The 58167-nt window shown below is 45.6% G+C and overlaps 5 protein-coding genes across 5 annotated transcripts; 3 read left to right on the top strand and 2 right to left on the bottom strand.

The window, feature by feature from the left end:
• The first annotated feature begins 4391 nt into the window (after window positions 1-4391).
• Window positions 4392-5314, top strand: LOC111139730 (vomeronasal type-1 receptor 1-like). Its single transcript, XM_022492089.1, has one exon. The coding sequence runs from the start codon at window positions 4392-4394 to the stop codon at window positions 5310-5312; it is 921 nt and encodes a 306-aa protein (XP_022347797.1). The 3' UTR covers window positions 5313-5314.
• A 5688-nt stretch (window positions 5315-11002) lies between these two features.
• LOC111139717 (zinc finger protein OZF-like) lies at window positions 11003-16963 on the bottom strand. Its single transcript, XM_022492074.1, is given in 3 exon segments — window positions 11003-12546; window positions 14202-14328; window positions 16931-16963. Coding segments are annotated over 3 exon segments (1704 nt in total).
• An 8084-nt stretch (window positions 16964-25047) lies between these two features.
• LOC111139748 (zinc finger protein 548-like) lies at window positions 25048-31663 on the bottom strand. The gene is made up of 3 exons (XM_022492106.1): window positions 31631-31663; window positions 25266-26049; window positions 25048-25103 (listed from the first exon to the last, which is right to left on the bottom strand). The coding sequence occupies exons 1-3, from the start codon at window positions 31661-31663 to the stop codon at window positions 25048-25050; spliced, it is 873 nt and encodes a 290-aa protein (XP_022347814.1).
• A 470-nt stretch (window positions 31664-32133) lies between these two features.
• Window positions 32134-47234, top strand: LOC111139747 (vomeronasal type-1 receptor 1-like). The gene is made up of 4 exons (XM_022492105.1): window positions 32134-32240; window positions 36982-37045; window positions 40172-41081; window positions 47173-47234. The coding sequence occupies exons 1-4, from the start codon at window positions 32134-32136 to the stop codon at window positions 47232-47234; spliced, it is 1143 nt and encodes a 380-aa protein (XP_022347813.1).
• A 223-nt stretch (window positions 47235-47457) lies between these two features.
• On the top strand, window positions 47458-55097 carry LOC111139746 (zinc finger protein 599-like). The gene is made up of 3 exons (XM_022492104.1): window positions 47458-47472; window positions 52078-52204; window positions 54058-55097. Exons 1-3 carry the CDS (start codon window positions 47458-47460, stop codon window positions 55095-55097), a joined length of 1182 nt encoding a protein of 393 aa, XP_022347812.1.
• The last annotated feature ends 3070 nt before the right edge of the window (window positions 55098-58167 follow it).

The following is a 58167-nucleotide window of genomic DNA, read 5'->3' as shown; positions in this document are numbered from 1 at the left end:
AATAAATAAATAAAATCTTTAAAAAAATTCATTTTGACATTGAAAGTAATGGGTTATTCTATTATACATTTATTTTATGTTGTTTGGTAAAGATGCAGAGTATTTCCAGTTTTTTTTTTTTAAAGATTTTATTTATTTATTTGACAGAGAGAGAGATCACAAGTAGGCAGAGCAGCAGGCAGAGAGAGGGGGGGAAGCAGGCTTCCTGCTGAGCAGAGAGCCCGATGCGGGGCTCAATCCCAGAACCCTGGGATCATGACCTGAGCCGGAGGCAGAGGCTTAAGCCACTGAGCCACCCAGGTGCCCCAAAGTATTTCCAGTTTTATAACAGTCATAACATAATACAAGGTCAGTTCAGAGAAGTCTAGCCTCCAACTTTCTCTGTCCATGAGGACATCATTTTTATGTTTTTGTTAATCCTCCCATAGTCCTCTTCAAACTAAATTTCTTTATATTCATACTTATATTCATACTAGTATTCTTTGCATTCTTAGAAAAATAGATTTTACTTCATCTGCTCGTCTGCATCTCACTTTTTTCTCATGTAAGAATATATTCTGGAGGTAACTCCATACTTGCAGTGAGGAGTTCCTCCTTGTCTACAGCTGCAGAGAACCAGGGCCTGTTCTGCTCGATGTTTACGTTATTTCCAAAGCACATTAGTAAGTGACCCTCACACACATACTCTTAATGCTCATTTACAGTGAGAAACCTGTGTTGAGCTTAACACTAGAACTGCTGGGCAGGATGATGATAACATACTTTTGTTATTTTTAATTCTTTTGACTTCAATTAAGATCAAGTTCCACTAGATATTGGTGTGATGAGTTCTGTCAACTTGGAAACGGGGATTTTCTTCCTCTGCCAGGGTTTGGCATCATGGATAATTCTTCACTCCTTTGTCTTTATAATTTCATTCTGCTTGCTGGATGCAAGATGAGACCCAGAAGCCTGATTCTAAATCAACTATTACTAGCTAGATCCTTAATTCTTTTCTCTATAGGGATTCTTCAGGCAGTGGCAGTTTTGGAAAGAATTTGTGTCCTGGATGATGCAGAATTTAAACTTGTCTTTTTTCTTTTTTTAAAATACAGAATGGGCAGGGGGTTTTCCTCAGCACCACCTCCCTCCTTGGTGGCTTTCAGGCCAGTGAGCTCTGCCCTCAATTTCTCTAGATGGATGGAACTCGAAGGTAAATCCTCAAAGTGCATTGGCTTCTGATCAAACACAAACACAGGCACATGCAAATGTGACAAGCGCATCAGTGCACACACACACACACACACACACACACACACCAACAAAGGATACTATAGTTCTTATTTAATTGCTTGCAAAGTGAATGTCAGCCAGGGCCAACCAGAGAAACCACACCAGAATTTGCACAGTGAGAGTTTAATATCAAAGACCAATAGGGGATTGCTATAATGACAGACTGGCCAGTAAAAACAAAAAGAGCCCCAAAACATACAGGAAGAGCAAGTATTAGAAGTGACCACCCTTTGGGCTGAGACTGTGTGTCCAGGTAAGATACCCTCAACCCCACCAGAGAGCTTGTCCTTTATAAGATCTTGTCCAAAAGGGCAGGCGGTGACTTATGGAATGACAGAGTTGCTTTGATGCCTTGCCAGCCATACTCTGGGAACTGTCCTCTGGAAGTCGGGAGTGTCTGGGAAAACTATTCTTGAGGGTCAGAGGTAAGCCACTTTAAAAGTTCTCGGGGATGGTGGTATTGGGAAAGCTGCTGGCTAGCATGCACGGCCAGACTTGAGAGCTGGAGACTCACGGAGATTTCTCTATCATCCCGTGGTCCAGCTGTGCACTCACCCACAGGGTACAGATTTCATCCTGGGATAGGCTATGTGACGGCTCTATCTCTGGCCTGAAGTTCCTTATATCTGACAATCCCATACTATTCAGAGTTCTTGATCCTTCTAATCCTCCAATCCTTTGTTACTCTAGTCCTCTGTTTCTTTAAGCTTTCCCTGTTCAAATTATGGTGTGATAGTGAGTCACTGACCTGTCCGCTTCCTCTCTTCCCCCTAGTCCATATACAGTATAGACACCAGACTGAACCTTTCAATACACAGGTTGGGTCATGCCCCTCTCTATTCCAATACTATGTACACACTGGCTCACCATTTCACTTAGAGAAATTCCAGATTCTTTACAAAGGTCTACAGTGCCCCACCGAGACTTAGCCAACTGCCAACTTCACCAACTTCTCTATTTCTTTAGTCATTCTCCTTGTATAAATTTTTTTAAAAGATTTTATTTATTTATTTGATAGAGATCACAAGCAGGCAGAGAGGCAGGCAGAGAGAGAGGAAGGGAAGCAGGCTCCCTGCTGAGCAGAGAGCCTGACTGGGGGCTTGATCCCAGGACCCTGGGATCACAACCCAAGCAGAAGGCAGAGGCTTTAACTCACTGAGATATCCAGGCGTCCCCTCCTTGTATAAATTTGTTAATTAACATCAATAGCCTTACATAATTTGCTCAATTCACAAATCCTTTTCAGATGTAATCTTAAATTCTATACAGACCTTCTCCCAGCAATTACAAGTGAAGAGGTAATCACTGCCTAGCAAGAAGTGAGATCATGGAATCCCCAATCTTCATCTCAGGCTTCAGAGTCCCCATCTCCACAGATGTATACAGATGTTGCCACTGCAGCTACCGTGCTGGCAGCAAATACAATCTGTTTGGTAGGTGGCTATTTTAAAAAACAAGGGTCAGAAACTCTGAGGAAATAGAATGTATTCCATAAAACTTAGTAAGAAACTCATGGGATTCAAACAAGTGATCTTACGATGAAAAGCACCAGGGAGTTTTCTGAGGGATCCAGACACACTGTTGTGCTCCTTTGCCTGCTTCAGGGCTCCCAAGCACGTAATTCCTTCTTCCCTATTACCCTGACATCTTCACCTCTTGCCTCTGAATAAACAGACATGCAGAACCCTCATGACATTCAGGGCAAAGGCTTACCTCTAAGCAGAAGTAAAGAACAGTAAGATGATGATTTTTAGTTCTCATCTGGGAACGGACACTTGGTTACTGGGTGGCAACTGCAGTTTTATGCCGTAGGATTTTGTTTTTAATCACTGAGAGCCTGTGTGTTTAAAGGAGTCTATGATTGGTGGAAGAGTATAAACCCCCAAATCCTGGAGATATGCTCTTTTAAGAGAAAAGCAACTAAAGATTCCACATTTAAGAGAGCAGAGATCATCAGGGACTTCATTATTCTCAGATTCTCAATTTTACCCTGACCTAGGACCAGATTTCAAAATCAATGTGAAATTATAATTATCTATTAAATCTTCTCTTTCTACCCCAACAGAACTTCATTGTCCTTTCTGATCAATATGAAATACTAGTGTGTTCACCCCTCATACACCTGTAGCATTGACAGTTTGGTTTGTTCCGACATATAAAGTTCTACCCAAGTACATAATGATGTACTTTCAATATTTTTTCTCTGAAAGCAAAGTGCACATAATTTAGCCCCTAACCATGCCTCCACGGCCACCATTCTGTTTGATTAAGGGAATAAAATGAGTCTCTTATTTTTGCCCTTGAGTGACTACACTTTGAGCATAGGAGTGACTAGTGATCACAGCTGTTAATAAGTCAGAGACTCCTCAAAGTTGTCTCTGATTTACAGTAATTGTAGAAATTCTCCACATAAAATGACATCTTTGTTGGAGAAGTAAATTCATTTCATGTTTTCTTTTCAAAATTATTTCTCGAACTTTCCCTTGGTTTAAAATTCTTCTTTGATAAAGTTCATATGTGTATTCTACTACTTTTTCTTAAAATTATCTGTCAATTTTAATTGCTGTTATAAAAATCACAATTGTATCTAAACGTTTTGAACAAATCCACCTGTCTATAGTTAATGTGAAAGTGTATGTCTAAATACCCCACAACTCCCTCCTTCAATAACCCAAGTGCACATCCTTGGAGAAACATTTTGGGTTATTTACAACTACTTAGTAAGATCTCCTTTAGATAACCTCTCTTTGATCCTTTTGTTTGCTTTTTAACTTTTTTTTTTGGGGGTGGGTGGGAGGGTCAGTGAGGGAGGGAGAGAGATCTTAAGCAGGCTTCATGAAGTGGGGCTTGATCTCACGACCCTGAGATCATGACCTGAGCCAAAATCAAGAGTTGGATGCTTAACTAACTGAGCCACCCAGGAGCCCCTTTTGTTTGCTTTTTAAGGACACATTCTGAATGTCTTTTATGTGGGGAAAAAATGTGGTTAATGAAAAGCCCTACAGGAAACATAAAGATAGTAATACATATATTTTGGATTTCCTCCAGATCTTTAATTCCAGATAAGACCAATTTCCACTTAAAAAAAAAAGGATCAATTTCCACTTGATATTGATGTGATGGGCTCTTTCAACTTGGAAATAGGGATTATCTTCTTCATTCAGATAGGAGTGGGGATCCTGGGAAATTCCTTCCTCTTTGGTCTTTACAACTTCCCTTTGTTCACTGGACACAAGTTGAAATCCAAAGACCTAATTCTCAATCAACTGGTCTTAGCCAACTCCATGGTGCTTTTTTCCAAAGGGATCCCTCAGACCAAGGCAGCTTTTGGATGGAAATACTTCCTGGATGACACTGGATGTAAAGTTGTCTTTTATGTACACAGAGTGGGCAGAGGAGTTTCCCTCAGCATCACCTGCCTGTTGAGTGGCTACCAGGCTTTTAAGATTCATTCTAGTATCTGCAGGGTGATGGAGCTCAGAGTATCTCCAAAGCACATTGGCTTCTGCTGTTTCATCTGCTGGATCTTGCATCTCCTGTTAAATATCTATGTTCCATTAAGAATGACTGGGCCACTGAACAGCAAAAACCTTAGTTTGAGAAAAACATACGTCTACTGTTCTGGACTACCACAAGATAAATTTATAGGCTCACTAAACACTACTGTGTTTTCTTTCTTTGACTTTGTGTGTTTGAGCCTCATGGTCTGGGCCGGTGGCTCCACGGTCCTTGTCCTGCTCAGGCACAAGAAGCAAGTCCAGCATATTCATAGCCTCAGCCGTTACCCCAGACCTTCCCATGAGGACAGAGCCACATGCACCATTTTGATCCTGGCGAGCTCCTTTGTCTGCTGTTACTCTCTCTCTTCCATTTTGTCTCTTTGCCTAGTACTTATTTTGAGTCCAGACCAGTGGCTAGTAAACACTACTGTGTTTGTAACATCATGTTTTCCGACATTCAGCCCATTTGTGCTCATCAGCAGTGATATGCGTGTCTCTCAGTTCTGCTTTGCCTGCTGGACAAGGAAAAGTTTTCCTTAATCTGGCAAAACAGTTGTCTATCTTTTGATCTGTGCAGATAAATCTACTTTTCATTTCACCCTTTGTTAATATATGTGACTATTTGGTGCTAGTTACAATTCCAGGAATCTGTGCTATCCAATGATTAGCACCCCATCCTGACACAGCTACAGTGAAGCCAAAATAGATTTATACAATGTGCAATGATTACTTAATATACCCATGCTATATTCCTCAACTAGTTCAAGGTCCTTTAGGAGGATATAATGTACGAAAACTACCAGGTTTGCCAACATAAGTAAAATGTCCCCTACAGCTAGCATCAAACAGCGCCTTTTAATAGTTTTAATACGTATATTTTTCCTAAACATAGGTGGGTAAGGCTAGATCTATCAGGGAAAATACCTGGATGGCCCATGTGGGAACGCAGGTGCAACCTTAATTAACAACGAAACTATGGTATTTGTTGCAGGATACTGTCAATCAGACAAAAATTCTAAGCTTTGTCCTAACAATGGCAAAGATCAGTGAAGGGGCATCACCTTCGCTTTTTAGATGTCATTTAGTACATACATAATTAAATGTGTTTTACTTTAATAAACTTCTATCTGATTCCTAATTTTGATTAAAATATTTTGGTTTAATGGTTCTCAAACCCAGAGTTTCCAATCTTCAATTACTGGCTTTTATTTTAAACAAAAGGTAAACTTTCAAGAATGTAGGAAGGATTTTCACTCTATCTCTTCCATTACTATTAGATATGAGTTTTTTCCCCAGTGATTTCCTCTATTTAATTCAGCCTGTTCCTATTGTCTTTAAAGATTTTAATTTAATCTTTTAATTTTCCTGAATTTCACAACTATTTCATAATTTTGATAAATCCTAGGACTGGATGCTGTGTCTTTGAGAATGTGTAACCTTTTATTACTTATTTACACATAGAAAATGATGACATTTATAAGTCTCCTTAAGTCCAATCGATTTTTAGGAAAATTTTTGAAAAATTCATGCACTGTGCAACACTTTTTTGAGCTTAAGTTTACACCACAGTCTTCTGATGAGGCCTTATCTTTTCCACAACATCCTCTCACACAGGCTCCACTATCAGGTCAGGGTGTGGTTCTCTAAACCCTGATTTAAATGCTTTCTAATTACCTACAGAGTCACCAACTAACTTCTGACCTCTGTAGTCCTAAAGTAATTCCTAGACCAATTAATTCTTGAGTAGTTGATTAGAACACACTGTATATAAAAATGAGCCTTAGCCCAATGACACCTAATTCATACAGTTAATGAATGAAGTCACAAAAGATAGAGCAATTTCCTTATCTATGATGCCCCCACCTCTGTCTCAGGCAGACTCACCTCACAATGAGCTTCCTTCCTGACCTGCATGTCTGTCCCTTGACCTTACTGGCCTGCAGGTTCTACAGCAGATTTTGTATTTTCTAAGAGTGGGTCTGAAATTATTTTGTTTCTATGGTTTTACTAACAAGTTATTCATACAACTCAGCTATAAGCTAAGTATCCTCATGTCCATCTGAAGACGACAGAACAGATTTACAACCTACAAACTCCCGCCATCATTCCATGGTACAACTGGACTCAAAGTTATTTGCCCAAATTCTAGACCGTGTTCTTAATGGAAATAGTTTGCATCCAAATAACTGTGATCATGCTGTTTTTGAAGCGAAGTGAATAATTTTGGGAAAGTTTTTTCCTTTTGCATTTTATGGGTTGATCTGTATTCCACCTAATTTTCAGCCAAGCAATCACTCTCTGGGTCTGCGAGGAATTCATACTGATACTGACTGATTTTGTGTTTATGTTTCATGCCCTGCCTCTCATGAGAGGTCTCTTTAGAAAGAAACCTGCTAGTTAAACCTAATAGTCAACATTCTTTTTCTTCCTTTTCCATCTCCATTTTTTTTTCTCTTTTCTGCTCTCTGGGCAGGTTATGTGTAATTCATCTCCATTAAATTATTTCATTTTATTGTTTTTTGGTGTTATCACTTAAGGAGCACACTTATGTTTATCCCATTTTTCTTTACACTCTTATTGTGAAATATAACATTAGTACAGGGAATTAATATATATTTAGAATTTAACAAATGTTCCTAAAATAGATGCCTCTGTATCTGCCACTGAGGAAAATACGAAGAATGCTAGTAGTGCCCTGCCATGTCAAGTGTTCCATCCCAGACACAGTCTACACCTCCTCCAAGATAAACTCAACATCCGGATTTTTAAGTCAGCATCTGTTGGATTTTCTTTTTCTTTTTTTTTTTTTTAAGATTTTGTTGTTGTTGTTGTTGTTTGACAGAGAGAGATCACAAGTAGGCAGAGAGAGAGGGGGAAGCAGGTCCCCGCTGAGCAGAGAGCCCAATGCGGGGCTCCATCCCAGGACACTGGGACCATGACCTGAGCCGAAGGCAGAGGCCCAACCCACTGAGCCACCCAGGTGTCCCTCTGTTGGATTTTCTTGATAGTTTTCCTTAACTGTGCATAAATCCTAAAATATAGTTTGACTCTGTATGCCACTGACATTTATATGAAAGGAGTCATATGCTATGTATTTGTTTGCTCTTACTTCTTTTGGCCACTGAGTGTCAGTACGACTCATCCATGCTGCTCAATGTGTATCATTCATTTTCAGTGCTTCTGAGAGCACCATTTCATAATGTGTCTCTGTTCTACACTGATGGACCTTTGTATGGCCTTCAGGTGTCAGCAATAATGACAACGCAGCTGTGAAAGTTTTTGTTCATGTGTCCTGATGTACATCAGAACGTGTCTCTTTGGAGCAGCAGTTCTCTTCCACACCAAGTGTGGATGTCCCGATGTATGTGGATCTCCTTCTAAGCTCTACATGGTCTCCGCTGATCTGTACATGTAGCTCTGCACAAATATCTAATATCAAACTGCTGTCATCTCTAGTTTTATAACAGGTCCTAACCTCTGAAAGAACAATCCACCTTACCCTTTTTTCTCTTTATCTTCTAATTGTGCTTTATTTTTCTGTGAATTCTGAGTTTTAAATACCTTTTGTCAAGTTCAACAACAGTAACATGAATCAGAAAAATTTCACGGTACACTTGCATTCACTAATTGTGAAAGGGAATGAGCTCAAGCTGATTTTGGTTCCTGTATTTCTCTTACTGTACATGTGGCATAACATTCTCCTGTCCTTGATTCTCCTTATTACAATGGGTCTAGGCAGCATGTGTTTCCCATTCTAAACAAACATCCCCCCTTTGTAATTTTCTCCTTTGTGTTGTATTATCTAGCTACATGTCTGCTTCTTCTTTAATGTCTTAGATCTTTAGCTTCCCTTTAAAATTTCCATTGGCTTTACCCCCTTTCTGACTCCTTTGAGATTTTCTCCATCTGAGATAAATATATTTTATTTGTTTTGTAAGTAAGCCCTATACCCAACATGGGGCTTGAATTCACGACCCAGAGATCAAGAGCTGCATACTCTACTGACTGAGACAGCCAGGCGCCCCTGATATTTTAAATTTTAGTTATACAGACACTTATTTATCCTTATCTATTGTGTACTTTATGAGACCACTGTATTCAATGTCCAATATTTCCACATTATCACTACTTTCATATTGTACTATATAACTAATATCCTCTTCACTTTGAAAATAACTACTACACTTTAATAGATCTATCAGTCTGTTACAAAAGATATTTCTCCAGTCTTACACATAGCCCCCCGCTTTTTAAAAAGATTTTATTTATTTGACAGACAGATCACAGGTAGGCAGAGAGGCAGGCAGAGAGAGGGGAAGGGAAGCAAGCTCCCTGCTGAGCTCCCTCCCTCTCTGCCTGTCTGTCTGCCTACTTGTGATCTCTGTCTGTCAAATAAATAAAATTTTTTATTTTATTTTTATTATTATTTTTTTTTAAAGATTTTATTTATTTATTTGACAGACAGAGATCACAAGCAGGCAGAGAGAGAGGAGGAAGCAGGCTCCCCGCCGAGCAGAGAGCCCGATACGGGGCTCGATCCCAGAACCCTGAGATCATGACCTGAGCTGAAGGCAGCGGCTTAACCCACTGAGCCACCCAGGCGCCCCATAAATAAAATTTTTTAAAAAAGGTAAATATGTGTGGAACTTATATGCTCATTACCACAACTATGATAGTTTGGTAGATTATATTGCCAAATCTTTTCCAACTACACACTTTAAATATGTTCAGTTTACTATATGTCATTATATCCTAAAGCTTTAAGCAATGGTTCAAAATAAAAGTAAGGATCTCTCCCACTCCTTTTTAAAAAAAAAAAAAATCAGGTTTGGCAACCCTCTAACATCTCTACCACCTCTCTCCTGATGCTTTGGGAGGGATGGCTTATCTCAATGATAGCAAATACTGGTGAACAATGGAGGATGTTTCCACCTTAGCCACAGAGGCTGTACGGCTGGATTAAGAGATCTCCCTTCTCTCTATCCTTGTTTTCCTGCATGTGCAATAAATTAAGGTCAACAGCCCAGAAAGCTACAGGAATCCATAAAACCTTAATTTCTCTGCCAATGACCTCAGCTATTAGGGTTACACAGACCAGGAGTCACGCTCACCCAACACAGCCACAGCCACTGGAATAGCTGTGGGTGAAATTTTAGAAGAGGGATGTTCTGTCTAGTTGACTGCAGGCTCCAGCACTCCCTATCAATCCAATGTTTCTCATCAATTGTGATTCCTGTGAGCCCTTTAGTGTTAAAACCAGTACCACTACCCTACTAAATCCTGTGCATCAGGGCACATGGCTCTTCTGAAGGACCTGGGGAAGAGATTCCCCTTAGCCATGTGGTATTTACGTGATATGCACTATGGACAATGGAACCAATCCCAGAAACACGGGGGATTTTCACAAGTAGCTGCTCCTCAATGTGAGCACAATCTGGACCCACAAAAAAATCTTGGCTTCCAGGCTTCATATTAGTGGCACAAAGCCAGCAGTCTTTCCTTGAAGGCCTTGGACAGCAAAGTGAACTAAGCCCAAACTGAAGAGTTATTCTCTGCCATCACACTTTGTCTTCTGAGGTGCACCAAAGTTGGGAACTCCCACACAAGCTGTTTACACCTTCGTGATGTTTTCAAAGCAGTCTCTTGGTGAATACAACCCCCAGGATTAAAGGTGGCTTAAACAATAAGGCCTTTATTATTGCACAAATCATAGGCAGGCAGTTTATGGGTTGGTGACATGGAGACTGGAAAAAACCCACCACAAGTGTTAAATGAAAACAATGTCCCTGAAGACAAACCTTCTTTGCAAGCCACCAGCAGAACCCAGATTAGGTCTTTTGGGAGAAAACTGGGTCAGGTATACACATTAATTAGAGAGAAGGGAATGACATCACTGTAAGACTCAGGCTGCTCATTATTTTCTCCAGACAGAACAGAGATCTATTTCCCTAAACACTGGGGTAATTGATGTATACCATGGGGGCCTTTCAGGAATTAGAGCTGCCTTATACCATGAAAACTGGCAGTCACAGTTTCAGCAAGGACCCCAAGCTGATTAGGAAGCACAACATGGTTCCTAGAAGCTTCCCCCATACCTGAAACTTACAGGGAATCTTCCCTGTGGTGTATATTCTGATGTATAAGTTCAACTTCAGGAAGATATCTCCCTCACAAAGGCTCTCCTCCAACGTCATTATATCAAACATGCAGAAAGCCTGCTCCTTGCATGGCTATGGCTTTGCTTTGTGACCTTTCTGGTGCCCAGTGAGGTGAGACTTTCGGCTGAAGGCTTTCCCACATTCACTGCACTCATGAGGTCTCTCTCCAGTGTGGACTTTTTCATGTCGGATGAGGTTACACCTTCGGCTAAAGGCTTTCCCACATTCATTGCACTCATAAAGCTGATCTGCACTGTGAACCTTCTGGTGCTGAATCAGAGCAGACCACTGACTGAAGGCTTTCCCACATTTGCTGCACATATACTGCCTTTCTATATGGTGGTGAACTTGCTGGTGTCTAATGAGGTTAAACCTTCGGCTGAAAGCTTTTGCACATTTGTTGCATTCACGAGGCCTTTTTCTGATATGAATTTTTTGGTGTTGAGAAAACTGGGTGTCACTGAAGAATTCCCCACATTCCCTGCACTTCTGAGGCCTCTCTCCAGTGTGAACCATTTTGTGTTGAATGAGGCCAGAGTTGCGGGTAAAGGATTTCCCACATATCCTACACTCTTAAGGTCTTTCTCCAGTGTGAACGCTCTGGTGTTGAATGAGGCCAGAACTTTGGCTAAAAGATTTCCCACATCCCCTGCGCTCATAAGGTTTCTCTCCAGTGTGAACTCTACAGTGTTTAATGAGGCTGGAGATGTCACCAAAACATTTTCCACATTCACTACACTCATAAGGCCTCACTCCAGTGTGAACTCTCTGATGTTTAAGGAGACTGGAGCTTTGGCTAAAGGATTTCCCACATTCACTGCACTCATAAGTCTTTTCTCTGGTGTGAACTCTCTTATGTACAATAAGGCTGGAGCTCTGGCCAAAGAATTTCCCACATCTGCTGCACTTATAAGGCTTTGCCCCAGTGTGAATTCTCTGGTGTTGAATGAAACTGGAAATGTGGGTGAAGAATTTCCCACATTCATTGCATTTATAGGGCCTTTCTCCAGTGTGGACTTTCTGATGCTGAAAGAGGTTAAACCTTCGGGTGAAGGATTTCCCACATTCCTTGCACTCATAAGACCTTTCTTCAGTGCGGACACTCAGGCATTGAACAAGAGTGTATTTGTGGCTGAAGGTTTTCTTGAATTCACACCAACTGTAACGGCTCTTCCCACTGTGAATAGCTTCCCCACACATGGTGCAACTGTCTGGTTTCTGCCCATTATGAGTGGCCTGGTGCTGATGCTCCCTTGAACTGGCAAGGAAGTTCTTGTCAGCCTCCCCGTAGGTAAAGGACTTCCCTGACACATGTGACCTGCAGCTCTTCACGAACAAAGCCCATTTCAACAGTTTCTCTCCACTGCATTGCTTCCCATGCTGGTGAAGGTCTGCAATAAAACTGACTGGTTTTCTACATTTGTAAGATCTCAACTGGGGACATGTTCTCTGATGCAGAGCCACACCTAAAATGTCTTTTAAGACCAGATAACATATCCCACAGGGGTCTGCCTTCTGGGGATATGGGCCTCCATGGTGAGTCCCGACCTGTGATACTCCTACAAAAGCAGTGGGCTCTGAAGGTATCTTCCCATCCTCTGCTCCATGCCAGCAACCTGAAAGCAGAGAAATTCTACCGAAGTATACATAGGCAGTAGTGGGAAGGGGGCAATACCATCATAAATGTGGGTCCAACAGACCAATGAATGTGCTGATGGCACCGTTTCCAGGATGAAGGAGCCGGGGTCAGGGTAAAGAAGCTGCTGCTGTGGGGCACCTGGATAGTTCAGTTGGTTAAGCTTCTGCCTTAGGCTCAGGTCATGATCCGGGGGTCCTGGGATCAAGCCCAGCATAAGGCTTCCCACTCAGTGGGGAGTCTGCTTCTCCTTCTCTTCTGCTGCCCCTCTCCCCAACTTGTGCACTTGCTCTCTCTCTCAAATAAATAAATAAAATCTTAAATAAAAAAAAAAAAGCAGCTTCTGCTGTGCAACACTGGGCCTCTACAGTGAGGGAGGTCAGACAGTGAGGGAGGCCTCTCCAGGTAAAGAAACACGGATGGGATGTGGCATAGGGAGGGGCAGAAGGATCCTCTGCTAATAGCTTTCAGTAAATCCTTGCTGACAACTGTGCAGAAAGGTGTATCTAAGCTCAGGAAAATCCAAGTGTAAGAGAGCTGGTTTAAGAACTATGTTGAGTAGGGATGTCGGTTAAGCATCTGCCTTTGGCTCAGGTCATGATCACAGGGTCCTGGGATGGAGACCTGCATCAGGCTCCCTGCTCAGTGGGGAGTCTGCTTCTCCCTCTGCCCCTACCCCCACTCGTGCACTCTCTCTCTAATAAATAAATACAATCCTTAAAAAAAAAAAAAAGAACTATGTGAGGATATGTGCACACTTCATGATACAAAATGTATAGGGTAATGTGAGAAAGCACTACAGAAGCAGCAGTAAGGGGAACTGGTAGTGTGTGGAGTCCAGATAGGTGGGAATTAACCAGAATCAGAGCAGAAATGACAAATTAGCAAGTGTCAAGAATGGGGAAGTAAAAGAAGAAATGAGGTAACCAATGGCCACCAGTGGAATAGGACAGGTTTCTGGTATCATCTGAACACAACCCTGATGAGCTCTCTCCTACTTAACACTTCTCAGGCCCAGGGTTCCTCTGAGCCCACCTTGCTATGGCTGGAGTCATGTTCATCCTGGGAAGCACCAAGGACTCTCCTTCATATCCCCTGGTTTGGGAACTAAATGGGACCTGCATGATGCAAGTTTTAAGGGAAAGGTGAGACAGGTGAGTGACCAGCACTGGCCCAGAGCAACTTAACACATACAGACCATAGGAAAGAAGACTAGTATTACAAAGAAATCCTCAGAGGAGGATCCCGTAAGAACTGCCCATAGTCCACATAAGTACTGGCCATGTCAGTGACTACAGTTCCTGGAGCAGGCAGGGACAGGAAATGTCATCACCTATAGGAAGGGGCAAAACCAGGCAGAGAGGTGCCGTGGACTTGGACAGAGTCAGACAGACAGTTGAAAGGCAAGCAAGGTGGAAGCCATTAGTGTAACTGCAAGACTACTGACCCTGCGTATCTTCCCAGTGAGGCTTTGGGGCAGTACATTCAGCCCAGCCCTAAGGACTGCAACTGACCAGGGAACCGAGGGGAAGGAAGCAATGCCCATGTTTGTGATGGGAGAAAGACAGAGCTATCCCTGGGATAAAAGCAGAAAGGCTTAGTCCAGGTCCCTGGTGGAGGGAATGAGGGCCTTACCCAGGGTGGTCACAAGTGCCAAGTTCTCCAGCATCACATCATGGTATAGGTGTCTCTGATTCTCATCAAGGAGACCCCATCCCTCCCAGGAGAAGTACACAATCACGTCTTCAAATATCACACTGTCCTGACAGAGACAGATGAAACCCCAAAGAGACCCTGTCCCAAGGACCCACAATCCCTTCCCCCACAGAGTTGCCCCATTGGCACCACTGGTGGTCTCTCCTCATGGTCCCATTAATCACTGTGTACAACCCTCAGCAACAACAGCAGGACATCTGATAAATGCCAGCTAAACTCTGGGCCTGGCAGACACGGCCCCAATGCTCCTGCTAAGCAATACCCCTGCGGTTCTCCAGACGAAGTGTTCCAGACTCAACCAAACTGGGCTTTCCCTTCAACCTTAAGTCTGCAATACCAGGACCCTGGGGCCATTACTTCACATTCCCTCTCCACATGCACATCACTGTACCTGTGACGCACAGACTGTACCTTTTACATCTCTGGAGCCCACAGGCGCACTCCCTCCGCCACCACAACTACCCCCTTGCCCCATAGCACAGGTATCTCCCTAGATTCTCCCCGCATCACTTAGCACATGGCATTCAGACAGTGCTTGCTTGGCAGACTCAAATGGAATCCACATATAATCCAACGTTATCCAGACCTCCGATGGCTTCCACTACCAAGGGCAGTCCAGAACCCTGCTGTGAAAGCCTCCACTTCACAGAGAGAAAGCTGGCTCTGTTCTTTGCTTCAACCTCACCAACCAGAATCACATGCACATCTCAGACATCTCGCCCTCTTCAACTTCTGGGCTGCACTTCCTGAGCCCTCCAGTCACACGCACTCACACCCAGTCACACCTCATTCAAAACTCAGCCCCACTGGTCCCCTATCCCAGGCCTAAAAGCCCACAGATGACCACAGCGGACTCTGAAATAACCTACCATCCTGACTGAAACATCCCACGCCCTACCCAAGGGCCACCACAAAATCCTGGGGAACATTATCCTGCCTCAGTTACTCCTGTCTCTCCACATTCCTCTCATGTCCACTTCTGCCTTGGAAACCTTGGTCACCTACCAGATCATCCTGTCCACACTTCCCTCCCAGCCACTTTTCTCCCTCACCAGTACCCAGTACTCTCCACCTTCAACCAGGTGCCCAACCCAAAGACCGCGTTCTAGGCTCACACCACTTTCTTCTTGGATTGCTAACAGTATTACCACCAGAACCTTCCCAAATGCAACCCGCAGCTCCCCTCCGGTTGATACTGCAGCAATCACCTTTGGAATGGCTCCATGCTGAAACCCCCTCCCTACCAACCTATGTGTGCAACTGCCCACTGAATGCCTCTACTAGTATCCGAAATGTCTCGGGCTTAACAGGGCTGATATTCCTGATATTCCTCCTGATATTCCCACTGAAAATGTTCCCATTACCGACTACTCCATCTCAGTTGATGGAACTTCCATCCTTCCAGCTGTTAAGACCAAAACCTTTGGGGTCATCCCCGACTCCTTCCTTTCTTCCCCTACTTAAAAAAAAAAAAATGAGTCCATGATCCAACCACTTCTCCCACCTTGATGGCCACCATTTATGCCCAACAACATTTGCAAGGCCTATTACAGGCCTTTCTTTGTCATTCTTCTCCCTCCTATCCCAGAGTCCATTCTCCACTGGGCAGCCACACGAGGCCTGTTAAAACCTTGGTAAGATCACTTTACTCCTAATCAAACCTTCTATTATCTCCAGAATTGACATCTGACCTCAAAGGCAGGCATTCCAGTCCTGTTCCTGTCCCCTTGTTTCCATGAGGCAAAAAGGGAAATCCAGTTCCCTCCAAGGATCTGCAGGCATTGGCACCTATTCCTGAATAACCTTCCACACCTTCAACTGGTTGCCAGAAACAAGAATCCTTCCATGTAACTCGGAGACTCAGGACTCCACGCCTGGAGTTTCTCCAAGGTCTCCCAGACACAAGGACTGTGAGAACAGCAGGCAGAGTCCCCGGACACTGAATTCCAGAGACCATTTGGGAGGGTTCAGGACCAGTAAGGGACCGAGATCTTCCACGGATCCGTGTGGGCCTCAGGAGCCTTTCTTCAGCCAAAGAGGCAGGCCCTAGACAGAGGGGCCATGGCCAGGCTCCACAGGCTCAGAGCTCCCCATATGCCTGCCCAGCCCTGCGGCCAGGTGACCTCCACAGACCGCTAACCTTTGTGCCTCAGGGTCAGAGGGCTCTGACCAGGGGTGTGACCTTGCACGAGAACGCCACCTCCGGCACCCCAGTGTCCTCATCAAACCCCCGCCCCTCAGTCTATTCTCTTTCCCAGCAACCTTCGCGACACTTAAAACCCTCAAGGAGATCCGGTCCCTCCTTTGGCCAAAGTCCCCTTGGCGTCCAGCGTCCTCACGAAGATCCCGCACCTCGGCGCGCCATTCCAGGCGTCTCCGCCTCACGCTTGTCCCCTGAGAGCAGAATCCTCCCCTCTCAGACGCCCTGCAGCCCCGACCCGGCGGCCCCTCAGCCCGGAGCCCGCTCCGCACGCAGCCCGCGCCCGCACGCAGCCCGACCGCGCTCACACACCGGCCCCCGCCCACCTCCGACTCCCTGTCCGGGACACCCGGGCCTGGGCCGCAGGGCCGCGAACAGGCGCCCCGCGCTCGGGCCTTCGGGGTCTGGGTGGGGGGCGCCGGGAAGTGCCCGGGGGACGAGCGTTTACTTCAGCCGAGTCCCTGGGCGCGGGCGCCGCCATCGGACTCTGCCGGAGAAGCAGACACCGGGACCGGCCCCCAGCGCGGGCAGTCCCGGCGGCGTCACCGAGTCTTGGATCCAAATCTGTGTGGCGGGGACAGCGCCTCCTCCTGCCCCTCCTCTGATCCTATCACCTCACTCCCAAACCACTGCTGCACCATCTTCTAAACCAAGGTAAGCTCTAAAGAAGATGAAAAGACCGCCAAGAGGGGGACGCCAGAAGCCCCGCCCCAATAAGGCGTGTTGCTCTCTTCTGAGAGAAGTGCTCTCTTCTGAGCCTTCATTGGCTCAACGCCGCCCGGCCCTCCGACAGGGCAATCTGGGTGATGTAGTTCCCACAGCTCCGGAGACCCCCCACGAAGGATGAACCCACAACCACCGCCCCCCCGCAAGCCAGGCAGCACCGCGAGGATCGCTGGGAAACGGCCTGGCAAACCAGGCCGGAGCTCCCCTCCGCAAGAAAGCTCAGCACCTGCACTTCTGGGTCCGTTGCAGCAACTGATCGTCAAAGTGTTAGAAACATGTTATTTCAGACTCCACGAAGCCAGGTTGCTTCAGAGGCCAAAGGTATTATTTCAGATGGCCTCGAAAGGACACAGATTCAAATGGACACATCATTCCATCGTTACTCTACAAAAAGCGTTCGCTCCGTAGCTGGAAGCTGATAAACATGCTTTTCAAATGCATGTACCCCGAAACTTTGCAGTCAGTTTTGCTAGTTTCAGAATTTTAGGTCAGGGGCAGGAGAGAAGACTCCGGATAGGATCATGGCAATGAAAATAGAGCAGGAATGGATGTTGGCCACTCAGAAGCAGGTGGACAAGGGTAAGCCAGGCTCCAGTTTCCTCAGAAAATAGCTTTCCTGCTTCAATTATCGGTGACTGCATCCAACCCAGTGAGCCATACTGTTTTATCCATAGCATATTTCTTACTCCATATCCTGAAATATACTCAATTACTTTTACGAAATGATGATGGCACAACTCACCACTATGGCCAGTGACCCACTAACAAAATGTATGCTTCCTGTTCTCCTGTTGCTCTACATGTATCAATAAAACTGAGGGAGAGGGCAGGGAGGATTAGAGGGGAACAAAAATTAAATTGATAAAGGAGCTGTGTACATGTTTAAACTGAAAGGAGGGGGAAAGAGCTCCTTTCTGTATTCTGGGTGTGGGGAGCCATTTGTGCAGGGGATAACGGAGTTGACACTGGGAGACACCAGGACCACTCACTCGTGCGGAGAGCCAGGTTAAAACAATCCAACACAATGGTAGAGAAAGTGCCAAAAAGAGATGAAAAAAAGCTTGCTGAGGTGGAAGGAGATCAAGCAGCCAGAAAAGGGCAAGGAAGACAGGATAGGAGGACTAGGAGGAGCACAAAGGTGAACACAAAAGAGAGCGCCAAGTGAGGCTCAGGTCTCTGATCTCACTTCTCTTCTATGTACATGCACTGCAATGGAACCTCAACAAGGCTTGTCTCTGATAATTCTCTCTGTACTTAGGACTCCAAAATTTATATCTATACATCACACTTCCTCCAGGAACTGACACATACCTCTATTCACCTACTCAGCATTGTCCAGATGGGCTTGAATTTGCTGTCTCCAGTAGTCATCATCTTGGTTCATAACAGCTCCATTATCCTAGTTCCTAGAACCCCCACTCAAGCCACTGGCAACACATAAGGACAAGTCAAATATCTACTGGCTACGCCAATTCACCATGTGTTATGAGCCAAGCCCATTCACTTCTTGTGGGTAAATTTTAGGCAACTGATTTTAAGTAAACTTCCTTCCATTACTTCATAAAATAACTCACAACTGCAACCCTCTGATACCCACTTCTACAAATTTCAGGCTAAAACCCTGTATTTATTACAGTATTTATGTGTTTCTCAAACTTTAAACGTGTAAAACTGTGCTATGGCGTTTGTTAGGATTCTATCTTCTTTTTCATGTTTTACTGATTACATTTTGAGAATCTCAATAAGCCCTGTGATTTTTTTTTAAGATTTTATTTATTTGGGGGCGCCTGGGTGGCTCAGTGGGTTAAAGCCTCTGCCTTCGGCTCAGGTCATGATCCCAGGGTCCTGGGATCAAGCCCTGCATCGGGCTCTCTGCTCAGCGGGGAGCCTGCTTCCCCACCCTCTCTCTGCCTGCCTCTCTGCCTACCTGTGATCTCTGTCTGTCAAATAAATAAAATCTTTTAAAAAATATTTTATTATTAAAAAAATATTTTATTTATTTATTTATTATTTATTTATTATTTATTTGAGAGAGCTCCCACTGAGCCACCCAGGGACCCAAGCCCTGTGATTTTTATTTTGGATTTGGCATAGCTTGATGGTTTTCAGGAACACATACATTCCATTATAGCACAACTGACTAGACTTTCTTCCAGAATATATTCTTAAGTAAAAAAAACTATGGTCCAGAATGAACATGAACACACACACACACACACAAACACATGCAGGGAAAAGTCAGGGACACAGAACAAGAAGCATCTAAAACAAACCACACACATATGTATATGGATGTATTTTTACTGATAAATATGCATTATCAACTTGTTAAAAAAAATTTATTGGGGGGCGCCTGGGTGGCTCAGTGGGTTGGGCCGCTGCCTTCGGCTCGGGTCGTGATCTCAGCGTCCTGGGATCGAGCCCCGCATCGGGCTCTCTGCTCTCTAGGGGAGCCTGCTTCCTCCTCTCTCTCTGCCTGCTTCCTCCTCTCTCTCTGCCTGCTTGTGATCTCTCTGTCAAATAAATAAATAAAATCTTAAAAAAAAAAAATTTATTGGGTTGCCTGGGTGGTGCAGTTGGTTAAACGTCTGACTCTTGATTTCAGCTCAGGTAGTGATCTCAGGATCATGATATCAAGTTCCACCTTGGGCTCTGCACTCAGCACAAAGTCTGCTTAAGACTCCCACTCTCGGGCGCCTGGGTGGCTCAGTGGGTTAAGCCGCTGCCTTTGGCTCAGGTCATGATCTCAGGGTCCTGGGATCCAGTCCCGCATCGGGCTCTCTGCTCAGCAGGGAGCCTGCTTCCCTTCCTCTCTCTCTGCCTGCCTCTCTGCCTACTTGTGATCTCTGTCAAATAAATAAATAAAATCTTTAAAAAAAAAAAACAACTCCCACTCTCCCTCCGCCCCTCCCTGCCCGTGCTCTCTCTCTAAAATAAATAAATAAATCTGAAAAAAATAAACTTTTAAATACATGGCACTTAAATGTCTGTACCATTAGTACATAAAAATAAAGGTAAATGTGATCTCATCACTAAAACATTTATTTATTTGAGAGGGAGAACACAGATGGGGAAGGAGCAGAATAAGAGGGAGAGAATCAGACACCTGAAAAGAGCTCCTTCCCAAACTGTCTGCTCTGAGGACAGGGATGGCCATGGCAGCATCTGTGCAAGGGGGATGTATACACCGAGACAAAGTTCTGGAATTCCAGGATCTTATCTGCTTGCTGGGAAATGATTATCATTTCACCTATAAGTGCAGTGACAGTGTCTGCATGGGGAGTAGAGATTAACTAGAAAACATTTCAGACTGAGCAAACCAATGAAAGCTATTAAAAAGTACTTAGGAAGATATCCATCAGGAGTGGCAAAAACTGAAATGGGAAAACTTGCTTTAGAAATAAACAATCAAAATCCCAAAAGAATGTAAGGAAAGGAATCTGAGATCTAATAAGTGAGTGACGAAAGCCAATCAAATGCCTATTGGGGCTTTTCAGAAGATTTGAAAGTTTTTTGCCATTCCTGAAAACGCTGAGGTTAGTGAAACTGAAGGAAAAGACACTGTGGGTGAAGTTAAAAAGTATATCCAGAGCTGGGCAAATAAATGTTAAATGTGCTTTGTCATTTTGTTCAACATTTTAAAACATCAATTATGGCTGCAGGGCGCCAGGGTGGTGTCCTTAGTTAAGCCTCTGACTCTCAGGTCATGATCTGGGGGTCATGACATTAAGCCCTGCGTTGGGCTCTGAGCTAAGCATAGAGTCTGCTTAGGTTTCTTTTTCTCCCTCAGCCCCTCCTGCCTGCTCTCTCTCTAAAATAAATAAATCTTTTAAAAAGACCACATCAGGGACGCCTGGGTGGCTCAGCTGGTTGAGCAGCTGCCTTCGGCTCAGGTCATGATCCCAGTGTCCTGGGATCGAGTCCCACATCGGGCTCCTTGTTCTGTGGGAAGCCTGCTTCTCCCTCTGCCTCTGCCTGCCACTCTGTCTGCCTGTGCTCGCTCGCTCTCTCTCTGACAAATAAATAAATAAAATCTTTAAAAAAAAAAATAAAAAGACCACATCAATTATATACCTCATGTGTTTCAGGCACATTTCTAGGAACATGGAATATATAATGCAAAAATGTAAAAAAAAAATCCCTCCTGGAACTTACTCCATAGTTGATGGAAAAGGCAATATGCAATTCATAACTTATATTAAGTTGCATAGCGTAATAGAAGGTGATGGGTCCTAAGAAAAGAAGAACAGCGAATGGGTGATGAAGTCAGGAGTTTGGGGTGGGTGGAGGTGGTAAACTGGTATCTACATTTGGACTCGAAGTGAAGACAACAACACGGGAAATATTTTAGGTGGTTTATTTCTTCTTTGCCAACTGTTACATATCCATCGTCTTGCCTTACTGAATGAAACTGGAACTCCAGGATAACTGAATTAAGAGAAAGGAGGAGCTATCTTCCCTTTGTTTTAATATCATGGAAAATTTTAATAATGGATGTTAAGGCATAATACTTGTAAGCATTTCTTTGTAGACCTCATTTATAAGATTGAAGAGGATTGCTTCTATCCTTAGTTTAATATCTCTTTCAGTGTAACACCAAACAATTGGCAAATTGAAATTTGATGTAAAATTTACCACTTATAACATCATCAGACAAAAGAGAAAATACTTGGAGATATATAAGATATGCGAGGCCTATAAAAAGCAAACTAATCTCAGGGTTGTGGATTCAAGCCCCACTTTGGGTGTACAGATGACTTAAAAATAAACTCTTAAAAAAAAACCCACTGTGAAAAAAATTTTATTTTTTTTTTAAAGATTGTATTTATTTATTTGACAGACAGAGCTCACAAGTAGGCAGAGAGGCAGGCAGAGAGAGAGGAAGGGAAGCAACCTCCCCGCTCAGCAGAAGCCCCATGCGGGGCTCAACCCTAGGACCCTGGGATCACGACCTGAGCCAAAGGCAGAGGCTTTAACCCACCGAGCCACCCAGGCGCCCCATCAAAATTTTAATAAAATCTAAAATAAAAGGAGACATATCATGTTTATGGATTGGGACACTCAGTATTTCTTCTAAATTGAAGATTAAATGCAATCTGAATCCTTGTAGGCTTTTTTGTGATATAGAAAATTGACAAGTGGATTCTATTTTTTTCTTGTATTTTTAACTTAAATTCAATTAATTAATATATAATGTATTATTAGTTTCAGAGGTAGAGGTCAGTGATTCATCAGTCTTATAGAATACCTAGTGCTCATTACATCACATGCCCTCCTTTTTTTTTTTTTTAAGATTTTATTTATTTATTTTTTGACAGAGAGGGAGATCACAAGCAGGCAGAGCAGCAGGTGGGTGTGGGGAGCAGGCTCCCCACTGAGCAGTCTGATGCAAGGCTCAATCCCAGGACCCTGAGATCACAACCTGAGCCAAAGGCAGAGGCCCATCCCACCGAGCCACCCAGGCGCCACAATCACATGCCCTCCTTAATGTTCATCACCCAGTTACCCATCCCCTCACTGTCATCCCCTCCAGCAACCCTGTTTGTTTCTTTATGATTAAGACTCTCTTATAGTTTGTCTCTCTCTGATTTCATCTTGTTTTATTTTTTCCTCACTTCCCCTATGCCTCTGCTTTGTTTCTTAAATTCTTCATGAGTGAGATCATATCATAATTGTCTTTCTCTGATTGACTTATTTTGCTGAGCGTAATACTCTTTAGTTCCAACCACATCATTGCAAATGGCAAGATTTCATTTTTAATGGCTGAGTAGTATTTCATTGTGTGTGTACACCTCATCTTCTTTATCCATTCATCTGACAAGTGGATTCTAAAATTCATATGAAAAGGTGAAGGACCAAGAATGACCACTACAACTTTGAAAAAGACTGCTATAGGAATAACATGACCTTGATTTCAAGACATTATTTAAAAAAAAAAAAAATTATTCAGGGCGCCTGGGTGGCTCAGTGGGTTAAGCCTCTGCCTTCAGCTCAGGTCATGATCTTGGGGTCCTGGGATTAAGCCTCGCATTGGGCTCTCTGCTTGGCAGGGAGCCTGCTTCCGTCTATCTCTCCCTGCCTGCCTCTCTGCCTACTTGTGATCTCTATCAAATAAATAAGAAATAAAATCTTTTAAAAAAACCCAAATTATTCAATACATGAAAATATAAGAAATAGATAAATGCAATAGAAGAAAGTCCAGAAATAAACATACAGAGAAATGACAGATCTTCAGTGAAGATACAAAAGCCAATTCAAGGGAGAAGGAATAATCTTTTAAATCAATATGGTAGCAGCTCTTGGGTATCCATGGTTTTTTTTCTTTTTTACTTTTTTTTTTTTTTAAATATAATACAGACATAATCTGTATGTCCAGGGTGGGGACCAAACTCTGGACCCCGAGATCAAGAGTCACATGCTCTACGTACTGAGCCAGCCCGGTGCCCCTGATATCCATTTTTTTTTTTAAGGAATGTCCAAAAATTAACTAAAAAAAGGCACATACACATCAGTAAAAAAAAACTTAAAGGGAAAATTATGACTTTAAATTTGGCAAATTTTTTTTTAGCAAATATTTCTTATGTACAAGATCAAAAGAATATCCAGTGAAAGAATGGACAAATCTGACTTCCTTAAAATTTAAAAAATTATTTTCACAAGAAAAGCGATTGAAAAAAAACAACACCATGACTGGAAGAATATATTGGCAAATATTTAAAATAGAAGACTTTTAACCATAATCCATGGACAAATGTCAAAACTCAGTAATTAACATGATAAATCATACAAACAGAAATTTCCAAAGATATGATAGCTGGAAATTAACACATGAAAAACATCTAAATACCACATCTTAGGGAAATACAAATTAAAACCACCAGGTGCCATTACACACCTACTACACCACTGAAATTAGGAAGTCTGACCATACCAGGTACAAGAATATAAAGAAACTGGAACTCTGGTTCTGGTTTTTCTGGTGAGAATGCAAACTGATACCAACAGATTGGTATCAGATTATCAGATTATCAGATTATCCCTTAGTAAGTTATGACACAGGAACGCACTGCGACATTATTAATCACAAAGCCCTGCAGTATTTCCCAGAATGTCTTAGGAAGCAATGCAAAGGATGCCAAATTAGGAATAAGAAGTATTTTCTGACTCATACTCTGCTCCTGACATGACACTGCGACTCACAAAAGCTGTTCACCCCTTCACACTGGCAAACCACAATTCTATCCTAAACCTGCAAAGGGCACATAACCTCCAAACTTCAACATGGCTTAAAAAATAAGGTGTTTGTCTACTACTAAGGGTTTTCTCTACTGTGAACTTCCTGGGGCCTGATGAAGCAATATCTTCCACCAAAATACTTTCCAGGGGCACCTGTGTGGCTCAGCTGTTAAGCGTCTGCCTTTGGCTCAGGTCATGATCCCAGGGTTCTGGGATCGAGCCCCACGTTGGGCTCCCTGTTCAGTGGAGAGTCCGTTACTCCCTCTCCCACTCCCCCTGCCTGTGTTCCCTCTCTCACTCTATCTTTCTGTCTAATAAATAAATAAAATCTTAAAAAAAATACTTTCCACATTTGCTGCACAGAAACGCTTTTCTCCACCACTTTGTGGTGCTGAGTAAGTCTATTGAGGCTGACAGTCCTTGAGGCTGACAAGGTTTCCTATGATTTCCCACATCCATTATACTCAAAGCTTCTTCCTCCAGCTTGAATTCTCTTTGCTCAAGATTTCTTTTGTCTATAGAGGACATCCCATATTTATTACACTTATTCAAGGCCTCTCTCCAGCATGAACATTTTGGTGTTGAATGTGAGTGGATCAGTGATCAGTGTCTAAAGAACTTCCCACATTCATTACATTCATATGGCTTTTCTCCAGAGTTTCTGGTGCTCATTGAATTCAAACCCTTTTATGAAGGTTTTCCCACACTTGCTGCATTCTTAAAACTCTTCTCCAGTGTGGATTCTCTGGTGCAAAAGAAATCTTTATTTTGTGGATGAAAGCCTTCCACATTTACCGTGCTGAGATGGCCTTCTGCGGTGTGAACCTTCTGGTGTTTAAGGAGGGTGGAGCTGTGTCCGAAGAACTTCCCACACTGGCTGCATTCAAAAGGCTTTTCTCCAGTGTGGACTCTCTGGTGCTCAAAAAGTCTGCTTTTGTAGACAAAGGACTTCTCACACTCACTGCACTTATAAGGCCTATCTCCAGTGTGGATTCTCTGGTGCTCGAGAAGTCTCATTTTATGGATGAAGGACTTCCCACATTCACTGCATTTATAAGGCCTTTCTCTAGTATGAATTTTCCAGTGATGAAGAAGACTGGGTCTGTGTCTAAAGACCTTCCCACATTCGTTACACTCATGAGGCTTTCCACCAGTGTGGATTCTCTGGTGCCTTAGAAGTATTCTTTTGTAGAAGAAAGACTTCCCACACTCACTGCACTTGTAAAGCCCTTCTCTAGTGTGGATTCTCTGGTGTTCAAGAAGTCTCTTTTTATAGATGAAGGACTTCCCGCATTCACTGCACTGATGAGGCCTTTCTCCAGTGTGAACTTTCCAGTGTTGATTAAGGCTAGATTTGTACTTAAAGAACTTCCCACATTTGCTACACTCGTGAGGCTTTCCTCCAGTGTGGACTCTCTGGTGCTCAAGAAGTCTGCTTTTGTAGACAAAGGACTTCTCACACTCGCTGTACTTATAAAGTCTTTCTCCAGTGTGGATTCTCTGGTGCTCAAGAAGTCTTTTCTTGGAGATGAAGGACTTTTCACACTGACTACACTCGTGAAGGCTTTCTCCAGTGTGAGCACTCTGCTGCTCCTTGAATTTAACCTTTTTGTGGCAGGCCTGCCCGCCCGTGCTGTGTTGCCCTCACGGAATGTAAGAAACTGCCTTGCTCCGACTGCTGCTGGGTGGATGCTCTTCACTGGGGATGGCCTGGTGCTGGAGAGAGCCCAGGCTGCCCAGGGAACCATCCTCAACTTCCCCACAGGTGACAATATTGTCTGACACAAGGATTTTGCTCTTCATGAACAAAGCCCTATGGTCCTCCCTTCCAAGGTCCTCCTTGCCACAGTCCTGCTTCTGGTTCTGGTCTAAGTATGAACTAAACAAGCACAGTTTTCCACAAGGCCCACGAGTGCACAGGTTCAGCCCAGCACATGCTCCTTCGTGCTCAGCCAGGTACAAGATGTCTTTCTCTGCTGGGACACACACAACACAGGAACAAGCCCCTGGGATAGACAGGCCTGAATCTGGAGTCCTGGAATGTGACACTCTTTCCACAAAAACACAATGCTCAGAAAAACCTTCCTCAGCTTTTACCCCATGCCAACAACCTGAGAGCAGAAAAATGCCAGTGAAGTTTTATGAGGCTTTGGTGGGACAGGACAGCCCATTACAAATGTGTGTAGGACAAAACCAAGAATGAATCCATGGGTTTGTTTTCAGGACAAGGGAGCCAGGAGCAGGTGCAGGAAGGAGAACTGTGTAGCACCGGGCATCTGATGGTTATAGAAAAGTGTGTGGGAAGACAGGGGCCTCACAACTAGCAAGAAAGTAGGATAGAGTGCTGTGCCAGCAAGAAAGGTCTGGTACAACTCACTCCTCTGTCAGAGGTTCTCAGCAGGACCTTGCCTGTTTGTGACAAGTGTGTACTGTTTAGAATATGTGTCCCACCCCAGAAGAAGACAACTGCCTTTTAGCTGGTGGTCAATCGTTTAGGGCTATGTGCATATCTCATGACACACACAGTGCAGGGTAATGTAGCAGAACACTGTGGATAGAGAAAAAGGGGAAAGGTGTGAGGGACACAGATGTAGGGGAGACCCAGGGACTAGAAGTCACAGCAGAAATGACAAGTGGGCAAAGTGTCAAGGGTGGGGAAGAAGGATTGAAGCAAAGTATGGCCACAAGTCTTGGCACTAGAACAGTAGTAAGCAAAGGACAGTTTCCTGGTATGATTTATACTCAATCCTGAAATTATGCCTTCCCACTGCTCCTCCTCACCGGATCCTATTAATCCCCCTTCCCATGGTTGGAGAGGTGTCTGAGCTATCAGGTACCCAGGGTTCTCCTGTACCCCTCCATTCAACGTAGGCAATTTTCTGGGACCTAGCAGGTTGATGTACTCAGGAGAAAACAGGGCAGTTAAGTGGGTGACACTGGCCCAGAGGGACCCAAACACTGATAGATTACAGGAAAGAAGTTTATTGGTAGGAGGATTCTGAGGATGGTCCTGCAAAAATAATTTAGGGTTCCGTGCAAATACTGACCATGTCAGTGTCTATAATTCCCTACAGACAGTGCACAAAACAGAAGGGGGCAGAACCTATGACAGAGATCTTCCACAAATGAGAACAGTCAACAAAGTAAGGAGGAGCAAGGCTAATCAGCACCGATCAGGCAGGTCCAAGGCTCAGAAACCAAACCCTTCTGTGAGAGGCTTCAAGGCAGAACATGTTGGGGTTTCATAAAGCCCAGGCCCAGCAAATGCAACACCTATGCCAGGAAACCAGGGAAGGAAGCAATGCCCATGGCCCAGCTCTGGCAGGGACAGAGATCCTTGGAAAAAGGAGAAGAGCACAACCTCATATAAGGCAATGGTGTGGGAATGAGGGTCCTTACCCAGGGACGCTATAAGCGCCAAGGTCTCCAGATCACAATGTGGTACAGGCGTCTCTGAGCCTCATCAAGGAGACCCCACTCCTCCTGGGAGAAGTACACGGCCACATCCTCAAAGGTCACATGGCCCTGTCATGAGGAGGGCAGAGCAGTGCATAAGCAGCCTCTCTAGCCAAGACCCCCAAGGCCATGGCCCTCTTCCACAGCTCCCCAACTCAGAGGAGACACCGGGTCCCACCCTAGGGTACCCCTCTCTGTCATGTCAAATGCCTCACTGTTGCCAGTCATCAGTAAGAACAGATGGGGAGAGAGGCAGTCTTACCCACGCTCTAGGCCGCTGTATAGAGTCCCTGCCACTCTCCTCACAGTCAACTCTCCTAGGATCACACAGATCATGCCACATATGTCACTTACGCTCAGCCTTCTGCCTTTAGCCCTGAGTACAAAGGATCCTGAGTGCATCTTCACATTTCCTCTGCATTTGCACAATGGAACCGCTCCTTTCTCACATGCCAGGTCACAACCACTCACCCACAACACCACTGATACCTCTGGTCCTTGTCATAGGCACCTGACTTCCCCATATGTCACTCTGCAAGTGGTTCCCAGCCAGTACTTGCCAAATGCCAGAGGATCCCGGGCTATCCCAGGGCGTCAGATGGACCCTCCTGCTAGACGCAGTCCCAGCACTGCTCTGAGGACCGCCCCATGTTGCCTGGCTCCGTCTTCCAACTTTAGCCACTCTAGTCCATGTAGGCATCAGACTCCCTAAACCCTCCTCCTCCTCAGTGCTGCTTGTGTTGTTCTCACACCGGTCTCTTCACCTCATCACATTCAAAGCCGGGCCCACTTCTCCCACCGCAGCCCAAGAGACTCTCAGCTGACCTCCTCTTCCCTTAAGCTAATCTGTCATCCCATCTGACACGCTTCAGGTTCCAGCAAGAGTTGTCACAAAACTGAACCTGTAGAGCGAAAAAAGTAGCACACCTTACTCAGTGTCATCTGATCTCTGTTACTGCTCTTTTTTTTTTTTTGTAGTTTTTTAAAAAAGATTTTATTTGTCCGTTTAGGAGAGAGAGAGTGAGAGAGAGCATGAGAAGGGAGAAGGTCAGAGGGAGAAGCAGACTCCCCATGGAGCTGGGAGCCCAATGTGGGAACTCAATCCCGGGACTCCAGGATCATGACCTGAGCCAAAGGCTGTCACCCAACCAACGGAGCCACCCAGGCGCCCTGCTCTGCCTTTCGATAAATCTTGCATCCAGCCCCTGGGAATCCTGTGCCACCACCTGGACTCCCACTTAAGGCCTGTTCCCTTACACCCATACCCCACCCCCACCCCCGTGGTCACTGTACCTCCTCATGTCTTAGTGATGACAGCCATCCCTATCCAGGTGCCCAAGAAGTGGGTCAGTCCATGGAGAATATCCTCTCCATCCTTCCCCTGTAATGGCATCACCACCATGATCTGCAGACTGCCCCCTCTTAAATATGACACGGTCTGCATGCCTGCCACCACTGAGGGGTGTCTTCAAACCTGAACCCCTTCCCTGAAATCCAGATGTTTGCTTCTAGATGCCCACCTGTCACCTGCACTCAGAGATCCCTGCAATATCTCAGATGCAACATGGCAAACACTGAGCTCCGGACAGTGCTGCTATGAACTTTCCATCTCAGCAATGGCACTTCCATGCTTCCAGCTAAAGCCAAATATCCCGAAGTAATCCCAGACGCTCTCTCATCCTGTAGAGCAGAAAAATCATCCCTACTTACAAAATAGCCAAGAAACAATACAGTTTTCTCCAACTATGGTGCCAGTGCTATGATCCATTACCATTAACCTTCACCAAGACTGCGGCCTCCACTGGGGTCTCCCTTCCTCCACCTGCACCCCCACAATCTGTCCTCCACTCTGCAGGCAGACTAGCCTACTTAGACCTGAATCAGATCACTTCCCTTCTCTGCTCCAAACCTTCCATGGACCCAGGACACTCAGCAGACCCAATTCCTCAGGCTGCTACCTGACGACTGACTCCTGCCCCTCAGTCTCTGCCCCCAGCAGATCTAACACAGGCCTGTGGTTCACTGAACACTCCCTTGTGGGCATGTTGGCTCTTGTGCCAGGAAGCCCTTCATTGCATCACCTTATGGACTAGAGAAATGGGACACCTCAATACAACTTCTGAACTTGATTAAGGACCCTGCACCTAAGATGACCCAGGGCCTAGAACAAAGGGTCTGAGGATGTCTCTTTTATCTATGTGGCAGCACCATGGGAGTGGCAATCAGGGCCAGTAAGCACAACCTCACAGCCCGTCTATTATTTCAATGTGTTCACCATCCTGGAGGTTTCCTGAATCTCACTGCTCAAGTCTTTATACCTCCAGCTCCTCTCCCATCTAGGAGGTAGGGGGTAGCTAAAAGTTGAAATGTCTTTTGTTGTTGCTGTTAACATCTCCTTTATTTTAAGTAATCCCTACACCCAACGTGGGACTTAGACTCTTGACCCCAACATCAAGTCTCATGCTCTTCCATCTGAGACAACCAGGCACCCTGAAAGTTTAAACTTCTAATCACCTGGTCCTTCTGTTGACCACCCCCAACTTGAGGCTATCCAGGAGTCCCACCCCAAGTCACCTCATTAGGATAAACTCCTGTGTGATAAAAGGGGACAGTTATGATAAGAAAAACCACTGCTAACACCCAGGAAATCCCAAGGGCTTTAGGAGATCTATGGCAAGAGTCCATGACAAAATCCAAATATATATATACATTTTATCACACAGGTATATTGTCATTTCAGTCAACTATTGCTTGTGTAAGTTTAACTGGCTAAAGCTACAGCGTTTTGAAGTTGTACTTCCTGGGAGAGCTGAGGCACCTACGAGAACTTCATGAACCTGCGCTGCTCCACCAGCCAGGCTGGCCCTTCCTCGCTCCACGGGGAGTAGTCAGTTTGTTGAGCCTCAGAGCAGAGACCCCCTCACCTGCCCTCACACCTCCCCTTCCCACCTCAGCAGGGCTCCTTCCTCATTGCAACTTCCCCTCCCGCCGTAAAGCCCTGGACCACAGGACCCTCCCGCCTGCAGGCGCTCCGCCCGCCCTCCAGCCCCAGCTCTCCGTTCCTTCCTCTCAGGGCCTATCTTAAAGAAGCGTCCAGATTTTTCCAGCTTAAACCCGAGAGCCAGTCTCGGTCCTGGGGCAGGACTCGGGCGGTCACGACACCGACATCACTGCGCCCGCTTCCGCGGAGTCCAGACCAGAGACTGCAGCCGCCAGGGCGTCCCCTCTGCTGTGGGAGCTCGGGAACAGTGTGTCCGAAACCCAGCTCCTAAGCTCTCCCGGAAGCCTGCTCCTCACAGCAGCGCCCCGCCGCAGCGCGTCCAGACCCGCAGGCAGAAGGCCGACGGAGAGTCTTTCCCCCTGTCCTGCTCCAGCCACACGCGCGGCCGCGGGACACCAGCACCACCGTTCCGCGTCCTTCGCAGCCTTCTTCCCCGCGCCCCAAGCCCGTCCTCCCCGGGCAGCAGCTGACGGGCCGCACAGCGCCAACCCACCCCGCGTTCCCGTTCCCTACCCCGCCGCTCGGACCCCCAGCTCTGCCGAGGCTCGTCTCACGCGCGCCCCGGGCTTCCCACGCGCCGGCCCCTTCCTCACGCTTCCCACCGGCGGCCAGAAATGGGTCCCCGCCCACGAACGCCCGCGTTCTGGCGAGCCGGGCCTGTCAGTGCCCCGAGGAGACCCACCCCCTTGGGGGTCGGGCCGGTGAGGTCCAGAGAACACACGCTCTCACCTGAGCCGGGTACGCCAGCCCGGCCGTCACCATCGTAACGTGCGGGCTCAACTGGGCCAGGGGACGGGCGATAACGGCGGCAGCGGGCAGGAGGTCCGAACGCGGCTCCCAGCAGCCGCGCTCACACTGAACCTCGAACCCGCTCCCGCGCGGGGCACACGTGCCTTCTTTCCGCTCCCCTAGGTTCTAGCTCCTTCCTCCGGACGCAGACTGGGAGCACGGCCTCCACTAGCTGCCGGCGGGGAGGCCCGCCCCCTGGCCTTCCTCCCTCTCGGACACGCCCACTCTGCGTCCTCATTGGTCAGCGTGGTCAGGAAGCTGGGCGCACAGTCTTCTGGGTAACGTAGTTCCTTTCATCGTGGCTTGCAGCGGGGTGAGAGCTTCCGCCGCAGGTGCAAGGTCGGGTGGCCCCTATGGAAGGACAAAGTAAAAACACATCAAGTAAGAGTCCGCAAAACCTGTTAACCTTAACATAAAACGGCCAGTTATTTTATCAGCCAAACATGGGCCTATTTGGGAATAAAAGAATTGTAATCCAGGACGAAGAAGCTACGGCAAAACCGCCGGCAAAAGGACGAAGGAGAAGAGCCCACCTTTACGGAGAAAAGACGCAAGTTGGGAGGAGTGTTATAAACTAGAAGTCCCCTGGATAAACTGGGAGTTCCAGGTCGAGGGGCTTCTCGGTGGCTGAGTTGCCGAGCTGGGGGGTGAGCCACGCTCGCGTTCTGCCGCGGGCCGTGTAGAGCAGTATGCATCTGCCAGGTCAAGGGGACCCCTTCCTGTGCGGCTACGTTGAGCGCCCGCGGCAGCGTCCGGGAGCTCCCCGCTGAAACCTCCTCTCTGCACTCTAGGGAGGTTTCCGTTACTAATTCTCATAGGTACGTGTGTGTAGAAGGAGGATTCACTGAGCTTTGGATCAGCAGCTATGACTTAAGAGAGATCTGAGTGACTGAACGTAGTTTGGTTTAGAAAGACCCTCCGCTGGCGAAACGGGGTTACCTGTCCGTGCTAGGAAGGGGGAAAGGGGTTAGAGGAGGGGGGGTGTCAGGGCATATGCTCCTGACATTTATACATAATTGATTCCCTAAAAACTTACACTGAAATTTTTCATTTTTAAACTTACATTTTATAATTTTTAAAACACCGCTTAATATTGAAAAGAGAAATTTGGGACGTAGCTAATAGAGTAAAAAAATGTAAGAGGGACGGGCCTGGGTGGCTCAGTCAGTTAAGCATCCAACTCTTGATCTCAGCTCAGGTCTTGGTTTTGGCGTTGTGAGTTGAAGCTGTCTCTTGGGCTCCCGACTGGACATGGAGATTAGTTACACACACACACACACACACACACACACACACACACACACACACACGTAATAGACCTAGGACAGTGAAGTAAACTAACAAAAAGGGAAAGATTTGTGATTTTTTGGAAGAAACATCATAAAATAAATTTAAAGCTCTTTTTTAAAAAAATATTTATTTATTTATTTATTTATTTGACAGAGATCACAAGTAGTCAGAGAGGCAGGCAGAGAGAGAGGGGGAAGCAGGCTCCCTGCTGAGCAGGATCCTGGGATCATGACCTAAGCTGAAGGCAGAGGCTTTAAACCACTGAGACAACCAGGCACCCCAATTTAAATCTCTTTTTAAAAATAAACTTAAATCTTAAACACTTAGGTAAGAAGATGTAGTCTGGGAATTAATAAAATTTGCTCATATAAAAGTCCAAATCAAACTCCAATAAATCTGAAATTGCTGTAGTTACTGATCATTCCAGCCCTTAAAGACTTCAGAAACACAAATCCAATAAAAGATTATGATATTCCCATAATCATAGGGTGTTGGGCAACAAAGGGTGGATCCAAATTAAGTAACTCCTGCTCTTAGAAAGGGCGACATGAACTTCCCCATCAAACAAGTTCTCCAGGGGCACCTGCATGGCTTAGTTGGTTAAGTGTCTGTCTTCAGTTCAGGTCATGATTCCAGGGTCCCTGCTCAACAGGGAGTCCGCTTCTCCCTCTCCCTTTCCCTCCCCCCCCTTCCCCTGCTCATGCTCTCTCTCTCTCTCTCTCAAATAAGTAAATAAAATCTTTTTTAAAAGATACAAAAATTATTTTCATATAAAAGTTTAGGGGCTCCTGGATGGCTCAGTCTGTTAAGCCTCTGTCTTCAGCCCAGGTGGTGGTCTCAGGGTCCTGGGATTGAGCCCCGAAACGGGCTCTCTGCTCGGTGGGGAGCCTGCTTTCCCCCTCTCTCTCTGCCTGCTGGTCTGCCTACTTGTGATCTCTTTCCCTCTGTCAAATAAATAAAATCTTTTTTAAAAAGTTTGCAGTAATTTTTCTATGAGATTAGTGCAAGTCATGAATTTAAAATAAGAAAACAGGGCGCCTGGATGGCTCAGTGGGTTAAAGCCTCTGCCTTCGGTTCAGGTCATGATCCCAGGGTCCTGGGATCGAGCCCCGCATCGGGCTCTCTGCTCAGCAGGGAGCCTGCTTCCTCCTCTCTCTCTACTGCCTCTCTGCCTACTTGGGATCTCTGTCTGTCAAATAAATAAATAAAATCTTTAAAAAAATTTTTTTGAAAAAAAAAGAAAAACCAACCTCTTCTCCCAACTTCGAAGCCATTGCTATGATCCAGCTACCATCAGCCCTCCCCTGGACTGTTGTAGTAACTTACCCTGGGGTCTCCAGATCACCTCAGGCTGCCATTCCACGACTGACTTCTGCCCCCATCCCTCAATTTTCTGTGCCCAGCAGACATAATAGAGCCCTACAATTCATTCGCTGAACACCCAACTCATTGTCATTCCTAAGCATCTGAACACACTGGTTCCTACGGCCAAGTTACCTTTCTTTTCCTCCTCCTACTGGTTGAGTATTGCCCCAGAAAGTGAATCCTACCCCCGACCCCACCTCAGTTGACGGTGTTTCCATTCTTGCAGGTGCTAGACCCAAACCCTGCAGTCATCCAGCTCCCAGAGATCTAGAATCCAACTACCTCCCCCACTTCCACAGCCACCCTTCTGGTCCAGCCACCTTCAGCAGTGTTCCAGACTACTGCACTTTTCTCCTTCCTCACCCCCACAGTTGGTTCTCCACTCAGAATTTCCCAGAGGACTTGTTCATGATGAGTCAGATTACCTCCCTTTTCTGCTCCAAATCTTCTGTGGCTCCCCAGACCCTCAGAACAGAGGCCCAACTGCTCAGCCAGTAGTTCCAGTACAGAATCCTGCCCCCACTGCCCTCTCAGTTCCCACCAGATATAAAGCAGACATGATTCCCCGAACACTATCCACTCAGCCTCACCTCCAAGCCTCCAGACACTGCTTGCCATCTCAGGGACAATCTTTGACTTCACATTGTGCTGGTTGCCAGAAATGTGGACTTTATCATATAAGCCCTGGACTGGATTCAGGATTCAGGAATCCAGGCCAAGGAGAGCCCTCAAGTTCCCCACAGCAAGAAGTGCCAGCTAGAAAGGTGAAGAGGAGCCCATGAAACCACTCTCCCTCAGACAGGGACCAGGCAGGTGGGGGTCTGGGGGAGGGAGGGCCAATCACAACTTTAATCCATCTCAAATCCTTGATGTTTTTATCACCTGTACCCTGTTCTTCCTGTTTCTGTATGACCTTCTAACGCACTGTGTGACTTAGTATCACAGGTGCATTGTTCCCTTTTTCATCAACTACAGAGTAAATTCCAGGATTTCTATTTATATTTTGTGTACTGATATATTCCATATGCCTAGAAACGTGCCTGAAGCCCATAAACTACACAATAAATATTTGTTAAAATACTGAACAAATAAGCACCCCGCAATACCCTATTTATTCACACAACTCTGGATACACTTTTTTCCTCCATCCACACTGTTTTTCCCTTCAGTTTCACTGTGCTCAGTGCTCTCAGAAATGAGAAGGAATTATCTTCTGTAAATAGAGCCCTCAAACTGACTAAGACATTTGATCAACCTCTTTCTTTCACTAGTTAGATAAAACGGTATTCTTCCACATTCCATTAGGACTAAATTCTTTCTTTTTTTTTTTTTGAAGATTTTATTTATTTGACAGACAGAGATCACAAGTAGGCAGAGAGGCAGGAAGAGAGAGAGGAGGAAGTGGGCTCCCCGCAGAGCAGAGAGCCTGGTGTGGGGCTTGATCCCAGGACCCTGAGATCATGACCTGAGCCAAAGGCGGAGGCTTTAACCAACTGAGCCACCCAGGCAACCCAGGACTAAACTATTTCAAAAGTAGGTTCTCTCCATCTGTTTCTGCCACCCTTTTTTTTTTTTAAGGATTTTATTTATTTGACAGACAGAAATCACAAGTAGGCAGAGAGGTAGGCAGAGAGAGAGGAGGAAGCAGGCTCCCTGCCAAGCAGAGAGCCTGATGCCAGGCTCGATCTCAGGACCCTAGGATCATGACCTGAGCTGAAGGCAGAGGCTTTAACCCACTGAGCCACCCAGGCACCCCACTGCCACCCTTTTTTAAACAAAAAAATTTTGAAGATTTTATTTATTCTAGAGAGAGATCACACAATTTGGAGGGAGGGAGAGAGAGGGAAAAGCAGACTCCCCGCTGAGCGTGTAGCCCGGTGTGGGGCTTGGTCCCAGGACCCCGAGATCAAGACCTGAGCCAAATTCAGACACTTCCCTGACTGAGCCACCCAGGGACCTCCCCTCTGTCACTCTTAATGGACATCCTATTGGCACTTTTAATAGCTTTCAGAAGTTTTTGAAATCCCAAATATTTTTTAGTTATTTTGGGATTAATTAGAATTAATCTGAACTCCCCATGTAGACACTGTCACTGCACTTACAGGTGAAATGATAATCACTTCCCGGCAAGCAGATGAGATCACAGACCAAACATTTATCTCTCTGTGTCCTACTGAGACACTTCACAGATGCTGTGGTGACAGTCCTTGTCCTGGGAGCAAACCACAGCAAACTGTGCAAACAGCTTTTCTTTCCAGGTAGGTATCATATTCTTGGAAAATACCCATTTCAGGAAATCCAGGATAATTCTTTTAAACATTGGCCTTCTGAGCTCGTGGCAGGGGTGGGAAATGTCTTAGGTAGATGATAGATATACAGACCCATAAGTGACAGGTAGACAGATAGTAGATAGATGGAAAGATGATAGTTGAAAAGAGAAAAACAGAGAAAGAAAGAGAGAGAGAGAAAGGGTAGATAAGATGACCGAACACATACAAACAGGAAAGACATTTGCTGAGGAAACCAGATGCATGTCACCAGTCTCGTCAAACTGCCTCAGGGCTGCCCAACATCTCCCCTCTCTCCTCAGTTACATTGTTTTGAAACTTCTCTCAGTCGCTTCTCACAAAACACAGGGACCAGAGCAGCGTCCAGTCTCAAGGCATCAAGACACAGGCTGTGAGTAACAACCTGCAGAAGGTGAGCCCCACTCTGAGGGGACAGCTAGTGTCTGTGTGATATCCGCTGCCGGTGTGTGTGTGCGCATGGTTTTGTGTTCTGTTCTGTTTTGTTTTGAGCAGGAAAATGTTGTGCTAAATGGGGTCTTCAGTGACGTGTCTCTAAATTTCTATCATCAGTGGAAGACTGCTCGCCCTATTTCTCATTTAGACCAGTGAAGGGCTCGTCTATCTGTCATGTACAGAAATGCAAATATTATGTAAAGATAAATAGGGTGAAAAGCTTGTGGGGCTATGAATAAAAGAATAATTAGGGCTTGAAATCTCAAAGTGGATATGTTATCCTGGAATTTAAACAGTTTTCAAAGTGCCTCAGTTGTCTTGTTGTCAGACTAATCTGACACTCTCTACCCTCCAAGGATTGCCCTGTGGACTGACCCATTCCTGTATTTCTCTGTCTCTCTCTCTCTGCCCATAAAATCTCTGATCTACGGTATGATTGCACCCAAATAGCGTTCCATTTATAAGACTCTTCTTTGTCAAGCAAAAAAAATCAATAATATTCTGACCAGACACCCTGTCAGAGGAGCAAGTGGCAGTGAATTCAGAGCCTCCCCCGGGCTCCACAGAACCCCTATGATCAGCGGAAATGATGAGTCTTTGTTGCTTTCAAATTGCTGAAGGTCCTCAGGGGCCAGTGAGATGTGTAGCTCAGCAACGTTGTAATTGTCAGGTTCTCGGTTTTGAGCAAATATTTTAAATTCTCACAGCAAATTTTACTGACACATGTTTTTATCATTACACTTCATTTTGTGATTCTTCTTGAAGATGATTCCTGGTTCTTTCTTTATCCCTTCTCTTATTTTGCTTCACTTGTCCTTGTTTTGTAACTGATGTTCATTAACACTAGTGATTTCCTATATTTTTCATTTCAACCTTAAATGGTGTTATAACATTGTCATTTTCATATGAATATTTGTAACAAATCCATGTATGGGTAAAATTTAAGTAAATATTCACTATGAGATACTAACTCCCCCCTCTCCCATAATCCTCAACTCTTGGAAAGACCATTACTGCTTGGGGTGCCTGGGGACCTCAGTAGGTTAAGTGTCCGCCTTCATCTCAGGTCAGGATCCCAGAGTCCTGGGATCAAGCCCCACACCAGGATCTCTGCTCAGAGGGGAGCCTGCTTCTCCCTAGACCTCAGCCTGCCACTCCCCTTGCTTGTGCTCTCTCTGTCAAAGGAATAAATAAAATCTTAAAAAGAAAAAAAGAAAGAATATATCCTGGAGAAAACTCTGTAGAATCAGTTCTGCTATGATGCAATGCTTATGCTCCTGAAAACCACCGTGATATACAGGATCCAAAATAAAATCGCAGAGCTTATTGGGACACCAGAAAATTCTATCAGTGAAACATAGAAAAGAAGATAGAAGCCTAGTACACAGAGCAACACAGTTTTGCACATTTTAAGTATTTTAGAAATACACAAATACTGTAATAAATATGACACTTTACTTTAAAAAGCTGAAATTTGGGGTGCCTGGGTGGCTCAGTGGGTTAAGCCGCTGCCTTCGGCTCGGGTCATGATCTCAGGGTCCTGGGATCGAGCCCCGCATCGGGCTCTCTGCTCAGCGGGGAGCCTGCTTCCTCCTCTCTCTCTGCCTGCCTCTCTGCCTGCTTGTGATCTCTCTCTGTCAAATAAATAAATAAAAATCTTAAAAAAAAAAATAAAATAAAAAGCTGAAATTTGCATGTGGATGTCAGTGTCAGAGGGATTATGACTTCTGAGTTATTGTGAAGTGGTGTAGAGTGATAGGCAAAACAGGTGAGGGGAATCAAAAGGAACAAACTTCCACTTACAAAATAAATAAGTCACGGGAGGCTGACAAAACGGTATGGTAATCAGAGTTAATAATATTGTATTGTACATTGGAAAGTTGCTAAGAGAGTAGATCTCATAAGTCTCATCACAGGAAAAAAAATTTGTACCTATGTATGGTGCCGATGTTAAGTAGACTTATTGTGATCATTTTGCAATATATACAAATATAAAATCATTATATCACTCGCCTGAAACTGACATAATGTTGTATAACAATTATACCTCACTTTAAAAAAACCACATAGGGGCGCCTGGGTGGCTCAGTGGGTTAAAGCCTCTGCCTTCGGCTCAGGTCATGATCCCAGAGTCCTGGGATCGAGCCCCGCATTGGGTTCTCTGCTCTGCAGGGAGCCTGCCTCACCCTCTCTCTCTGTGCCTGCCTCTCTGCCTACTTGTGATTTCTGTCTGTCAAATAAATAAATAAAATCTTAAAAAAAAAAACCACATAAATAAAATCAGGCAGAAAGGGGTAGCACCAGATGTGGGTGTCTGAGGCATCCTGCACAGTGACCTGAGACGCTTGGTAGATGTTTTAAATTCCTGTGTGGCGTGCTCCAGCTGAGGGCGGTTTTCTGCATTTATCCAGTCTTTCTGACAGATGAAAAACACCCATAAGCAGACATAAAATTTGCTTTATGCGCACGATGTTTCCTAATTTCTCGGTCATGTTGGAAAAAAGACTGAAACGATACTGACTGCCTCGCTATACAGAGACCTCCCGTCCTCCTCGCCACAGCTGTTGAGAACTGCGGCAGTCGTGCCCTCATTCAGTCACCCAGAAACTTACAGGTGGGCACTGAGGTTATTTCTTTTGTTTGTTTTGTTCATTTGGCAGAGTTTTCTTTCTCTTCCTTCTTTCTATTTTAATGGATTTTATTTTTTCATTGAAATGTATTTGACATAACATCGTGGGAGTAAATGTGTACATGTTAATTTGATACATTTATATATTGTAATATGATTGCCATTGTAGTGATAATTAGCACCTTCATCATGTTATATAATTATCCTTTCATTTTAGTTATTGGAATAATTAAGTTATAGTCTCTCAGCAACTTTTATGATTATCAGAGGCTATTTCTAATCCATTCATCAGTGAATTGCCTTTGCATACACACCAAAAAAGCATAAAATGTTAATATCACTTAAAGTGAGAAAATAAGTTTTAAAATAAGTGCTGAAAAATACTCTGCATAGGGTTGACAAGACATTTATTTCTGATTTTTTCCCTCTCATTTTTCTGGCTTCAATTAAAATCAGCCCCTAGATACTGATGCAATGGGTTCTGGCAAATTGGAATTGGGAATTATCTTTGTCATTCACACTGGCGTTGGAATCCTAGGAAATTCATCCCTTCTTTGTCTTTACACTTTCTCTTTGCTCACTGGACACAAGTTGAGACCTACAGACTTGATTCTCAACCAACTGGTCCTAGCCAACTCCGTGGTCCTTTTTTCCAAAGGGATCCCTCAAACAATGGTAGCTTTTGGATCCCAATATTTCCTGAATGATGCTACCTGTAAACTTATCTTTTATTGTTACAGAGTGAGCACTGGGGTTTCCTTCCGCACTCTCTGTCTCCTCAATGGCTACCAAGTTATTAAACTGAACCCTAGTATTTGTAGGTGGGCGGAACTCAAGATTAGATCCCCAAAGTTCATTGGCTTCTGCTGTTTCCTCTGCTGGATACTACATCTCTTAATAAATTCATTTATTCTTGTAATAATGAATGGTCCATCCAATAGCAAAAACCTTAGTGTGAGAAACAATGGACAGTGTTCCTGGAATGAGGAATTGAGATTTAAAATATTAAATACAGTCACATATTTTTTCCTTGACTTTTTGAATTTGGGCTTCATGGTGTGGGCTAGCAGCTCCATGATCTTCATCTTGTTCAGGCACAAGCAGCAAGTACAGCACATTCACAACAGCCGCCTTGGCCCCAGAACGTCCCACGAGGCCAGAGCCACATGCACCATCTTGGTTCTACTGAGCTTCTTTGCTACTTTTTATGCAATCAATGCTATCTTGGCAGTTTGGATGATTGTGGTTGCAAATCCAGGCCAGTGGAAAGTGAACAGCACTGGGCTCCTCTCATCCTGTTTTCCAGTACTCAGCCCCTTTGTACTCATGGTCAAAGACACTCGAGTCTCTCGGTTCTGCTTTGTCTGTAGGGCAAAGACAAACTCTTGTCCCAATCTGGTTTCAGTGCTATGAATTTGTTGTAATAGCATTTACTCATTCATTTAAACACTTGTGAACATTTTATTAACTACTGTGTGATAGGAGATTATGATGTCATGGCTTATAAGGCCAGGAAAAGCCCCTTGTCTTATAACAGAGGTGAAAATGAATACCACATACTTAAGTATACAAAGATTACTTACTCTGTTAGGATCTTCAAAGGAGAAATTCAGAGAATTTTAAAATAGTGTAAAAGAGGGGCGCCTGGGTGGCTCAGTCGGCTAAGCATCTGACTAAATCTCAGGCCATGATATTGGGGTCCTGGGATTGAGACCCACATGTGGGGCTCTCCGCTCAGTAGGGAGCCTGCTTTTCCCTCTCCCTCCCTCTCTGCCCCTGCCCTATTCATGCCCACATGTGCGCTCTCTCTCTCAAATAAGTAAATAAAATCTCTTTTAAGAAGTTTTAAAAAGTAGGAAATTTCTAAGTTTCAGAAATTTTGAGAAATCTCTCACCTTGGGTCTTACAAAAATACATGCAAGGGTTTTTTAAACATATTTTTTAGTCATAATTGAGTCCAGTTCTTTCTGACAGAAAGAAAATCACCTGGAAAGATCCTATGGAGCCTCAAGGATTGTTAGAAATCCTGTGTGTTCAGATTGTCAAGAGGTGGGGGCTCCTGGGTAGCTCAGTGGGTTAAGCGACTGCCTTGGCTCAGGTCATGATCCTGCAGTCCCGGGATCTAGTCCCACATCAGGCTCCCTGCTCAGCTGGGAGTCTGCTTTTCCCTCTGACCTTCCTCCTTCTCATGCTCTCTCTCTCTCTCTCTTATTCTCTCTCTCTCAAATAAATAAAATCTAAAAAAAGGTAGATTGTCAAGAGGTGGGGAGAGCAGCAGACTACGAAATAAGAAAAGATGGTGATAGAAGGTTCTGAGTGAACACATAGGACAGGCCAAGAAACCTGAACATTTGTTAAAAAATAATAACAGGGGATGCCTGGGTGGCTCAGTTGGTTAAGCAGCTGCCTTCAGCTCAGGTCATGATCCTAGCGTCCTGGGATCGAGTCCCACATCGGGCTCCTTGCTCGGCGGGGAGCCTGCTTCTCCCTCAGCCTCCGCCTGCCTTTCTGCCTGCTTGTGCTCGCTCTCTCTCCCTCTCTCTCTGACAAATAAATAAAATCTTAAAAAAACAAAAAAAACAAAAAAACAGGTCAGCATAGGAGTTCAAACTGTGGGTAAAAATTTCAGCTCTCCTTATTTAAAATTATTAATAATATATTTAATTTTAAATTTATTTCCCTAATTAATAACTTTTTAAATATTATTACAGTTTAGGGGTGCCTGGGTGGTCAGTGGGTTAAAGCCTCTGACCTCAACTCAGGTCATGATCCCAGGGTCCTGGGATCGAGCCCTGCGTGGGCTCTCTGCTCAGCAAGGAGCCTGCTTCTCCCTCTCTCTCTGCCTGCTTCTCTGCCTACTTGTGATATCTGTCTGTCAAATAAACAAATAAAATCTTTAAAGAAAATAAATATTATTACAGTTTAATTGCATCAAAAAGAATAAAATACCAAGGAATACATTTGACACTAAAATCTATAAGACAAAGTTGAAAGAAATTGATGAAAGAAATTGCCATATCTATTTATATACCATCTCTTATTTCAAATCATTTTATGGTGTCTATTCCCAGTGATTCCCAGTTCTTCCCTTTTTCCTTTCTCTTATTTTTTGCTTTTTTAAGTTATAGTCCTATCATATATTTTTATTATATGTAGTGATTTCATAAATTTCTTATTACTGTTAAATTAAAATGACTTTTTTCTATAAATATTTTGAGTTGACTCATCTCTATACAAAGTTAAAGTGAATATTCATACTGACACACTACCCCACTTCTCCTTCCTCATCTTCTCAATCCAGGGTAGGAATGCCATCTACAACTGATGAAGATTCTTCCAAAAGGTTTATAATTTAACTACAAATACTGTGCAGAGTCTCTCTTAAATCCCCTCTGCTTGCCTTCTTGTTGAGAAAATTTTTCCTCTGAATTCCCCTCTCAGAATTTACTAACCATTTCCCATGAATCACATAGGATCTCTGCCAGTGGGGTCAGTGTTTTCACCTCCAACAGCTTCCACTGAGGAAGTAACAGTGGCCCTGAGTCTTTCTTCTTCCCAGCCCTTGACACAATAGCATCCATTTCCTGATACATCACACCAAAGCTGTGATAGTCAGCCAATGCTCAGCCCACAGGTGAAAGGGCAAGGGAAGGATCAGGGAAACGAACGGTCACATGAAAGAAATGGAGTCAATTGTGGGAATTTAAGGGGTCAAAGGTGATCACAGAATTAAGTACTGACATCTCTTTTATCGGTGGCTGTCCTTGATCCAGTATATCACCCCGGGTTTGGGAATTGTATTGTGGATTTGGAAATTATTGTGCTGCCTGGACAGCAGAACTGGGTTTTTGAGAAAGGAAAAGAGAGGGAGGATGTGTAAGTGAGGAAGGTGAGTAATCAGGTATCTGATACTCCTTCTACCAACCTTCAGAAGTCAGGCTGGTTTCTAACTCTGTTATATGGCAACACAATTTTGTAGTGTAGTGACTGTAATTGGGTGTCTAGTCAACAATGAGACTATGTATCCCTGGCTCAGTTCAGTGAAAACCAGTTTATAGTCCTGGAGGTCCCTTCCAAGCCTGAGGAATTCAGCTCTCTCCCATTTAGCATATTTCTAATGTTAGGAACTCAAGTACCCAGGAGGAAATAGAATCACTCTCTACTTAATGGTACACACTCATTCTTCTTGTTTGTGACTTCCCCTTATAGAAGAATCTCCCTGGGGCACCTGGGTGTCTCAGTCAGTTAGGTGTCTGCCTTCAGCTCGGGTCATGACCCCAGCCCCTGGGAGTGAGCTGCCCATCAGGCTCCCTGCTCAGCAAGGAGTCTGCTTCTCCCTCTGCCTCTCCCTCAGCTTGTATTGTCTCTCTCTCTCTCTCTCTCTCAAATAAATAAATACATAAATAAATAAATAAATAAAAATCTTTAAAAAAATAAAAGAATCTCCCTGTCTCCAGGAGATCTATCTAGGGTGGGATCTTGCTTCTTCAAGAATTAAGATTTTCTTACTTCCTTTACCTGGGTTAGAGGTCTCATTCTCCACCCTGTGCTTTCTTTTAGACTTGCAATGAGCCTTCCAGGAAACATAGGCTGCAAGTTAGCAATCCATAGAGCGCTTTCCTATTCGTAACCAGCTTCAGAGTCTTATATTACTGCACTAATAGCAATAATGATTTTCAGACCCTTCCATATTTTAAAGACCGTATTTTAAAAACTGTATATATTGTCACCCCTTTAATCCTCATTCTTACTTTGCAATCCTTGAACAGCCAAAACACTCAAACCATGTCATTTCTTTTTTTTTTAAAGATTTTATTTATTTATTTGACAGAGAGAAATCACAAGTAGGCAGAGAGGCAGGCAGAGAGAGAGGAGGAAGCAGGCTCCCTGCTGAGCGGAAAGCCCAATGTGGGGCTTGAACCCAGGACCTGGGATCATGACCTGAGCGGAAGGCAGCAGCTTAACCCACTGAGCCACCCAGGCGCCCCAAACCATGTCATTTCAAAAGCACCTGGGCAACTTGTTATCAACACAAATGCTTAGGTCCTTTCTTACCTCAGTCACATCAGGGCATCTGTGTTCTTATTTCCCCAGTGATCCTGATGTACCTTCAAGTTTGAGAATACCTGCACTAGGAAGAAATGCCAAAATTAAAGAACTACCTAGTGTAAAACACAACCATTAGAGATCCACCACACACAACCATTAGAGATCCACCACAGACATAAAGTCACACACAGAGAACACCATGTACCCTGCTCATCAGGGATTGACCAGAGAGACAGGCACTCCCCGACAAAGAGAGTCACCATCACATTCTAACCCTTCTCTAAAATTGCAGAGCTTTGTTCATATCAGGATGCATTTAAGCAAGTTTTCTTGGTTTTCCTTGCTCATCTTATTATGGAAAAGAAACTTTAATATCCTGGATATACTTCACATGATTAATATTTTAGGTTTTGACCACATGTGTCCTGTCTGAGGTTAGGTTTTATAGAAGCAGAATCTGGCACAGGGTTCAATGATGTGTGGTTTATTAAGGAGAAATTATCAGGAAAAATGGAAGGGCAAGGACTGAGAATGAGGCAAGGGAAGGAGCCACACAAGGGTGTGGCCTCATCTGGCATCTCCATCAACCTGATCTCCCATACAGCTCTAGAGTGTAAATGACACCACAGGTGGTCCTAGTTTGAGACATAGGAACACTCCTTTCATCAAGCAGTATTTAAATACTCCCCAGCTAAACTGCTTCTGTGTTTACTTTTCTTAAAACACTGGACTTAGCTATAACTGCAGAAATCCATATATGAGACATTTTGTCTTGTGTTATCTCTGAACATTAATTTCCTCTTCTGTTGAGGAATCTGGATTGCAGACTATGAGCATTCTAGAAATCAATCTATCAGTAAATCAAAATGCTGAAATTTTTTACAAAAAAACCCCGAGTTCTATATTGAAATGTCTACAGTCTGCCTCGTTTGGATGTTTAATAGATTTTAAAGCAAAATATATTCAAAAGTGAGATCCGGGGCACCTGGGTGGCTCAGTGGGTTAAAGCCTCTGCCTTCAGCTCAGGTCATGATCCCAGGGTCCTGGGATCGAGCCCCGCATCGGGCTCTCTGCTCAGCAGGGAGCCTGCTTCCCTTCCTCTCTCTCTCTGCCTGATTCTCTGCCTGCTTGTGATCTCTGTCAGTCAAATAAATAAACAAAATCTTTAAAAAAAAAAAAGTGAGATCCTACTATTTCCAAGCTCCTCCATCTGCACCACCACCACCACACCTCCCCATCTCAGGTAAGGACAAATCCATCCCTCCACCTGGGACACAACTCTGGAGTCCTCCTTGAGTAAGCTGACACAGAAGGTGACTAGTGTAGGAGAAGCCACCTTCTGACCTGAGGACGCGGAGCAGTGTAACCACAATCATGTGAAACTTCTCAGGAATAAAGGTGCTATGCAACGGGAACGCAGAGCACCTTCTCAAGGTGGATTTTTACTGAACTGATGTTAATGCACAGCACGAGGCGATTGGTAACATCCTGCATAATTTTGCTAGTAGACTAAAACTGGTTGGGAGCAATTTACTTTCCACAGACGGGTTTCAGAGACAATTTCAATTCCCCCGGTAGATACTATCATTGCAATTACAGCAAACAGATGGAGATCAAGAAGACCCACTCATCCCGGGGTTCAGATGGTCACTTTCTACACACTCCCAGACCATGACCGTCACGTTCACCATCCCAACGGAAAAGGAAACCTGGCAAATACCACTCCCTTTCAAATAGACCTCAGGGGTCACACCACTGAAAGAAACAGGTTACGCCTCGAAATGCGGGGTAAGAATTTCCCCATTGTGAGATGGTGCTGCTCGCTGGCTGGGATAGGGATTCAGTCCGCGAGTATGCAGGCAGGGGAAAAACGGATTTTCTGAGGGAAAAGGAGACAGTGCTCTCGCCACTTGATGTAAAGCTGTCCGAGAGTCCCCCCTCTCCCCTTCAACTTGCGCCCCAGAAGCGTTTTCCCTGTCGTCCCTGACCACTACTGCATCCCACAGAACTGACTCTCCAGCTTCAGTCTCCCGGGAACGGAAGAGCAGCAAAGGCTGTTGGTTAGCTCTGATCTCCGAGGGGTGGACTCTGCGTGGTGTCACCGTCCCCCGCGTCCTTTTAGAAGCCGGGCAGACTTCGGGCACACACGAGACAACACATCCAATCATTTCCCTCAATCAGAGAAGCCGCTCCCCAGAAACGCGGCGGTGGCGGGTCAAGAAGCGAAGAAGCCCCATCCCACCCCCAGAGCCTGGTGACGTCATTTCCCAGAGGCCCTCAGGCAGGCACCGCGGGTCCTGTGAGGTGATTTCTAGAAGAGCGCCCCTTGAGGCAGCAGGCAGAGCTGTGGGAACCTTATCACCCAGCAGGCTCAGCGGCAAGAGGCGGTAGCGCTGGGCCAATCACAGCACAGAGCTGGGATCCCGCGTTCCGCGAGAGCTACGGCGCGGTCCTCGTGGAGGTTGTGTAGGGCGGTCCCAGGTCTGCTCGCGAGGTCGCAGCCTCGGGACCCTCAGTGGGCTTGAGGCCGCGGGCCAGGGAGGCTTCAGAAGAGGTGTCGTGTCCCCTTGCCCTGTGGCAGGGCTGAGGCTGTGTGAGGCGGCTCAGCGGAGCCCTTGGGACCCTCTACGGCCTCCTGCCTCTCGCGGCACCCCGTCCACGCACAGGGTCCCGCGGAGGCGGCAGATGAGCCGATGGACCCGGCACAGGTGAGTGGATGAGCCCTCAGGCCCTGTGGACCCTCAACGATGCAATCCCAGCGCCTCCATATGGAAGATAGCGTTGTCTTGGGTTCCGTTGTGCCTGGGGGCCCGCCTTGATAGGTTCCCAGCTCTGTGGACCAGCGAGGTGTGGAGGGCTGTCCCAGGCACGTGCACCAAGGGGTGCGAACGCGGGGAGGTGCGGCCGAGCTGGTGGGAGGACGGCACCAAGATTGGGGTCAGGGCTGGAATGACAAGCCGAGGAACCGGGCCTCTTTGGGGTTCGTTGGAGCCCTGGAGGATTTGGAGGAGAGGAGGAACGTGATTTGGGTCAAGTCTTTTTTTTTTTTTTTTTTTTTAAGATTTTATTTATTTGACACAGAGAGAGAGAGCGATCACAGGTAGGCAGAAAGGCAGAGAGAGAGGGAGAAGCAGGCTCCCTGCTGAGCAGAGAGCCCGATGTGGGGCTCGATCCCAGGACCCTGAGACCACGACTGGAGCCGAAGGCAGAGGCTCAACCCACTGGTGCCCCAAAGCACTCTGCAGCCTCCCGGTCGGGAAATCGAACCCGTCTCCCAAGTGACAAGCGGGGATACTCACCACTATACTAAGGAGGACTGTCTCTTGGGTCAAGTCTTAATAGGATTTCTGTATCTGTGGAGGGGAGACGAAGCAGGGACAGCAGGAAGGAGGCTCCCTGCAGCCCCCAAATAGTACCCGGAATACTCTGTTCCCCATGTCACCCACAGCCCCCTCGCAGTCGCAGCATGTGTCACAGGTGTGCAAAACGGGTTACAAAGCCGACAGCCTGGGTTCAGCTCCGTGTTCTGCCACTGCACCGCGGTGGGACAGTCCGCTTCCTTGTCTGTGAATGTGCCGATTGCAGTCCTTCCCTCTGGGGTCCTGGTGACAGATGTGGGAGGCAGAGTGTGAAAGGTAGTACAGTGCATGCAGGGAATGCTCAGTAAATGCTGGTCGTGGCCATTCATTTCTGTGATCTTTGGGGTCCAAGGAGGCCTTTGCTCTGGTCTTGTCCTCTTGGTAATGTGGTGAGAGAGAAATGCGGCTTCTCAGAATCCTCCTGTCCCTGCTCTGTCTGAGTGAACCAAGCTTCCGGAAAGAGCTCATTAGCAGTGTAGAGGCTTCAGGAGGCATTCTGGCTATGCCCTTCCCAGGGCTGTGACCTTGAGTAAGTCATCAATGCCTTTGTCTTCCATCTCTTTGGGTCAGTGGGAATACTGGCATTTCCTCCCTGTGGCTTGAAGGAGCCAGAGAGGGCATATGTGTGATATGTGTCCTCCAGTGTCCAACACTGCCCAGGTAGCATCACTCTGGACACTGTTCTCAGGGAGCAGAGCCTCTTGTCCTGTGATGATCTTAGGGGCTTACCTCAGGGGAATCCTGCCCTGGGGTTTCCCTTGTCTCAGGCTTGTATGCAGCCGAAGACTAGGGTAAGAAAGCCTAGGGGCAGACTCACAGTGGGAGCAGTATTTTTGGAATCACTCCTTCTCTGCTGGGATGAAAAGGGCCTTTAGGCCCTGGGAGCCAGGAAGGTTACTGGATTCATCTTTGTAATTGCGATCTGTTTATTATGAGTAAAGCGGGCCTGCCGCTTACATGACAAGATTACTTTTCTGTTTAAGACGTTTATTTTTATGTGAAGAGTAGATGCATTAAAGAGTCAGCGGTGGCAGTGCTGGGGCATGGTGTGGCTTTAAAGATTTTTTATTCATTTGACAGAGATCACAAGTAGGCGAGAGGCAGGCAGAGACAGAGGAAGGGAAGCAGGCTCCCCGCTGAGCAGAGAGCCCAACGCAGGGCTCGAACCCAGGACACCTAGATCATGACCTGAGCCAAAGGCAGAGACTTTAACCCACTGAGCCACCCAGGCCCCCCATGGTGTGGCTTTAGACATGAATACACAACAGTGCCCAGGTGTCTCCAGCATGTGCCCCCTCCCTTCTTTCCTGCCATTCCGGCACCTGTCTGCAGCAAGGCCATCCCCAGCTTTCGTTTTAACAAGGCCCCATCTCTCTAATCCTGTACTTTCTTCCCTTGGTCTCAGAAATCCTAACGCCATCGGCATCATCTTGCTCAGTTATTTAGTCCTTGTTGGTGATCTTTGTCCAGCAGGGGCTGTGATTGCTCTTCGCTACTCTGTCAGCTCCGTAACAGGACCTCGACAGCTAGTTGGAGAATGAGACCACCTCAGTGGGCTCTTGTCACACTTAGAATCTACATTCAACCACCCCCCTGCCGGCCTGCTGCACCTGTCCCTGCAACTGCTCTGTGTCCTCCCACATGTCTTCCCTTTCCCCCATCTCACGGCCCTGCAGCTACGCCCTCCTCCACTTGCCGAGCTCTTGCCCACTTGCCAGCCTCTGCCAGGACACAGTCTCTGGAGCTCAGCAGGCATGCTGGTGCATTCCTCAGGACTCTGCTCAAATGCCACTTCATCTTTCCAGTTCTAGCTAAAGTACCCCCTGAACTCACATGCTTGGGAGCTTGCATTTTTGTGCAGAGTTGAGTGCCAGGTTGAGCCTTTCCAGGGTGCTTGAGGAGCAAGGAGGAAAAATAAGAATAACCAAACATGGCTATGGCTGGATTTTACTGAGCCCTTGATTTGCTTTGAGGGACAGTTACTGTGTTTCATCTCATTCAGTTCCCGTCCCCTCAGGGTTAGGTGCTGTTATCATCCCTGCTTTACTGAAGAGGAACTGGAGGCTCAGAGACGTTAAGTTACCTACCCAAGGTCACGCAACTCTGAAGTAGTTGAACATCACATATTGTCCATTAACTACCAGAGCCTGTGTTTCCAACCACAGTGGGCTGGGGAGGCCCGAGGATGACACCTATATTAACCTTTGTGAGGTGGGCAGGGATTTCCCCTACAGGTGAGCGTGGGAACAAGGAGAGCAAGAGGAGCCGTCCCAGATTAGGGAACCTCGTGGACGGAGGCAGTGAGGAGAGTTGTTTGAGGAGGCACCAGAGGGCCTTGTGATTGCCAAGCACCCCCCCCCACCTGCTGAGATGTGTCTTGGGAAGGGGAGCATGTGTGATCATTTGCTGGATGTTCATCCCACCCTCACCAGGACACACATCACAGCCAGTCAGAGGCTGCTGCCTTTGTGGCATTGTTCTCAGCCACTCGGGTTCCCTGGTCCATATGGTGTTCCTGACTCAGAGACACATGCTGTCAGGACTCAGGAAGGGAAAACTGAGTGTTAGCTCACTGCAGAATCTCCTGGGGCATCTGAGAAGGCTGGCGTGCCCGAGTGGGTGTGGGGAGATGGCCCAGGCCCTACCGCTCCCGGGATGAGTATCACCCTCTTTTGTTCCTCTTGCATGAGGAGGGTGAGGATGGCTGCGGTCTTCTGTCCATGTCCAAGGAAGAGTGGTCAGGGACAGCAGAAGTAGATTAACAGCAACTGTTACTAGAACTGCTTCCCCTGGGGCGCCTGAGTGGGTTGGTCAGTTAAGCATCTGCCTTCGGCTCAGCTCATGACCTCAGGGCCCTGGGGTTGAGACCCACATTGGGTTCCCTGCTTGATGGAGAGTCTGCTTCTCCCTCTCCCTCTGCCGCTCCTTCCACCGCCTGCTCATGTTCTCTCTCTCTCTCAAATAAATAATTTTTACTTTAAAAAAAAAAAGTGCTTCACCTACAGTAATGGAGCAGTGTCAGGGTTACTACAGACCTGGGCCAGAAGGACCTAGGTTGAAATCCTACCTCTGAGGTGTAGACTGGGAACTCTCGGGTGACTCACTGTAACTCCCTGAGCCCCAACTCCCTGTGATGGAGCTGATGATGCCATTTATCTTCATGGTGATGGAAAGGTTAATAAATGTGCAGAGCACAGTCATGAGCCAGAGACTCGAGTGCTGGCTTTAGGAATGTTTTCCCTTGGATTCTCAAATAACCTGATAAAGTGGGGCGCCTGGGTGGCTCAGTTGGTTAAGCGGCTGCCTTCGGCTCAGGTCATGATCCCAGCGTCCTGGGATCGAGTCCCACATCGGGCTCCTTGCTTGGCAGGGAACCTGCTTCTCCCTCTGCCTCTGCCTGCCTCTCGGCCTACTTGTGGTCTCTCTCTCCCTCTGACAAATAAATAAATAAAATCTTTAAAAAAAAACCTGATAAAGTGAGAGAACTATTATACTGACAGGGGAAATCGAGGCTCAGAGAAGTGAAATGGCTTCTGTGAGGTATACAGCTCCAGAGCTGCGAACATTTCATCCCTTTACCAGAGCATGTGAAGCCCACAGCCCAGGGCAGGCACACAGGAAGGACGAGGGAGGTTTGGCTTGGGCTGCTGCTCTTCTGTTATTGGAATTATCATGATTATTTCCCTGTCCCTCTGATGTCCCAGACCACTTATCGTCTGTCCCCATGGTCCTCGTGGGAATGTAATTGTGTTCTTCTCCATTGTTTCCACCATGGAGGGCTTCTCTGTCAGCCATGTCTGCCTCCCTCTTAAGTCCAGCTCAGAGCTTAGCCTTCAAGAGGCCTCAATGATTCAGGGCTGGACCTCTGTACACCTTCACCAGACACTAAGTTGCCGGCTCTGGTCCCACCCAACAGCCATAAAGCACATGATGCTACTGTGTTTGACTTTCCAGACACCGGTGACCTTCAAAGATGTGGTTGTCACCTTCACCCGGGAGGAGTGGGAATTATTGGACCTGCCCCAGAGGACACTGTACTGGAAGGTGATGAGGGAGACCTGCAGGCTCCTGGTCTCACTGGGTAAGTCTTCTCTTCGCCTCCATGCAGGGACGTGCAGCCTCCTTCTTGGTTTCTTCCTGTCTTTTGAGGCCTGGATGGTGGGGAAGGCCTTTAGAGCCACCTGCCATCCTTCCCACAGTCCCTGCCATGTTCTAGGCTGAGATGTGTCTGCTCTCCCTTTGTCTCCATCGGGAATCACTAAGATGGTAGCTCTTCCCTTTCTGATTTGTCAGATTTTTTTTTTATATTCCTGATACTAACCTTTTACTCATTCTTTATGCTGCAGTTGTATTCTATTAGAGCTTAGCTTTTTAGAAATTTTCTTTAAGCATCTCTTGATTAAAAGAAACTCATATTTTATTTAGATCAATTTATCTTTTGTTTTATGATTACTGCTTTTCATGTCTTGCTAGGAAGTCTTTCCTTACACCAAGCTCAAGTTATATTCCTTTTCTGTTGCTTACCAAGAACTAACTTTGTGTATGACATGCACTAGAAATGCAGTAACTTTTTTTTTTTTTAAAGATTTTATTTATTTATTTGACGGAGAGAGATCACAAGTAGACAGAGAGGCAGGCAGAGAGAGAGAGAGAGAGAGAGGGAAGCAGGCTCCCTGCCGAGCAGAGAGCCCGATGCGGGACTCGATCCCAGGACCCTGAGATCATGACCTGAGCCGAAGGCAGTGGCTTAACCCACTGAGCCACCCAGGCGCCCAGAAATGCAGTATCTTTTTCCTGCATGTGGGTTGTCAGGTTTTTAGCTCCATTTGTTATATCGCCCTTTCTTCTGCCACTGACCCACTGTGCCATGTCCACAATCAGTGAAAGCTGTGTGTATCCCTGAGTCTATTTCTGAGCACTGTGGTGTCCTGCTGCTAGTTTTCCTTATGGCTCTGCCAGTACCATGCTGTCTCGATGTCTATACTGTCTTCATAACCCTAATGCTGGGAGGGCAAGCCCCATCTCATTATTCTTTTTCCAGTGACATTCTTGGCCCTTAACTCTTGCATATAAATTCTAGAATCAGCTTGTTGAGTTTCATGGAAAATCTTATCTTGTTATCTGGACTGGTGGTGAATTTACAGATAGATTTGAGGAGAGCTGACAACCTTGTTATTAACTTCTTCATTTGCATAGCTTCTCTTTAATATCTTGAAATATTTCAAATTTCTCTAGCTTTTGTCCATGTTTTAGTCACCTAGCTGTTCCTCATACAGTAGATTTAATATGTCCCCCTGGCAGGTCCTGCTCACCCTTAGCCTTGTAGACACTGTCCTGGGAGTGGCCGTGACTGTACTTACTCTCACCCTTAGACTCTGCAGTCTGCACCTTATCTGCTTCTCCAGCCACATCTCCCCCATCCTCTCATGCTCTGAAGTTCCCTCAGCATCCAAGGCTCTCTCTAGACTCTGCACCTTTGTACACTCTGCCTCCTCTGGCTGCAGTGCCCTGTCACTTTCTGTTTGTGGTAAACTCTTGCTTCGTTAGGTCTCAGATCTCAAGACACCTCCCAGTTGTCTTTCTCTCTCATTTGGGCTGGGTTAGACGCACCCTTCATAGTGCTCCCTGTGACATCCTTTGTTAGAACAAACACAGCACGTGGTGTCATCATTTCTCTCCCCTCTGGATAGTGAGGAAGGGATTCTTCTCTGGTCCCTACCCCAGATTTTCCCCAAGGTTGTCCCTTTAAAGATGTCAAGAATCCAAGGACCAGCAAAAAGAAAAAAAAATCCAAACCTGAGTTTCAGAGATGTGAAAATCCATCAGGTATCAGTGGCCCTGTTTCCATCTTGTTTTTCCCACTGGCTTAGTGAGTTTGTTCCTTGTATGTTGGCATTGCTAATGGGCCTCTTTTGTGCATTGGATTCCCTTCAGATGACAAAGCAAAAACCAATACTACAGAGCCTTCTGCTTCTCCACCAGCTTTGTTTGAGGGATGCTCACCCCACAGGTTACTGACTGAGGAAGACTCCAGTGTTTCCACATTGGGAGAAGCCAGGGAACAAGAAAGACCATCAGAAAAACAGGGAGAGCACATAAGGACAGGGACAGTCCCCTACAAGGAAACCCGCCCTGAAAAGGTGAACCCTGAGTGTGATGATTTGGTAACAAGTAAAAATCTGGGCAGAAATTATTTACAGGAGCAATTCTCTCCAGGAGATGGTCTCCTGGAGTGTGAATCACATAGACCAAGGGAAGACACCTTGATTCATGGAGGGAAGAAATCCTACAAATGCAAGGAATGCGGGAAAGAGTTTATCAAGAATCACTTCCTTCTTCAACATCAGTGGATTCACACTAGAGTAAAACCCTATAAATGCAAAAGGTGTGGGAAGGCCTTTCTCAAGAAGGCAGATCTCACTGGACACTATAGCATTCACATTAAGAAGAAGCTCTATGAGTGCATCGAGTGTGAGAAGGCCTTCAGCCGTAGGTCACACCTCACAGAACACCAGCGGGTTCACACTGGGGAGAAGCCCTATGTGTGCATCGAATGCCGGAAGGCGTTCAGCCGCAGGTCACACCTCACGGAGCACCAGCGGATTCACAGTGGAGAGAAGCCTTATGCATGCAGTGAATGTGGAAAGGCCTTTGCCCGCCACTCTGATTTTATACGGCATAATAGAACCCACACTGGAGAAAAACCCTTTGAGTGCAAAGAATGTGGGAAAGCCTTTTGTAACAGCTTTTCTGTAACTCGACACATGAGGTGTCATTCTGGGGAGAAGCTCTATGAGTGCAGTGAGTGCGGAAAGACCTACAGCTACAGCTCAACCCTCACTACTCATAAAAAGATTCACAGTGGAGGAAAATCCTACAAGTGTAAGAGATGTGGGAAGGCCTTTGACCAGAAGGCAGGCCTCAGTCAACATCAGAGAACTCATACTGAGTTCTTCTTAAACAGACCTTTTTAAAGTATGGCAGTGGCAAAGTGTTTGACCGGAGGGAGAATGTTACTTGGCATCTGAGAGTTCATACCCAAGGCTTCCCTGCATACTGTGTGTGTTTCATACACATGCAGTTTGTGCTATGCCTACAACGTTACCTTTACCTGCTGCTGAGCCCTGGCACTACAGAGACTGGAGGCCAGTATCCCAAAATGCGACGTGGTTCTCAGTAGAGGGACATTCTTTCCACACATGAGAGTTCTTTACTGTCACGTGACCTGCAAAGAGACCTGGCCTCACTTTGTCCCATAGCAGAAGCAATGTGCTTTGCAGATGAAGGGCCCTCCTCCCTCATGGTCCATTGTCTCCCCCATCTAACTTTCTGTTTCCACGGGCTTGCTGTGCTCTTGCTGGTGTGATGGGCAGGAGTCACAAGAACCCCATCCTTCATGCCCATTAACCCACATGTACCTTGTGTCGTGGAAATACACGGGTGGCTGAGACATGGCCTTGCTGTCTGGAAGGGAAGAACATGTGGTAACACAGAGGGGTGGTGTAGCAATGCTGCTATGACAGTAATGTGCCTGGACTCCTTATGTGGCATAATCAGGGTCAACACTTAGGTATGGAGGACAGATGTCCATTGGGAAGAGTGGTCCAGTGGCTGAGGGCTTGGGTCCTTGGGACAGTTGGAATTCTAGCACTTCGAAGCTGTGCCCATCACCATCTGGGTGACCTCAGTCATGTCATTTCCCCACAGGCCTTTCTTGTATAAGTGGGAAGATGTATGTTCACTGTCAAGCATGGACCGAGGAGCAGACAGTACACAAAGGGTGACAGCATGCATATGGGATGGAGGAGCCCCGGCCATGTTCAACGATGAGGAAGAACATTTTTGGCAAAGGGAACAGCATGTGTGAAGACATTGAAGCCGGCAAGAACTGGCCTTATTAGAGGAAACAGCTGAATGCCAGTGTGTCTGGAGGAAATGAGTGGTGATCAGTAAGACAAGAGGGAACAGGGCCAGATGCACAGGGCTTTGTGGATTTTATTCTGAGTGTCCTGGGAGGCTGAGGAAGGGTTTCAGCAGGGAAGTAGCATGATCTTGTCTCTGAATTTACCCTTGGCTGCTGTGTGGAGAGTGGACTGAAGGGGGAAAAATTGATGTGGGATAGAGAGATGAGGCTACTGGGTGGTCTAGGAGTGCATTGTCATTGGACTGGTGGCATTGTGGTTGGTGGGTAGAAGAGGACTTGGGACATGTTAGGAGGCAGAGCCAATAAGACATGTCCATAATTGGGATGATGGGTGAGCCCCGGGGAATGACTTTCCCTCCTCAGTGAAGAATGAGCCCTTTGCATCCTTGGGAATGTGACATGGCCTGTCCTTGTATTCTAGGTTTTCAGTCAGCACCTAGTTTGTTGAGTGAGCAAGTGAAGCTGAAGACTCCCTTTCTTGGACAGAAAAAGGCAGGACTCTTTCTCCCCTTGATGGTTAGATGGGCAGTGAATTTGCCATGGCTTTATTTCTCTGATGCTGTGGGGCCCTGGCCCTGCCGCTACCCAGATTGGTTGAATTTGGGCAGGAAGCCATGCAGGGCTGGTGAGCACCCTTCTCGGCTGTGCTTCTTACTAGTGGCCATGACAGTGCAACTCAGGGACTTTCTGGGTTCTTGGTTTCTTCCTCTGTAAAGTGGGTGATCTAATATCCTTTGTGAGTCTCAGCTTCATCACCTATGAAACAAGAGTGTTGACTGACGCACCTCACCAGGTGGTTACGCAGGTTAAAGGATAGTGTTGTAAAGTACCTGGTGTCAGATTTGTGGGTATTCTTAAATGTTAGCTGTTGATAAAATTTTTTTCACTATGGTGTTAACCCCTTCATGCCATCCTGTTCCTTTTGCATCAGGGGATTTGTTTGTAAAAATACACTGCAGGTGTTGATGACGTCTCAGCTGATTTTAGACCTTTAGAAGCTTGATCATAGATTCTGGTGACCGTGAGCATAAGGTCTTGGTTCCCCAGCAACCAAAGCCAGGACATTCTTTGCCCCTGGTTTCTTTCCCTGGTAGAGATGGGGTGGCTGAGGATGCAAGGAAATGTTAATTGTTCTTTGAATAGAAATTTGAAAACTGTCCTTGAAATTTATTAATGAAGATTAAGTACCTTGTGAAGAGGGGTTTTAACTATCAAAAAGTACTGACTGCTAATTTAATTTATTTCATACTTACCTAATGTAATATTTTACATATTTGGTTTATATGTCCTCTTATTTTGTGGCTTTCTTTGCCTTACTTGTTCTTTTTCTGGTCTTTAAAAAAAACCTGTTACTTACAATCCAGATTTTTTAAAAAAAATCTAGTTTAAAAAGCTTATTCTGTTTGTTATTATTTAAGCTAAAATTTACAAACACTTAAAACAGTATAGCACAGACTTATTAATGCTTTTCCATCTTCCCAGGCAATATAAGGGACTTAGAAGATTAATATGTTCTATCTCAGTATATGTGTTGTTGAGATTATGAATCTTAATTCTATTAATCTGACTCCACAAGGAAATGTTATTCATGTTTAATGCAAATAATAAGCAGATGTACCAATCCACATATGTATTCCCCTCTTGGGTCCTCATTCCTTCTATCACTATAAATATTTCATCTAAGATTACTTTCCAAAATTCTTAAGTATAACCCTTAGGATTTTATTTTGTGTGTATTAATCTTCCATTAAATTCCTCATTTTTGGTTTGAAATAGTCTTCTTTTGTATTCTTTCTTGAAATTTTGACGTATATAGAAATCTAGGTTGGCATGGTTTTTTTCCTTCAGCTGATCCTTGAATGGGTCCTTCCGCAGTGTCACAGAACAATAATTATATAGTGACAACTATATAATTATGTGTGTGGTCTTAAGAATAGAAGTATTAGGTGTGTCTGGCTGGCTCAGTCAGTAGATCATGTGACTCTTGATCCCAGGGTTCTGAGTGTGAGCCCCAGCTGGGGTGTAGAGATTACTTAAAATCTTAAAAACAAAAAAATAGAAATACTAACTAACATTAAGAAGGAGGCATGGAGGGGTGCCTGGGTGGCTTGGTGGGTTGA

This window comes from Enhydra lutris, unplaced genomic scaffold, assembly GCF_002288905.1.
Source record: "Enhydra lutris kenyoni isolate GAN:26980312 unplaced genomic scaffold, ASM228890v2 scaffoldscaffold114, whole genome shotgun sequence".
Classification (NCBI taxonomy): Eukaryota; Metazoa; Chordata; class Mammalia; order Carnivora; family Mustelidae; genus Enhydra; species Enhydra lutris.
Note: the sequence above shows the minus strand (reverse complement) of the source record. Positions and strands in the feature narration are given on the sequence as shown.

What these genes read in the sequence shown, in the direction of transcription:
- LOC111139730 (XM_022492089.1), top strand. Translation starts at nt 4,392, where the DNA reads ATGGGCTCTTTCAACTTGGAAATAGGGATTATCTTCTTCATTCAGATA.
- LOC111139748 (XM_022492106.1), bottom strand. Translation starts at nt 31,663, where the DNA reads ATGGTGACGGCCGGGCTGGCGTACCCGGCTCAG. An exon ending in GGCTGGCGTACCCGGCTCAG is followed by an intron (nt 26,050 to 31,630) that starts GTGAGAGCGTGT and finishes TGCCACAAAAAG; the next exon opens with GTTAAATTCAAGGAGCAGCA. An exon ending in CCTTAAACACCAGAAGGTTC is followed by an intron (nt 25,104 to 25,265) that starts ACACCGCAGAAG and finishes TGAGCACCAGAA; the next exon opens with ACTCTGGAGAAAAGCCATAT.
- LOC111139747 (XM_022492105.1), top strand. Translation starts at nt 32,134, where the DNA reads ATGGGCCTATTTGGGAATAAAAGAATTGTAATCCAGGACGAAGAAGCT. An exon ending in CACCTTTACGGAGAAAAGAC is followed by an intron (nt 32,241 to 36,981) that starts GCAAGTTGGGAG and finishes CACAAAACACAG; the next exon opens with GGACCAGAGCAGCGTCCAGT. An exon ending in CTCTCGGTTCTGCTTTGTCT is followed by an intron (nt 41,082 to 47,172) that starts GTAGGGCAAAGA and finishes GGCCAATCACAG; the next exon opens with CACAGAGCTGGGATCCCGCG.
- LOC111139746 (XM_022492104.1), top strand. An exon ending in CAGGCTCCTGGTCTCACTGG is followed by an intron (nt 52,205 to 54,057) that starts GTAAGTCTTCTC and finishes GATTCCCTTCAG; the next exon opens with ATGACAAAGCAAAAACCAAT.